We start from the raw sequence: 72089 nt of genomic DNA, 5'->3' as shown, positions 1-72089 counted from the left end.
TGACACTAGGGACAGTTCAATACTATCAGCTTGTGCTGGCTACTGTCCCACAAACATGTTCAGCTCACTGAAGAAGGAAAGTTTAAGAAAGAAAGTCTGTCCTGTATAGGAATAAGCGGGTTGGACAGGGCAATATCAAAATCAGTGTTAAAGGTGTAAATGACTTTCATGGTTTCTTTGGGTTTGTATGATGGAATACCAAGGGAGAAACTTCAGTGTTTTAAAGGCTAAATCTCCTCTAGGGACACAGCAAAGATAATCCACTCAATCCACAGTGTGACTCAATATGAGAAAAAAACGTTTACCAGTGTAAGCAGAGGTGTATACACATATATACAAATGCACAAATGCAGACACCCTACTTTTGACTATTGGTGATCTCTGGATGATTCTTTAATTTTAAGTTTAAATTTGGATTTAGATCCAAATTATTAGTGGTCATACTACTTGTAGTAGTAGTCATATTTAGTTACATAAGTAATTTCAAACTGGTAAAGTAAAGTTTCACTGGGGGCTTTGGGCACAAAGTGCCCTATTTTATGAGTAGATCACAGTTTCTACAATTTCAACAACAATTACCTGTGTTCACTGAAATCTTCTCTAAACTTGATTAACTCATTCTCAGTCTGAATTAAAGTACACTGCATTTCAATATTATTGTCACACCCTGCACTATTTTTATGCATACTTAAAAATAATAATCTCTATTTGACTCAAAGGTTTGAATATGGATGAATATGAATATTTTTGGTAGTCTTGCTCCTAGTCCTTGCTCTCAGGCTGCTTAACTAGCTTAAATAATTCTTTGGATAAGCAACTTTGAGAGTAAAACATAATCATTTTGGCTGACCAATCTTACCAGCAAGATTTTCCAGTGAACAGCAATAACTATTCATGCTGCTTTATGGCGGCTTATTCAGCATACTCATACTCTGATGTTACATGCATAGCTAATCTAATTAGTTTGCTTTCAGAGAGGATGGTAATGGACGTCCTCAAGCGCCTTGCTCTTATACAGTACATTTGCAGACACTTTTATCCAAAACAGTTTAGACTGCATTCAATATAAGGTTTTGTTGTTGTTTTTGTTGTTTTTTCCCATAAAAATTAAAATCATGTTGCCATTGCAAAGTCATGTTCAGAATCAGATGTTACACTCTAATGTTAAGGAACACAAAGCTCACTTTAAACAATTCTAGATGAAAATATATTTTAAAAAGTCATCTTTAGCCTGAAAATGAAATGGAAAGAAGCAACCACATTAGAATTCTATTAGAAGACTATGTCAAACAGTGGAAAATATTCAACATTTTCCTTTTTCAATCCACCTTTTCTTTTCTTCCCCTCCCTAGTGTCTCCAGTTTTCTGGCTCTATCACTGCGCTATTGATAAGATGTCTAAATTTATTGCAGAATAATTCTGAGGGAAAAGAGATAAAAGGTTTCTGAATAAAATATGAGGAACAGGCTGTAAATTGTAGCAATGCATATCATTTCATTCAAACGTAGGACGCAATTACCATCTGCGACGCTCATCAGCCCTTCCTTTATGGCTTAATTATATGTTTAATGCTATCAGATCAAGGAAAGGGCAAAACAGATGAATGAGGCAGAGAGAGAAAAGATTCCACAACAAGACAAAAGGCATATGAAAAAGTAACATAAAGGATAGAATTGATTTCATTTACTGCCAAATTGGGAAAGTTAATTTAGACACATTGTGTGCTCATCTCCTCTGTTGTATGATAATAAAAAGACATGTTTGGCAGTAGGTCTCATACAAATGTAACAAAGGGTGTCAAGTTCCACCATATGACTGAATTTTATTGGAGAAGTTTTCTACTTAAATCTTTATAACAAAAGAATAATTTTTATCGTTTGGTGGATAAAAAGAAATCAATGGGTTTTGTATTATCCAGATACAAACAAGGTCAACTGTTGAGGCCATCTGTACCAAGTAAGTGAAATAATACAATTTTGTTTGATGTTTATTATTTGTTTTTCCTGCAACAATCCAGCAAAATCAACATATATATATATATATATATATATATATATATATATATATATATATATATATATATATATATATATATATATATTGATTGATACTAATGTTTCTAAAAAAAAAGTGTGTATTTCTTGCACAAATTCATAGGTGTTTGAGCATGAGTAATGTTCAAACTCTGTAGCATTAGGAGTCAGCCTGTTCATGAGGCTTCAGGCTGGCCACAGGGCATGGAAGGACCAATAAAGCCTCTGTCTAAACTCTGAGATGCGGTCCAGCTTGCATTACAGACTGACATTTAACACTGCTGCCATGCAAACACCTGCCACTGTATCAGACCAACTCACTCACAGTCAGGCCAAATTGTGCTGCTTTACTTAAGTACTGTTGTTAAATTAAATTTAAAACATGGATTGCCTTTCCTGTGACACTGTAAAATGTTGCTGTTTATTAAAACCTATTTTTAACAATTAACAGTTGTTGCTGGTGTAACCGTTGCTAAATTAAATTGCATAATGACAGGAAGACTACATGTTAAAAAGACATGAAAATAGTAATCTTGTTACCTTTTTAGCAAATTTTAAGAAACTATTTTAAAACTGTAATTTTAAATAACATTTTGAAAATACATTTTGTTTAGAATTCTAAAACATTTTACCAGCTGAGATTGTATTGTATTCTCAGAGATTCTCATATGTAAGCAGGACCGTTTATGGCCTTTCATTGGTTCCCTCAACCAAAAAAACATCCCCAAATTTTTATGTTCTTTTTTGATACTGTTATGAACATATGAAGATAAACAGTTTTACATGCACAAGCTACTCACACGATAAAGAGTTGCTTCACAAATATTAAAGGACATTTATCTGTTTTGTTTCCTGCAGTATTGGATCTGTTTTGTAAAGTATATTGTTAATGTATTTTGGAATGAGAAACTGCTGCAAATGATTCAGTGTGTTATTCAAATGATTCAAATTATTAAAACGAATTGTAAACCATTTCAGACTTTGCTGAAAAAGTCTGAAATGTTTTAGTTTATCACAGTATATTTGGCAATGCTTATACTCTTAGTCTACTTTAGTCTTTAAGTACTATTTTAAAACATGAATGAACAAACTGGGTGTGTATGCTTTGGCATTCACAAATATGTTCTAAAATATAAAAGTGGTTAAGCTTAAGACAATATAAACTCTGCCCTGATTTCCGCCCGTGGCTTCTGGACTGGCACTGCTGCTGTCCTTAAACAGCTTGTACTGTGGATCTGAAAATGATACTATGATGCAATAAACATCTAAAAGAAAGCAGACTGCATGAAAGTTCTCAGGTTAGTATATGGTAATCTATGTGGTCAGACAAGTATATTAAATGTATTATAAATATTTTTATCTAATAATGCAAGTAATTATATGTCAAAGTAATCTTTTACTGGTGCTCAAAAACAAGGGTCTATCGATGCTCCAGAATGTGACAATTTCTATGTTTGGTGATAGTGGGTATATTAGCTTACCTGGGATTAAAAGAACTAAGCCGCCATCTAGAGGCAGAGTGTTCAACAGCGAAAGAAGGAACAAATATCCACACTATGCAGAGTTCCAACCATCAATTGGTTTAGTAGAAAACAAAAGCTAGTTGTCATGGAGCAAAGTCTAAGCTAAGTCTGTAAGAAAGTGGCTCTCCATAATCAGGAATAAGGAACCCTGTAGAATTTCCTTAACAGAAATTATCATTAATTAGAAGGTGTCCACATACTGGTTGTATATTAATGAGCCTTTTTAGTATGTTTTCGTATCATAATGCTGGAAATAATGAACTCATGAATGCTGAATGTCTCTATGTATTGAATTTCTTTTGTATTATATCTTTAGTTCTGATTATTTAGAAGCATCATTAGAATTATATGCAAATTTGCAACGCTTTCAATGGTAAGAAATAAAAAATGGAAATGAATTTTAGGTGGGGAAATATTATGAAAGTGAGTTCATTTATAACAAGGAAAGTAATAATGTACAATAAAACTAGACTATTTGTCATGCATTTTGTTACTTCTGTTACTCCCTGTCACTCACGCTGACTGGCAGAAAGTCATGTGCTGGAGATGCCCTGCCTCTCTGCCTGCAAAAGATTAATTTGCATATTTGAGGCGAGGTCCTGCTTAAAGGCTATAGATATAGTCATAATAGCTGCCCCATCACAACCACAAACATTACAATCCAAGACTAATTAAACAGGTGCTACAGTGTGGGCATGGGTAGGCAACTAACAGCAACCATTACAACAGCCAAATGCATTTATTTGACTGTTGCAGTAGCAGAGAGGAGATGATCACTCATTACAGCTATTTACAGTCAGCCACGACTGCAGGAAATAGCATACAGATTTCCCACATAGTGACATACTAGTTAAAGGGAGTGAAAAGGAAGCAATTGATTTCAAATTAATTGTTTGAAAGGTTTTCTCGATGTGAGCCATCTGTCCAAACAAGCTGAACATTTAGTATAAAATGTAATCATAATTAATTAAAGCCCTAACAAATTGCATACATCATGGTTAACATGGGCAGATAGTACAGCAGGAAATGTTATGAAACAAATTAGTTTCAACAATGAAAGAAAATGACCTCACATAACTAAATATTACGGTCGTTTCCATGAGCCATATTTCTTAATGAATTCTCTAATTAATTTAATTCACACATTGTGCATAATTTGCAGCAGGAAATGTCACTGGGTCAGATTTAACCATAGTCATGCTGGCTGTCGGTTTCAACAAGAGACACATTAGCTAAACATGACCTCTATGCAAATGAAAGACCAACTGTTGTAATTTTAATTCCAAATCCCTAATTAGCATGTTATAAAGACATAATGCAAGATTGTTCCGCTCAACTCAGGACATGCCAGAGTCACTTTTTCAGGGTCTGAAAAGATCTCAATTAAGGAGATGTCTGTGTTACAGGGCTCATTTCAAGATAGCATGTTCAACCGCACTAATTACATCTTCCACTGTTAGAATAATAACAGGTAACAGAGACTTACTAATTTACTATTCTTTTCAAGATTATCTATAAACCAGACAAAATGCATCTTTTGCATTTTCTACATCACACTTTTTATGAATTACTGGCCTAACTTTATGTATTATATTTATTTATTATATTTAGAATCACAAAATTGCAGTTTACCTAAACATAAAACAACTAGAATTTAAAATAAAAAGCATAACAGTTAGTCTTTTTAGTTTAGCTGTCACGGTGTGGTTAAGTGAAGGAGCACTCAATGAGAATATAACACTTAACACTCTTTAATCTTTCACAAAAGAGAAAACAATAACACTACAGGCAGGCAGAATATAACCACACATAATAAAGACACAACCAGACTATTTAACAAAGGACAAACTGGAACTTATAAAGCCTAAAGTAAATTACATAATTAACTGGATACACCTTAACACAATGATACAATCAACAGAGGAACGGAAAGTAGGGCACACAGAGCACATGGGACAAGAAAACAACAACAAAGAGTCCAAATATGTAACATATGCACTTTGCACTTAAGAAAGATGAAAGAAAACACTCTGACTCCATGGTATAATAAAAACACACACACCCTAAAGAGAGCCTGGAAAATGGAGTGCAGGTGGAGAAAAACTAAATTAGAAGTATTTCATATTGCCTGGCGGGAGAGTATCCTTAAAAGCATTTACAGAAAAGCATTAAAAATGGCTAGATCTGATTATTTTTCATCTCTTTTAGAAGAAAACAAACACAACCCCCGGTATTTATTCAATACAGTGACTAAATTAATGAAATATAAAACTTCAGCAGCACTTTCTTTACTTCTAAAATTGATACCATCAAAGATAAAATTGTAATTATGCAGCCGTCAACTATAGTTTCATATCAGTTAGTGAGCTATAGATTCCCTGAAGAAAAATTACACTCATTCTCTATTGTAGCAGATCCTTTTCCTATCTAGCATGTAAACTCTTGAACAATCTCCCTAACTCTGTTCGGGAAGCAGACACACTCTGTCAGTTTAAATCTAGATTAAAGGCACATCTTTTTAACCCAGCCTACACATAACACACCAACACACTTTTATTATTCAAATCTGTTAAAGGATTTTTAGGCTGCATTAATTAGATCCGCTGCAACCGGGAACACTACTCCTAAAACACAATGTACTTGTGACATTGTAAAAAGAATGGCATCTACACTAATATTAGTCTTGTTTCTTTCTTAATCTGTTTCACAGTTTGTATCCTGACTACATGGTGGATCAGCACCCAGAGATTATATTCATCAGAGACCAGATGTCACCTAGATGTGCAGCGTGGACAGATCACCAGATCCTGATGCACACACTCACACACACACACACACACACACACAAAGTCATTTAGACTATATGACACAGCTGTGTTTAAAATTGAACTGGAAGTTAAGTGCTAGATGTCCGGTCAGAGGAAAACTGGAGTCTGGTTTCTCCCAAGGTTTTTTTTCTCCATTCTGTATGGATGGGGTTTTGGTTCCTTGCCGCTGTCGCCTCTGGCTTGCTTTGTTGGGGACACTTAACTTCTAGCGACTATCGTTGAATTGATTACAGAGACCGTCTCTGCATTTAATAACAAATTGTCCACTCTCATCATAATATATCCTTATCATTGTATTCTTCTGCTTTATACTGTTCAGTGCTTTGATACAACCTGTGTTGTTAAAAGCACTATATAAATAAAAATGATTGATTGATTGATGTGCCAGTTCTATCGCCAGATCAATCAATCAATTGCATACATCAACCAGCAAGATGCATGTCACAACTTGCCTTCCTCTCTTCCAAAGTCAGAAGCAAATGAGGTCACTGCTGTTTACTTTCTGGGTCTGCTCAGCTATGCAGCTGATGAGTCATGAGCTGTGCTCCGAGGAGAATGGACTCCGTCCCCAGATGGTCTAGTTGATTTGGAGCTGATCTGCTTGCCTCTCCTGACACCTCTCATTTCTAGCTGTTTTGACCAAGAGAACACTAGGCACAAATGAAGGAACTAGATGCTGCGTCCCGATGCCATACTTCCCGCACCCCTGCCGGTGCTTACTTCACTACAGAGGCTGGCGCCAGCCGCGCAGAGCGTGACTTTATACTTTCTGGTCAGTGACGTCATCTAGCCCATGACATAGCTCCCCTCCATTGGACAGATTTCACACGTGCTTCAGAACGGCTCACGCCAAAGGCGTTCCCAAAGCGTTTATGACGCAGCGTCTCGTTCCTTCGAGGAACCATGGTTACATTTGTAACCTCAGACGTTTCCTCTAAGGAAAGATCTACTTTCTCACAGATGTGGCAGCTTGTGGCATACAAGTCTGAATCTCTGGAGGCTCCAAGTTTGGTCTGTGGACAGGATGCAGATGTACTAGGTGACCTATCCAATAGGTAGCACCTTCAGAGTGAGCACCATCTATTTTACCTTACCACTAAGAATTAAATAGCAGTAAATGTTTTTTAGCTAAGAGTTTTCTCTTAAAATAAATCCACAAAGCTGCTAAGACAAACATTTACTAAAATGTATGCAATGTAAACAAATTAAAGTTAAACGTAACTTTAAAACTTCAAGGAAACACAGAGTTTACTCAATTTTGGAACATAATGTTCACTGAACCCAAGTCAATGAGTGAAGTCATATGTCTCTTTTCTGTTTAGCTAGAACACTTTAATATGATGGGTGTTTTTTATGTTTCATAATCCAGCTGTCCAGCCTCTAAACATTTTCATTATAAACTGTGAATGAAAAGACTCTAAGACTTTAATCATGACATGTGAAAAGTAAGATGGACTTGAATGATAGGAACCACATACCACCTTGCATTGAACACTAATCTGCATTTACTGTAGATTAATTTAACCATTATTCTTAATTAAGTGTAAATTGTTGTATTATGCTTATGACTCGTGAATATAATGCTCAGTTAACTGAAATAAATCAGGCTTGATGACATATGGAGTCTACAAATGCATCCTCCGGAGGATTCAGCCTTCCATTTGAGAAACAGACATTATATCGACTTCTTTTAAAACAGGAAGCCGAGGGTGGACTAAAAGTAAGTGCTGATCACAGCACAAAATTAATATTAAAATAAATGTTACAATTTTAAGTCCATCACACTCCCTACCTGAGGTTTGTAAATATAACGCTTTAACCTTTATTCAACTAAAATTTCTTAGGGGAAGTAAAGCAAAACTACTTCTGATAAGGCCATCTTTGCTAGGTAAAGTTTTAGTAACTTCAGCCAAAGGCCACTGATTTCGCTTTGCTTGGCTATGTTATATCTTGCTTGCCTTCCTTCTCAAAAGGATGTCTCCTTTCACCCCTAAAGTCTATGTTGCTGCAACATCATTGAAAAAAATGACCCTGTAGATTGTAAGATAGTAGGGAAGCATGACTTTGTCATCAGGTCTTTTAAACATGCAAGTATGTTGCATGGATTCCTCTATACAATCTTGGCATCTGACTCTTGTTCATTCCATCAGGACCAATTTGAGCCCTTTGCTTTCACTTTGCTTGGCTATCTTATATCTTTCCACTTCTGCCTATATTCTGAAAAGTGGATAAATACTCTCAACGCCATCTTGTCCAAAATATTTCTGCAAGATTTTGAACTCTCTTCCACTCAGCCTTAAAAGATCTTTGTGTATAATCTCATCTTGTGGAGAAGGAAACCAGTTTTCTGGGTCAGAAGAATAGGTACAAGATACTGGAACAAGAGGATGTGCATTCCTGATAGCAGAAACTTTAGCCATTATGCTTACAAGAACTTCATGTGTAAGATACAAAGACTTTCTTTCAAGCAGCATGCAATCAAGAGTATAATGAGCTATACCCACCATTCTCTCCCATGCACCCCCCCATATGCAGTGCACGTGGAGAATTGAACACCCACACATAACTTTGCTGCAGTTAGTACTTCTCTAGATTTGCTGTTATTATATTCATCTTAAACTCCTGTGTTTTTTCCAGAATTATTTGCAGGACTTGTAAATGCATCTTTTACCACCTACTACTCAATAGCCTGCTGCTCATACTGTGCCCTCAGTAAAATGTTATATTTGATGCTTGATTGCTTTGTGATAGTAATGAATAAGCAAAGTTGCTATGTGATGTTTCCTGGGAATAATCACTGAGTCTCTAGATCCAATGCCAAATCAACAAGGTCATAACTTTCCTGAGACAAGAAATGTAAAAATGGAGAGCTCAGAAGGATGTCAGGCCCTGAAAGCCAAGTTGCACTACTAAAAAGATCTGCAGCTACAGACCTAAAAACCATGATCGGCAGGATTGACATCTGATGGAGCATAATTCCACTGACTAGGTGTAGATGACTGATGAATACATTTAATTCTGTAATTCACATATATACGTAAAAGCACCTTGTTTGATCCGATAAATACAAAAACAACCTTACTGTCAGTGAAAAACTGAATGCTGTTAAACTGCAGACCTAATTCTTCTACAACCACATCTGCAATTTTGCAAGAACTGCAGCACAAAGAACAAATCTGGGAACAGTGAGATCTGGCTGTGGGGCTGTCTTTCCAAACTCAAAGCTAAGATTTGTTTGACCACTGTTAGTGTAGATCTCAGATAATCTACAGCTGTTACAGCTTTACAGATGTATCTACAAATATTCATAGCTCTCTTGACTTGATACACTTTAAATTTGAATTAGTTCAGTTTACAAAATTCCAAGTAAAGGTATAACGAAAATCTAGTTTGGGTTAATGTAACGGAAACAGACTCACACAGGTTCTGAGTAAAACGTTCACAGGTTGTATTTTCACAGATACAGAGAACTATGCTGGTGGAGCAGGTCAGTAAGATGATAGCAGATATAAAGAGGCAAGAGTAATGCAACATAAATCACAGTCCTGGGAACAAATAACACCAGGAGACGAGTGGGATCCAGTAGACACCCACCACAACCACAGAAAACGAGGACGGGATCTCAGGAGACAATGGAGAACATGAGGTAAAACAACATGTAGGCAAAAGGTAAGTATTCCAGGAAGTCGATTCACAGGTGCTAGGGGAAGATTCCACTTCGAAAGTACGAGCTCAGACACTGGGTGCATTCTTACAGGGCAGGCATAGGTGAATGTCCCGGGGCTGAGAGCCACATCTTTTGACCTGGCTGGAACGAAGGTACACCAGCTATTTTCTGGTCTGCCTGATCCTTATGCTTGCGCACTGCCCATTGCAGATGGTGATGAGCTCTGTTCCAGATTCTCTCACTCTGCCGGACCCAGTAGTCAACCGCAGGAACGTCAGAGGTCTCTCCGGACCACGGGAATAAAGGGGGCTGGAAACCAAGAGAATGAGTCCAGTAGTTGGTTGCCGTAAGGAATTCTGTGCGTACTCGGCCCAGCCAAAGAATTGGTTCCAGGAGTTCTGGTGACCATGGCAGAAAGTAATCTCCCCACTTCCTGGATCTTTCTCTCAGTTTCCCCATTTGTGGTATCCTGAAGACCATTAGACCATGACTAATGGTCACATCTAGAGAGTAAAAAGGCCCTCCACGCAAATGAACTGGGGTCCATGGTCAGAGACTATGTCCTCTGGGCTGTAAGGAGCGAAATCAAGAACATGTAAATGCAATAAGACTAATCTGAGAAGGGATATCCAAAGGAACAAAATGACATAAAAAAGATAGTAAACAACCCTCCCTCCCTGTGGTTTTATGACACCCTCTTCACCTCTGCTCTTCCTGCTTACCCTCCTTCTGCCTAAAAGACTTAAAGTTCATTAGGAATAAGGCATTATATGTCATGTGTCTTCTGTCTTGCGATTAGTAAATTGGTCTCAATTTCACAGTAATCACTTATATTATGAGAAAGATTAAGAACTTGGTAGAACTGTGTTCTGTTTAGAAGGAGGTGTGTCCTCCTTTTGGGTCTCTGAACGTGTTCCAGCCAGGTGTGACCCTGGAGCACGGGAACCTAAACACCAAAAAGGATTTTACAACTCATTTGGGATCTCTTTGTTTGGTCTGAGTATATAAGGAAAGTAACAAAACACAACAAGGCGCGATTCTGTAGCCAAATTGGCCCATAGTGTGGTGTGTGTCCCCATACACCACACTATGTACTTTTCTAAAGATCAGGTATAATGACCTTTTAAGTTTGTTTTATTTTGTTATGTGTTTTTTTTGTACTGCTGATCAGTTGTGCAAATGTTTATGAATTATATCAATTTGGAAACTATTCTTGCCTGGCAAAATAAATGTTAATCTTGGTTAACTTATAATATTGTCTGAAATAACTTTTCTAGTAGGTTAGTGACTTCTGAGGTTTTCCGCATTGTTGGCGTGCTAGAGTGAGTCAGATCAATGATCAATGGATGGAGCCGGAGGCACGTTTTTGAGATCTTGACTTCTGGCCACCAAACTGGCTTAGCATGCATTAAGGAAAGTGATCTACGGGGTAGCCTCTGACTAAGACCTGCACTAGCCCAGATGTGTTGTGAGTCTGTTCTGGCCAAACAAGGCCGCTAAGCAACCCAGACTCCTAACGAACGATAAGTCGAAACTAGGAAGTATTATAGTTAATTAATGATCCAAATTTAATCACAAGACAGAACACGCATTAACCTTCGACCAGGGCCTCTGGATTCCGTTCTTCAGGAAAAGGGGGACCTTACAGGGAGTCCGAATAGTCTAAAAACTTGGTTAAACAATAATTCAGCAGTTTCCAGGCCAGTGAGAAAATACTTACGAGGTAATAACCGACAGAACTTAAAATCTGTCCACAATAACTAGAACACAGGTGTTACCTTCCAAGGATCAGTGATGAAGTCCACTCCTAGGTATGACCACAGCCTGGCAGATTTGCAGGAACAGAGGCAACTGGAGGAGAAACCCATTGGATTGGGTTGACGAAGAGTTCCTTGGCGAGAATTGTGAATGTCTCTTTCAGTGTGGAAAATGCATGAGTAGCTGCTGAAGTCCAGGACAGGGATTTGGGTTTGCCTTTCAAAAGGAACGTTGGGGTGCTCATGATGAGACTGTAATTATTTATGAATTGGCGATAGAAGATTGTAAATCTGAGAAAACTTTGGAGCTCTTTTACTGAGGTGGTTTTGGCCAGGAGGTAATTGCCTCTACCTTTCCCTCATCCATCTTAACCCCTTCTGAGTTAATGGTGTAACTAGGGATTGTACTGAGGGTAGATGAAAGTACACTTTTCTGCCTTGAAGAAAAGCTAATGTCCGTGGAGTCTTTATTTAAAGCAAACTGAACATGTTTTTAAGTACACTGTAAAAATCTAATTAGTTGGGCTTGCTTAATAAAAGCATAGAAACCAATTGCCTTAAAAAAAACAAGTAAAGTGAAACTTTTGAAAAATTTATTGTAGCTTACTTAAGATTTATAGTAACTAAAAAAAGAATTGTAGGGTGTACTTGATTCTTTACTTTAGGTTTACTCATGTCTAGCTACTTAGTGACTCCCAGAGTGCATTGCGGCAGAATACATTATGCAATTACTTTGTTTTAGAGTTGTTGTTGTTTTTATTTGCAATTTTAATTTGCTGTCTTCTGTCAGTAGTAGCACATCTAAAAGATCAAATATAATGGTTATACAATTAATAAAAATAAATTACATTTAAATGATGAAGTCATTATAATTGTATTACTACAATTATAATTCTAGTATAATAATAATAATAAAAATTCTAAATGCAACCTATTTATTACCTTTCTTCAATTAAAACCAAATAGCTTTAATTTCATGTTTCATTACTGCAATAATAGGAAGAAAATTATAACAGTATAGTGAAAAGTTCTAAGTGTCCAACCAAAGGGAACACTGATATATAATGATAAGCTATAAACTATAATGATAAGCATATCTTGATGATGACCAGTGTCAGAACAGACGAGCAGACCCAATTGCAGAAGGAAAAAAGAGTTTATTTGACAAACAAGGGTTTGAGTAATAGTCCAAAAAGGTGTATTCGCTGGCAGTCGACTCAGACACAATCCCAACTGCTGAAAGGTGGAGGATGGCTCATCAAACGGACACAATTGGATGAGACGAAGGGTGAACCAGACCCAACCGGTGGGGTGGGAAAAAGGTGGCCAGTCCAAGCAATGACTGGGGAGCCTCACACTGTGGCCACTTCCAACATCCACCCGCTAGAGGACCGAGACAGGTACTGGCAACCGGAGGTTGTCTTGTGAGAGGAGAGTCCTGCACCAGGTAAAAGGTGGGCTGGAGAGATGGAGCCAAAAGGGGGGGAAAAACAAGAAACTAACAAACAAAAAGCCAAAAAAACAAAAGCAGTACTAACTGAAGACAGGACTAAGACTAAGACTAAGACAAACAAGACAGATCAGACAAGCAAACTGGTGTTCAGCATCACAACGAACAACATCAAACGACGGACTGACAAAGGACAGAAAACACCAGGAGATTAAGTAGGGAGGGTAATTAACAGAAATGGTGTGCAGGAGTGTGAAACAATTAGGGTTAACAAGAGGGGAGGAGTTAACAGCAAAGCACATGGCGAGCTGTCAAAACAAAGGCCATGTGCTTCAGGACAACAAAACACAAGACAAACACAACAGGCTACTGCCAATCCCTGACAGTACCCCCTCTCAGGAACGCCCCAGGCGTATCAAGGAGGATAATCCTTGCGCCGGGCGGAAATCCTCGATGAGCGACGGATCCAGGACGTCCCAGCCGGAATCCATGACCTCTCCTCAGGACCGTAACCTCCCAGTCCACCAGGTATTGAAAACCTCTTCCCCACGATTTAACGAGCGTCTAACAATCTCGGACAGTGTAGACCGGAGATCCATCCACTAGACGAGGAGGTGGGGGGGTGGGAGAAGAGGCATTAGTGTTAAGATGGGAGCGAATGACAGGCTTAACCCTGGATACATGAAAAACAGGGTGTACCCGACCAAGGGAGGAGGGTAACTTGAGCCTAACAACCACCGGACTGAGAACCTTGGTGATCTGGTATGGACCTATGAACCTGGGCGCCAGCTTGCGAGAAGTCGCCCTGAGAGGCAGGTCCTTGGTGGAGAGCCATACCTTCTGACCACAAATGTAGCGAGGAGCTGGAGTCCGATGACGGTCGGCTGCTGCCTTGGTGCGTCTAGAGGTCTGGGCCAAGACCCTCCTGGCCTTATTCCAGGTCTTACGACACCTCCGGACAAAGGCTAGAGCAGACGGCACCGCAGCGTCGGGTTCCTGGATGGGAAACAAGGGGGGTTGATAACCAACAGAACATTCAAAGGGTGACATACCTGTGGATGCCACTGGTAGAGTATTGTGGACGTACTCTACCCAGGAAAGCTGCTGACTCCAGGAGGCAGGATTACGAAGTGCCAGGCAGCGGAGTGCTCTTTCAAGATCCTGGTTGGCTCGCTCACATTGACCATTAGACTGAGGGTGATAACCTGAAGACAGACTCGTAGAGGCCCCGATCTGTCGACAGAATTCTTGCCAAAACCGGGAGACAAACTGGGGACCCCGATCAGAAACCACGTCCGTGGGCAACCCGTGGAGCCGGAAGACGTGGTCGATAACCAGTAGCGCGGTCTCCTTGGCTGAGGGGAGTTTGGGAAGAGCAATGAAATGAACCGATTTTGAGAACCGATCCACCACCGTAAGGATGGCGGTGTTGCCCTTAGAGGAGGGAAGGCCAGTAACAAAGTCCAAGGCAATATGAGACCAAGGACGGGTGGGAATAGGGAGGGGACATAACAGACCTGACGGAGGCTGGTTAGAGGTCTTCGTCTGGGCGCAGACTGAGCAAGCCAACACAAACTGCCTGACATCCTGGCCTATAGATGGCCACCAAAATCGTTGACGGATGGCTGCCAACGATCTCCTGACTCCCGGGTGACAGGTTAGCTTGGAGTCGTGACCCCACTGGAGAACTTCAGAGCGAAGGGGCTCAGGAACAAACAACCGACCCGCTGGACACCCCACAGGAACAACCACTCCTCGACCGGCCTCGCTGACAAGTCTCTCAATCTGCCAAGTAAGAGCCCCCACAACCACCCCATGAGGGAGGATCGGGTCGGTAGACGCCGCTTCTCCCGGGGGCTCAAAAAGGCGAGACAAGGCGTCAGGCTTGATGTTCTTCGATCCGGGCCGGTACGAGAGGGTGAACCTGAAGCGATTGAAAAAAAGTGCCCAGCGAGCCTGCCGAGAACTCAGCCGCTTGGCTGAACGGATATATTCTAAATTTTTGTGATCCGTCCAGACCAAAAAAGGCTGAGTGGCCCCCTCCAACCAGTGACGCCACTCCCCCAAGGCCAGCCTGACTGCCAGCAGCTCCCTGTTGCCGATGTCGTAATTCCGTTCAGCAGGGTTCAGACGGTGCGAAAAGAAAGCACAGGGATGTACTTTCCCATCCTGGGAGGAGCGTTGGGACAAGATAGCGCCGACCCCGACATCTGATGCGTCAACCTCAACAATGAATTGTCTCTTAGGATCTGGAATAGAGAGAACAGGAGCAGAGATAAACCGGGACTTAAGATTATCAAAGGCCTCCTGAGCCGAGGATTCCATACGAAAGGTGACTTAGTAGAGGTGAGCGCAGTTAAGGGTGCAGCCACCTGGCCAAAATTCCTGACAAACCGCCTATAAAAGTTGGCGAATCCCAGGAATCGCTGCAGAGCCTTTCTAGAGTCGGGTACTGGCCATTCGGCGACTGCCTTAACCTTGACAGGGTCCGGTTTAACCTCCCCTTCCGAAACAATGAACCCAAGGAATGAGACCGACTTGGCGTGGAACTCGCACTTCTCCGCTTTGACAAAGAGCTGATTCTCTAGCAAACGTTGGAGAACAAGGCGAACGTGGTGGGTGTGTACCTGGAGAGAAGGGGAGATGAGAATATCATCAAGGTACACAAAGACAAAACGGTTAATCATGTCTCCCAACACACTGTTAACCATGTTCTGGAAGACAGCAGGAGCGTTCGTGAGACCGAACGGAAGGACCTAATATTCATAGTGTCCCGAGGGAGTGTTGAATGCTGTCTTCCACTCATCACTCCCGGATCCTGACTAGGTGGTAGGCATTGCGGAGGTCTAATTTGGTGAAGACCTTAGCTCCCTGCAAGAGCTCAAAAGCAGAAGACATCAAGGGTAAGGGGTACCTATTCTTAACAGTGATGTCATTGAGTCCCCTGTAATCAATACAGGGACGCAGAGAACCATCCTTCTTTTTAACAAAGAAGAAACCAGCACCAGCGGGAGATGAGGAGTGGCGAATGAGTCCATTACGGAGCGATTCCTGGATATAGGTGTCCATAGCCTCTGTTCAGGAGCAGACAGGAGAATAAACGTCCCTGGGCGGAGAAGTGCCTGGGAGAAGGTCGATAGCACAGTCGTAGGGTCGGTGGGGAGGAAGGGATAGAGCTCGGGACTTGCTGAACACCCGACCCAGATCGCGGTACTCCACCGGAACGCCGGAGACATCCACCTCCTGAAGCAGCACCCAAACAAGACACATAACAAGACTTGTCCCAGGACAGAATTAAATTATGGGACCAATCAATGTGAGGACCATGCTGCCTCAACCATGGGTGCCCCAAAACAAGACAAGCCTGTTGAGAGTCCAGGAGAAGCAGCACGATGTTCTCACAGTGATTTCCCGACACAACAAGACTTACACAGGGAGTGGAATGTGTGATGGTGGAAAGTCTTTGGCCAGATAGTCCCCAGACAGGAACAGGGGAGGTGAGAGGAATGGCTGGGATGCCCCAACTTTTAGCCGTCTGGACATCGAGGAAGTTGGCCTCGGCCCCGGAGTCAACCAGAGCCTCGCAGCTGTGAGAGGTTCCTAAACAGGTGATTACTGCTGGAAGGAGGGTACGAGAATAGGAGGAGGGCATAGGAGACGAACCCACTAGGTCGCCCTGGTATCTTTTTAAAGGGCACGTAGAGACCCGGTGTCCAGAGTTGCCACAGTACAAACACAGCCCACGAGCCAAACGATCTTGTTTCTCCTGAGCCGTGAGGTGGAGACGACCTAATTGCATTGGCTCAGGGTCACTGGAGGGCAGGGATGGTAGGTGCTCGATGCTCTGGGAGTCCCTTGCTGACCATGGGAAAAGACGCTTTCGGCGAAGATGGATCCGGGCCTCAATGCGCAATGCCAGGCTGATAAGATCCTCTAGATCTGCCGGGGTCTCCTGAGCCGCAATCTCATCCTGGATCTGAGGATCCAACCCCTCCCGAAACAAGGCCCGCGAGGCTCCTCATCCCACTTGTACTCGGCGGACAGGGTCTTAAACTCAATGAGGTAGTCAGTGACTGTTTGACTCTTCTGGCGGAGTCGAACAAGCTTAGCAGCCGCCTCATCTCCCCTGACGGAACGGTCAAACAACCTCTTCATCTCAGTGCTGAACTTAACAAAACTGGAGCATATCTGTGACTGAGCATCCCACACGGCCGTCCCCCACACTCGAGCCTTGCCGGTGAGAAGGGTGATGACGTAAGCCACCTTAGTTAGTTCAGAGACATAACGACCTGGCTGAAGTGCAAACACCAAAGAACATTGGGACAGAAAGGCTTGGCAACAGTTCGGGTCCCCATCATAAGGAGGTGGGTTGTTGGCATGTGGCTCAGGGTTGGAATGAATGTGGGATGAGACTCGTATCTCCTGCTGAAGATCTCGAACCAGTCCGCTTAAATTAGCCACTTGAGAGGTGAGGGAATCAATCATAACCCCCTGGTGGGCCAGAGCAGTACAGACATGGTTTTCTTCCGCTGGGTCCATGTTGGTCAGTCCGTACTGTCAGAACAGACGAGCAGACCCAATTGCAGAAGGAAAAAAAGAGTTTATTTGACAAACAAGGGTTTGAGTAATAGTCCAAAAAGGTGTATTCGCTGGCAGTCGACTCAGACACAATCCCAACTGCTGAAAGGTGGAGGATGGCTCATCAAACGGACACAATTGGATGAGACGAAGGGTGAACCAGACCCAACCGGTGGGGTGGGAAAAAGGTGGCCAGTCCAAGCAATGACTGGGGAGCCTCACACTGTGGCCACTTCCAACATCCACCCGCTAGAGGACCGAGACAGGTACTGGCAACCAGAGGTTGTCTTGTGAGAGGAGAGTCCTGCACCAGGTAAAAGGTGGGCTGGAGAGATGGAGCCAAAAAGGGGGGAAAAACAAGAAACTAACAAACAAAAAGCCAAAAAAACAAAAGCAGTACTAACTGAAGACAGGACTAAGACTAAGACTAAGACAAACAAGACAGATCAGACAAGCAAACTGGTGTTCAGCATCACAACGAACAACATCAAACGACGGACTGACAAAGGACAGAAAACACCAGGAGATTAAGTAGGGAGGGTAATTAACAGAAATGGTGTGCAGGAGTGTGAAACAATTAGGGTTAACAAGAGGGGAGGAGTTAACAGCAAAGCACATGGCGAGCTGTCAAAACAAAGGCCATGTGCTTCAGGACAACAAAACACAAGACAAACACAACAGGCTACTGCCAATCCCTGACAACCAGGATGTAGAGCTGAAACATGACAGTCACTGCCACATTCCATGCACTGAATTTCAACTTTGCAGTTTTTTGCCATATGATCTCCCTTATCAAACATTAATATATGTTTATTTTATTAAGTATACTTAAGTAAAACAAAATGTGGACTAAATTGGCCCACTTTAAAAAAGCAACCCCTCTGTAAAACCCTCATACCCTCTTACAATGGCCTTTCGATTATTAATTTTGTGTATTACGTAAAACGTATCTGTTAAAATTGTCATGTTAATTGTCATGTTGATTGGCCAATCAGAACTCAGTAGTATAACAATTGCGCACAACTCCAAGCAAATCTTCAGCATTTTTGCATGGTTCTGAAATTCTTTAAAAAGACAGAAGGTATGATTTTATCTTAAATCAATTTTAAATACATTTAGGAGAGCTGGCATTATCCAATTTTTCAAAAAAAAAATAAATAAATAATAATAATAAAAAAATTAATTCCCCTTTCATTTTATACACCTTTAAAGAGTCCAAAGCATGCAGGTATAATGCTCCATTGTTTGCTTGATGTCAGCTTCAACCTCTTTGTTACACTTGTCGAAGACACAGCTGTGGTGGGTCACCACCATCAGCAATAGAGATGAGACATACTACAGGAGTGAAGTGAGCCGCCTAGCTGGGTGGTGAGGAGACGACAATCTCTCTCTAAATGTGGAGAAGACGAAAGAGATTTTTGTTGACTTCAGGAGAATGCACACTCAGCATGTTCCTCCTTCCTCTGAATGGTGCAACTGTGTGAGTGAGCAGCACAAGGTCCCTGGGTGTGCACATCACAGAGGATCTCTCCTGGGCGAGGATCAGCTTAATCCATCAGGCTATCAGGAAGCTCAACTCACTCCCTATACTCTTGAAATTAAAAGTCTATTTTAAGTTTAAAGATATTATTATTATTATTATTATTATTATTATTATTATTATTATTATTTATTTGTTGACAAACATTAATTAATAAGTTTGTTTAATAAATAAACAACACTGTCTTTGTTTGTAAGACAACAACTTACAAGATTCAGATATACAGAAAATGGACATAAGTGGTTAAACATAGTCTAGACCGTAAAACTAGGCACACTAACCTTAAAAACTGTGGCAATCAACAAATGCTAACAATGTGAGCTCTTTACATCACAGTACAACATATAACTAATAATAAAGTTTAAATGAAATTAGCAAACAGCAAAACAATAATTCTATAACAGTAACAGCAAAATTTATTAATGCTTCAAAGCCTTAACATTTCAACAATATGAAATTCTTCATTCAGACAACAGTGTTTGACTAGCTGGGACAACATTTAAGTGTTTTCTTGGTCTGACAAGGAGTTTTAGGTATAAAATATTTTAGTATTTGAGACTCAAAAGTTTTCATAAACTGGAAAATGTGCATTTTCCACAGTGTGTTATTATAGTTTATGTTATATGTTTATGTTACATGCCAAAGTTGTCAAGATGGCGCCGCGAATGGCAGCCTCGGTGCTTCGCTCTCAAGTGCTTGTGTTGTTTTTGTTAGTTTTTCCTGTTTTTTGTTTATCAAACACCATCGTTTTTACAAGGGATGAACTGCTGAACATTCGCAGACCACTCCGCAAAATATTTCACCGGTCTTTGATTATTCCGACGTCTTGTTGAACATCATAGTTAGCGGAGCAGCGGTGCTGGTCAAAAACCTAAGGCCGCGCAGATGGGGGAAACGGGCCGGCGCGCTTGTGAAACTCAGACAACGTGGACTCCGAACGCCGTTGCCCAGCATTCACCTGGCGAACCTCCACTCTCTACCCAACAAAATGGGCGAACTTCTTATAGTATATATTTTTATTTTTTCTATATTTTTATATTTGCTGTGTTGCACATTTTATTTTTTGTATGTTGTACATAATTCTCTTTATATCTGTCTTGTCTTGTTATTGTGTTGCACTGTAGAGTTTTTGTCACTAAAACAAATTCCTCGTATGTGCAAACATACCTGGCAATAAAGTGATTCTGATTCTAAGACCTGGTGGACAAAACGTTAAAAAAATATGAATCAGGTTTTTTTTCTATATTTAGATTTTTTGTCCTGCACCTGAGCCTATTTGTGTCTACTGGATGTGCACAACTTTCTTATAATTTTGTATTGAAACTTTCACTAAGAAATAGAGAGATGTCTTTTACTAAGAGTAAGGGCAAGGTTGACCTTGTTGCTATGTCAGCATGCTTACTATGCAAACAGCGATTGGCTGATAGGAGATTTATTCATAGAAATATTGTAGACTATTGTAGAGATTATTTTGCCAAATTAAAATAAAATAGTTTTAAGTGTCACTAATTAAGAAGTATATGTTTGAAGTAATTGACAGCATCTTACATATATGCTTCTCGTAACTGGATGATATAACAGCTGATACTTCTTGCTCTGTTACTACTTGGGATAACCTCCAAAACCAAAAAATGCTTTGAAAATGTGTGCAAATAAATGAATTGTGTAAAATGTTTATGTTCCAAAGCTGGCAATTGATTGCTGGCAACAGCCATTTTAACCCTGTGGAAAAATATATATTATATAAATTTTAATGGAAACTGTAATGGTGCCTTTATATTTAATATGAAGGTTACCATTTTGGTGACTACTAGTCACTTGGTCATTGACTGTGCAATGTTGTTGTTTGATTCATTGTTTTTGGCTGTGTGAAACCTTTATTTTTGGCAATAAAGAGAGTATGACTCACATAAACATGTAAGTTTTAAAAATGGAGACAATCAACAAGTTATTTAATAAATAGATCTGTGAGTGTTACTGATTGCAGACCTAGGGGGAATTTGGGCCAGCAGCAAATGATACACAGGCATTAGGCACTGTGGATTGATGAAGAAACTGTGAAAAACACAAGAAGACAAAAGTAAGTCTTTTCACTGAAGCAGTCAGGTAAACTTGTTTAGGTAAACTTAGAAATGGCATTTTCTCAACCCATTACATAAGTACCACAAAGCAAGCTACTAAAAAGTCACAGCATAAGTAGCAAAAAGAAATAAATTATTAAAAGAATTCAGTTGCATAATTTTCTCATGTTGCAATGCATTCTGAGAGCCATGGATGATTAAAATAAAAACATCTAAACCTCTGTCAATAAAAACATTTTTAAAACATATAACAGACGTGAAGTCAAAGAGATTAGTGATGAGAGAAGCTGTTTGTTGCATCTCTGCTGAGATTTTTATCTGAGGCTGTTAATTTCAATTGATTTAATCTGAGTTATAGTAATTATAAGTCATTTGTAATATTATTTCTTAAATAAGAATTTTAAATCTTAAATCTTTTTAGATCAAAATTTAAATTAATGGACATCACCAAGACAAATATAGTTTGTGCAAGGTTTTACAAAATATTTTTATAGACATAAAAAATATTGTTTTGTTCAAGTTGTTTATTTTTCATTGGCTCAAATTATAAAATATAGATGTGAATTACTTTAATTTGGATCACTGCAAACTTTTTTTTTTCATTGTAAATATGTTTTAAATTGGATAAATGAACACGTTTTTAGTGTGTACTTCACATACTTAAAAAAGGTCTAAGTATATTTGAGCTGTACTTGTGCTAATAGAATGTATGTTTTTATTGTTATATGCTAGTACACATCTGTACTGAATTAAAACAAAAACTGACAAAAAAAATTCCCTATATTAAATTATATTATATTAATTATAATTATCCCTATATAAAATTGTTTAAAAATTTTACAAGCAATATTATTAATCAATTTAACACATTAGGATTAAATATAATTAGTCAAATGAAATACTTACAATGCATTAAAAATGAAAAAAAAATGTTGTCCTAATTCAAAATGCGCACTTTGAAGACTGCATTCCAAGCCCCTGGATTTATTTAAAGAACAAGGCGGATGAGAGTTTCTTGGGAAATTCATATTATAATATAAATGTATCTTCAAGCAAACTAATAGACACATTAGTCTATTATCAGTAGTTTTAGTCCAATAGCTATGACAATATCATCACATTAAGACAAGTAACTACATAAACTCTCATTTTTCTTATACAGTATTACCTAATAAATTCTGGAAAAGTTATGCACCTCAAGCACACAGGAAACATGGGCTCCAAAGTTCTGCACACTAAAGAACATATACTTCAGTTGAGGACACAGCTACAGGCATCAAGAGTCAGAGTATGAATATCAACAATGGTGACCAATAGCATATTCGGACCTAAAACATAAACAAATCAACATCACAAGCTACTAAGTCATCGCATAAAAACAGCATTAATAAAAGGAAATAGTACGAATAAATACAAGACAATTGAGCTCATAATTTATTAATGTTGTAATGCATCATGGGAGTCTTTTGATGGTCACCATTGTTGAGGTTCTCACGTCGATTCTTGATGAGTCCATGAAAATTTATTTAAACATGTGCTTTTGATCAAAAGAGCAGTTTAAAGTTTTGTGGTGAATGTTCCAGTTTGTATACTGTGCTATGAAAAGAAGGTTATAATTAGTAAGGTACACCCAATTCAGAGATTCAGGTCAAATGATGTTGGTGTTAAAACAAATAAACTTGAAGTTGTTTTTTGTCTTTTACGTTGCAACAGCAGGGAGGATAACTTTTGGTTTGGTATTAGGAGTCCTTCACTACTCCTAATGTTTCACAGATTACAGGTATGTGATTCCAAAGACGCATCCATGATGTTCATCCAACACAGGGTATGTTCCTGGTTAAAACTGAAGACAAGTCACTACGAAACAGACGCTAAGAAAAAGCGCACCATACTGCTTCTTTCTTCATGTGTAGCTGCCAGTCACTGACAGGATTGTAATCACAGATTCTAGCCTATGTTTAGGAATATATGACTCAAATAATTTTCCCTTTATATTGTCATCTGAACAAGCAACACTTTTTACCCACTGGGTCTGTCTAATCTGTAATTGTCACACAATTCAAATTTCATATTAAGAATTTTTCTTAACCCAAAAGGCAAATGATGCTCCCTTATGCTCCCTGTCTGTAATCAGAAGAACATTTAAAACTGGAATATGAAGCTTTCATTTATAGTCATTTTAATAATACAGATTGTATCAAAGCACTAAAAAATAGAATGTTAGGGATGTGTGTATATTTATTTACAGACGTGATGCAGTGCCATGCTCAAATATCTCACAAAAACCTTACCCGTACAACTCCAGTTAGAAAACATTATTATAAGCTAACTGTTGTGCTAAATTTACTAAATTAAGGCTGGTTATGTACTGGTTATATATATATTTTTAAGGAAAAAGTTAGGGACTGTAACTCTAATATTTAATCCTTGAAAATATTTATATTGTTTGTTTAATATATAAAAATACATATAAAAATTTTAGATCCATGATGTGTGAGATAATAAAATATGATAAACATATATAATTAATCAAATAAACACTTCCTTGTCATAATAGTGTTTTATAATTTATATAGAAAATTATTTTATATGGCAATAAAATAATAACCATTACAACAACCATAGTGCTTTCACGTATTAAATAAATAAATATTAACCATAAATAAACACCTAAACTACAACATTAATTTGTTTCCTCTTTATAGACTGTGTACACCTGTATATGTTTCAAAGTCTTTTCTAGAGAAACAAACAGACAAGGCAGTCAGGTATGCAGTCAGGACTATTGCAACAAAACAGGTTAGACGACTTGATTTAAATACCAGTCTTCACAGTTTTTCAACAGACTACACAGATATAAATATCTTAAAATGGTCCTCCTTAATATTCTTCAAAAAGTACTGCCACTGTACAGTTATCCATTTTTAGGCTATTTACTATGAATAAAAAGGACACGCAGGACAAGCATATATATATACAGTGCCATGCTCAAATACCCCACGAAAACCTACCCGTACCACTCCAGTTAGAAAACATTATTATAAGCAAACCGTTGTGCATTTGTCTTATTTATATATATATATATATATATATATATATATATATATATATATATATATATATATATATATATATATATATATATATATATATAAACCACACCTAGTACTTCAAAGTATACTTATAAGAAAACCATCCTTCCATGCACCAAGTAGGGCCAGTGTGAGTGTTTAACTCTAACTCTAACCGCACCCTTATCGGCAATTCGTTTCGCGTAGAAAATATCGCTCTAAATATTGACACGTCGTCACATTGTGAGTACGTGTAAAACAGGGCAGGTCTGATGTTCAAAACGCCAGCAGGAACTGCAGATTTAATGTAGGATGTCTAAAACCCAGTGGAAGACATGCACATAGCTGTGTGTGTGTGTGTGTGTGTTCAGAAGTATCACCAAAGAGCTTTCGAGGTGAATCTCTCGGAATATCGAAACAGAAAACATTAATTTGAAAGGACCGGAGCAGCACGTGAGTGATGACAAACTTTGCAACGCCGACCACAACAAGGAACTATAACGCAACTATTTCACAGCGCCATTTGAAACGACAGCTCTAATATGTCTTTGAGGGTAAAACCGCGGAAGTTTACTAGGACGACCGAGTTTTGTTTAATTTAGATCATAAGGCAGAAATGTTGCCACGCAATCGTTTTTGAGTTCGGAATACCCTGCCGTGGTTACATTCATACAGTCAGTGTTTGGCATTAACAGCATTCGCTAACAAGTTTCACTTCACTTCGCAAACAGTCCATTTTACAGCGAGAGTAAAGTCAGTCACTATAAGTTCAGGTAAACCACAATCAAATCCCGTCTTATTATCGCGATAGCTTAAATAACACTTGTATCCATAGCGACAGAGTGGTTTCGTTGTAGTTCTGATTCTGATTCTGAGTCATTTGTTGCAACGTGTTGGGTTCTCTGCTATGTTTAAACGGATTCCATTTTAACCCACTACGTTTGTCTCTAAGCCTTACTTAAAATAAGTCATATCTGTTTCATATTTGTTTCCGACTTTTTAATTTTCAGTTAGTCAGTATGTGGAATCACTCTCTGTCAGAACCGATCTGAGCGTAAACTGAAAAAACTTAAAACGTTTATTTCTTTATTCGTTCTAAAATAATGAAACTTAGAAAGTATTTAAGGGGCAGTGGGAGGGTCTTGGCTTTTGTCTTCATTGCGTCTGTGATCTGGCTCCTTTTTGACATCGCAGCATTGCGGATATCCATCAGTGATGTGAATCAGGATCTCAAAGAGAGAGAGATTGCACTAAAACAGGGAAGGCGGAAAGACAATGTAGAGAGTGTACTCAAACACCCCCTGCAAAAAGTAAACTTAGAAAAAAAGGAGTTTTCGAAAAATAGCAACAGGTTTGATATGAAAGTTGATAAGGTTTACAGAAAAAGACCAATGGCAAAGCCAGAAAATCAAGCTGAGTTAAAACAAGACAAACATTTGAATCCAGTGTATTTGACTGACAAGTCTTTTGTCAAACAAAATGAGGTAATTAATCAAAGTAAAGTTAATCTAATTGTGAACTCACTTGTCAAGGGAACAATTATTAGCATCCCTGAAAAAATAAACAAGACAAAAACTGTCATTAATGGCAAAATGAAAAATATAACCACAAAGATAAACAAAATAAAAGCTGCTTTTATTGGACAGATAGATGCAAATCATTACATTAATCAAGACATTAAAGAAGATTTATTTACTAAAGCACTGCCTGTTGTCGAGGAGAAATGTATCCTCTTGTGCTCAAAGAAAGCAGTGTAAAGAAATCACATATTAATGACATAGTAGTGATGCCACATAATGAAGTACATGTAGATGCGGGTTTACAGAAGAACTTGAGAAATAAATTGCTAAAACCGGCAGAGGGTGATAAACAGAAGAACAGTGTTGAAAATTCTGATAAACATGGCAATACTTTCAGCAAAACGAAACCAGATATTATTCCAAATCCAAGTGAACTTAAAGCTCAGGACCCAGCAGAGGAGGCATTACCACAGTCTACAAGTGTGCAGGTGAGGAGGTCAGGAGGGCATCATAAGGTTATGGCCCTAGATGTTACAGACAGCCCCAGAGATCCCAGGGCGGTGGGACAGTTTGGACAGCCTGCAAGAGTTCCCAGAGATAAAGAATTAGAGAGTCGAAGACGTTGGAGTGAAGGATTTTTTAATGTATTCCTGAGTGAACAGATACCGATAGACAGAGCCATCCCAGACACCAGACCTCAAATGTGAGTTTGAACCATAGATTATTTTTTTTGTAGTTTATTTTTGTTGTAGTCCTGAAGGTCATGGCAAATTTTCTGTTATGGTAAGATATGTGTAACACCTCCTATTCTATGTGGTTTAGATGTTCAGAAAACCTTGTTCATGATGACTTGCCCAATACTAGTGTGATCTTCTGTTTTGTGGACGAGGTTTGGTCCACTCTGCTGCGCTCGGTGCACAGTGTGCTCAACAGATCTCCTCCACACCTCCTCAAAGAGATCATTCTGGTGGACGACTCCAGCACCAAAGGTTTGAGGGATTTGCTCAAATTTCAATGCATTTAACCAAGTTCATTGACAGGTTTTAATAGTTTAAAGCTTGAGACCCTTACACTTAGTTTTAAAATCCAATTTGGTTGATACAAACTTTTAAGTGAGCAGCACTAAATACATAAATAATTTTTCAGAAAGGTACTCTTTGCCCACTCATTCTATCAAACTGTACATGTATCTATGAGAAAACTTTACAAGTCCTAAAATAAAAATACAAGCAGGGATGTCATCATCCTTCAAGAGCTCTTGGCAGCATATGGAATTTGCTTTGAATGTATTTTTGCACTGAAACACAGTTAAATCAAGGGAAACTTAATTTCTAGCAAATATCATTGATTTCATTACACAGACTGTCTCTTCATTTAATAAAAATTAATTGCTTAATCTTGTCATTATACATTACTATTACTATTCATCTATTTGATCCTGTGCAGAGTTTTTACATAATCTGCATTGTTAAAAGCGCTATATAAATAACAGTGATTTGATTGATTGATTGATTAAATCAACAGTACAATTGTTTTGAGAATTAACTACAATTTGACACAGTATGCTTATATAGAAAACAAAATATTCAGTTATAATTAGTTTTTACAATTTATAATTACAATTTATGCAGTTTTTGGATCAATAGTTCATTGTTGTAAATTAAATTGCATACCTAATGAATGTTAAAAGTAGGAGTTTCTTGATTTTATTATACATTTCTTTTAAAAGGGAAATTAAAAAGTCTGGAAAAAATAAAAATAATAAACCTTTTTCAGAGAAAAAATACCTGAAATTGAAGTCATTTCTGTATTTTTGTTTCTCTGAATAAATATTTTCTGTTGTAGACTACCTGAAGGAACAGTTAGACATTTATATGTCTCAGTTCCCTAAAGTACGAATCATCCGTCTGAAAGAGAGACAAGGTCTAATCAGAGCCAGAATCGCAGGGGCTTCTGTTGCAACAGGTATTGTACACTCACATTTGATTCAGTTCAGTGTAGTGACAAAGAATCAATCTATGGATCTGTGCTTGATTAAATCTTAATTTATCTTGCATCTGTGTTGTAGCTAATGCATATTGTTTCAGTGTATGGCCTTATTGGCTGCTTTAGCAGATGTTATTTTATATGCAGGTGAAGTCTTGACATTCCTGGACTCTCACATTGAGTGTAACGTGGGGTGGCTGGAGCCGCTGTTAGAAAGAGTTTACCTGGACCGCAAAAAAGTGGTCTGTCCTGTTATTGAGGTCATCAGTGATAAGGACATGAGGTAATGAAGTATATTCAGTCAGGAAAAAAAATAAATGCTGTCCTCTACATATTGTAAATGGCACATTACTATAGCACATATGCGTGTCCCTATGAGACTCAATAGCCCTTTCCAATGATTCCCCTCCACTGCTGCGCTCAACTGTTAAAATTCATGTATTAAAATGTTTTATTATTTTTTTGTTTGTTTATGCAGTTACATGCTTGTTGATAGTTTCCAAAGAGGCATTTTCAGATGGCCACTGGTGTTTGGCTGGAGTGCCCTACCAGAGGAATATATTAGAAAGAACCAGATCAAGGATTCAGACCCCATCAGGTAACGTCAATGAAATGGCATTACAATGTTCAATGTTCAATTACAATGATCAGATTTGTTAAATTATTTGTTTGTTGATTTGTTAACATTTTTTATTGATTGGTTTAATTGTACTTGATTCAGGTTAAAAAGATAACAAGTGTTTTTTACACTGTATTTTAGAGGGTTTTACTGAATCAAATGATTTACTACAAACTTTGTCATTCACAATTTATGTTCCATATTAAAATCAGCAGAATTTTTTTTTATTTACTTGGGTCCAGGTCAGCAGTTAACATCCAGTAAAAAGAGAAAACATGGGTTTGTGATAAATAAATGCATTAAAAGACATCAGTAAAGATGGTTCTTTGATTAGTGAAACCAACTGAGTCTGGATTCTCCCAAGGTTTTTTTTTCTCCATTCTGTATGGATGGGGTTTTGGTTCCTTGCCGCTGTTGCCTCTGGCCTGCTTTGTTGGGGACACTTAACTTCTAGTGATTATCGTCGAATTGATTACAGAGACCATCTCTGCATTTAATAACAAATTGTTCTAATTAATCTAGTCATTACACATCCCTGTCATTGTATTCTTCTACTTTATACTGTACAGTGCTTTGATGCAACCTGTGTTGTTAAAAGCGATATATAAATAAAAATTATTGATTGATAGTGGTAAATCTCCATAAATTTTGCATTCATGGTGATTCATTTACGATACTGAACCTGATATTGCGTAGCTTGTCAGTGATCTTTGGCTTTGTGTATTAACTGCTGCTCTATTTGAAAACAGGTGATTCTTTACTTATGAGATGCACATAAATATATATTGTGCAATATATTGCCCAGCCCTAATTAAGACGTTTCATTGCATCCAGCTAAAATACATGTCTTCTATTCATAATATTGCTTTCTTCAGTAAAAAAGACAGCTGGTCTGAATAAGGACAGAAGTATGCATGGATCATACATCATTTAAAAACAAAAACAGTCCAAACAAATACATTTTGATGAGATGACAGCGTTATTATCGATTATTGACTTGGCCAAAATGATGTTTAGCTATAAACAAATTTCGGGAGGAGCACGCACTGATAATTAACGCGGCTGGCTTCTCGTTTCCTAATCACGCAATTATCCAACCAGAGCAAGAGAAGCCTACTATAAATTCGCACAAACTTCTTACCTCGATATCGTTTTTCGAGCATGGTATCCAGCATGTCCGAACAAGACCAATCGCCAGAAACCTACGAAATCGAGGACGCCGAGCCCTCCACGACTCCGCTGAGCAAGCACGCTAACGCCCCGCCCGGAACTTCAAACGAGCGCGCGGCTTCGCCCAGAGGCAGGAAACTAACGCGAGTGACTATCCATTCGCCAACGCGATTAAGATCACGTTCGCCTCCACCTGCCAGACGTCCTCAAGCTTCCCCAGCTTCTCCCTACTGTGCAGCCTTTTCTTCCGCTCCATCCGCAACAAAATGGACAATTCCGCTTTATGTCAAGCACTCGCAAATGCGAACATTCCGTTCTCCCGCCGCGCTAACAAAGCCGAGCTTCTCGCTGTACTCGACTTATCAAACAGGCGCAGCTTCGCCAAACATTTCTCCTCCAGCCAAAAGAAAGGAAACAACTAGAAGAAGCCGTAATTCTCCCAGGGAAGACCCGAGAAGTCAGCATCTGCACCCGTGTTAAGCCTCCGCCCACCAGGAGGCGGCAGAAGGCTCCCAGCTACTGCTAGCAAAGCCCAGGACCCAAACACCAGCAGCTCTTCCTCCAGTTTCCAGCAAACAACCCACGCAGCAGGCACCACGGCTCCAGCCCCCACAAGCCATCAGCCTAGCCTGTACCCACTCTGTTCATTGGATCAGTTGAACCCACACCAACAGTACTCTGCCCAAGTCTCTCCCGACCATGCCTGGCAACCAGCCCCCAATCCACTGTCCGTTATTTACCAGCCTCAAGTTTCTCCTATTCCTCCAGGACCTAACTCTCGTCCATTTCTGTTCCCACAGCCCAGCCAGCCATAGGTGCCAGCACAGGCACACAGATGCCTCCACTGACAATCCCAGCCGTACCACCTCCTATTCCTCCTCCCCTCCCCTATTTTTCTGCTACCAGTCTGAACCCAGGTTCAAGACCCCCATCATCTTTACACACCTATTCTTCTTTACCTCCCTATCTTTTCCACTCTTTCCCCTAGATCCCCTGCCATAGCCGCTGTGAGCTCCAACCCACCCCCACAAGTAGCTCCCATGAGTTACCCCCGCCATCTCTCCCGCCCACCACCCTTTCTCAGTATCCACTGCTAACCCTCTTCCTATGCCCTCAAATGCTGCCGCACCGACCCCACCCCCGTCCCCAATTCCATCAAAGCACAGATCCTTGCAGAAATCCAGGATGCTGGCACCAGAAGCGGAACCCTATGCAACCCAGGTGCTTCTCTTTTCACAACTAATATTCCAGCGAACCATCCTTTAAGGTCCCTCCTCGAAGCCTCCCTCGACTCAATCCTACAAGCAGTTTCTCACAGAACCCTGCAATCTTACCTGACCGCTTGGAAATGCTTTAAATCTTTCCAGGCAAGGTATAACCTCCAATTCCCTGATTTTTCCCTGCTATCCATCACTTCTTTCATCTCCTTTCTTAACACCTCAAAAACCTGCAAGTCAGTTCTATTAAGGGCTACTTGAGTGGTATCCAATTTTTCCATAAACTCATCCACGGCATCGCCTCACCTCAAATAACCAATGCTCAGACTTCACTTTTAATCAAGGGCATCCAAAGAAGGCATCCCTCCCGATCCAACTCAAGGATGCCCATCACCCTCGAAATTCTCTCAAAATGCATATCCACCCTCCGCAGAGGCTACTCTTCTATCCATACTGCTCGCACTCTCGATGCAATGTTCATTCTGGCCTTTTCGGTTTCCTCAGATGTTCAGAATTTACAGTCAACTCCAGATTCGACCCAAATATTCACCCCACTATTTCCGACCTATCTATCGTAGACCACGAAACCATATCCTTTTTCATCAAACAAAGTAAAACGGACCAGACCAAAAATGGGCATTTCATATATATTTTTAACCTCCAAACTCCTACTTTTCCCCTTCAAACACTTCTAGCTTTCCTCCAATACAGGAAATCCCAAACTAAAACTCCACTCGACCCTCTGTTCACAGATGATTCCAACCACCCATATCTCGATTCTGGTTCCAAAAGCACCTCAAATCAGTCCTATCTTACTCCGAATCCCATCAAAAATTTCTCCACACATTCCTTCAGAATAGGGGCAGCCACCACTGCAGCAGAGAAAGGTCTCTCCCAACAGCAAATCCAAACCCTCGGCCGCTGGTCTTCTAACGCATACAAAAGCTACATTTGTTCAGACCAATCACTCATCAAAAAAGCCCTCCAGACCCTAACCAGTCCCAACAGAACTCCAAACCTACCACCCCCGCAGGGGATCACCCAAGGCACGGCATCACTCCTTCTACAACGGCCAGCTCTCGCTGTATACGACCAAATACAAAATCCGCCACCGCAGCGGCCACCCCAAGCAGGAACATCGCACCCACCACCCTGGACGGCTCCCGCTATAAACAGCCATATTCAAAATCTGCCACCACAGTGGACATACCAAGCAGGAACATTGCACCCACCGCCCTGGTCAGCTCCCGCTATAGACGTTCGTATACAAAATCTGCCACAGGAGTGGCAATGCCAAGCAGGAGCATCGCATCCACCGCCGTGGACCGCTCCCGCAGCAAACGACCATATACAAAATTCGCCACTGCAGTGGCCAGCTCAAGCAGGAGCATCGCACCCACCGCCATGGACCACTCCCGCCGTAGATGACCCTATACAAACCTGCCACCGCAGTGGCCAAACACAAGCAGGAGCACTGCACCCACCGCCGTGGACCGCTCCCGCTATAGACGTTCGTATACAAAATCGGCCACAGGAGTGGCAATGCCAAGCAGGAGCATCGCATCCACCGCCGTGGACCGCTCCCGCAGCAAACGACCATATACAAAATTCGCCACTGCAGTGGCCAGCTCAAGCAGGAGCATCGCACCCACCGCCATGGACCACTCCCGCCGTAGATGACCCTATACAAACCTGCCACCGCAGTGGCCAACACAAGCAGGAGCACTGCACCCACCGCCGTGGACCGCTCCTGCCGTAGATGCTAATACACTCCCACTGCCTTAACAGCGGACCACTCTAGCTAGAGTACTGCACCCACCGCCATGGACCGCTCCCGCTGTTCACGACAGTATACAAAACCTGCCACCGCAGTGGCCAACACAGGCTGGAGCATTGCACCCACCGTCGTGGACCGCTCCCGCTGTAGATCATGGTATACAAACCTGCCACCGCAGTGGCCAACACAGGCAGGAGCATTGCACCCACCGCCGTGGACCGCTCCCGCCGTACACAATAGCACACAAAACCTGCCACCACAGTGGCCAACACAGGCAGGAGCATTTCACCCACCGCCGTGGACCGCTCCCGCTGTACACGTCAATATACAAACCCGCCACTGCAGTGGCCAACACAGGCAGGAGCATTGCACCCACCGCTGTGGACCGCTCCCGCCGTAGATGATGGTATACAAACCCGCCACCGCAGTGGCCAACACAGGCAGGAGCATTGCACCCACCGCCGTGGACCGCTCCCGCCGTGATGACGGTATACAAACTTGCCACCGCAGTGGCCAACACAGGCAGGAGCATTGCACCCACCGCCGTGGACCGCTCCCCGCCGTAGATGACGGTATACAAACTTGCCACCGCAGTGGCCAACACAGGCAGGAGCATTGCACCCACCGCCGTGGTCCACTCCCGCCAGAGAGGCACACTCGCACCCACTGCTTCTAGCAGCAGACCGCAAAGCCGGAGCTCTGCACCCACCGCCGTGGGCAGCTCCCGCCAGAGACGGTCATTCACACAAGCTGCTATTACAGTGGACTGCTCTAAGCCGGAGCCCTGCACCCACCGGGCCGTGGACCGCTCCCGCTAGAGACGCACACTCGCACCCACTGCTTCTAGCAGCAGACCGCAAAGTCGGAGCTTTGCACCACCGCCGTGGACAGCTCCGCGCCAGCGACGGTCGCGTTCACACATGCTGTTATTACAGTGGACTACTCTAGCCGGAGTACTGCACCCACCGCCGTGGACCACTCCCGCTAGAGACGCTCACACGCACCCACTGCCTTCAGCAGCAGACTGCAAGCAGGAGCATTGCACCCACCGCCGTGGACCGCTCCCGCTGTACATAACAACATACAAACCCGCCACCGCTGTGGCTTAGCAACACAGGCAGGAGCATTGCACCCACCGCCGTGGACCGCTCCCGCCGTATACGACAATATACAAACCCGCCACCGCGGTGGCCAACACAGGTAGGAGCATTGCACCCACCGCCCTGGACCGCTCCCGCTGTACACGACAATATACAAACCCGCCACGCGGTGGCCAACACAGGCAGGAGCATTGCACCCACCGCTGTGGACCGCTCCCACTGTAAATGACATTATACAAAACCTGCCACCGCGAGTGGCCAACACAGGCAGGAGCATTGCACCCACCGCCGTGGACCGCTCCCGCCGTAGATGATGGTATACAAAACCCGCCACCGCAGTGGCCAACACAGGCAGGAGCATTGCACCCACCGTCGTGGACCGCTCCGCCCGTAGATGATGGTATACAAACCTGCCACCGCAGTGGCCAACACAGGCAGGAGCATTGCACCCACCGCCGTGGACCGCTCCCGCCGTAGATGATGGTATACAAAACTTGCCACCGCAGGTGGCCAACACAGGCAGGAGCATTGCACCCACCGCCGTGGACCGCTCCGCCAGAGACGCACACTCGCACACCACTGCTTCTAGCAGCAGACCGCAAAAGCCGGAGCTTTGCACCCACCGCCGTGGACAGCTCCGCCAGCGACGGTCGCTCACACATGCTGCTATTACAGTGGACTGCTCTAAGCCGAGCATTGCACCCACCGCCGTGGACCGCTCCCGCTAGAGACGCTCACTCGCACCCACTGCTTCTAGCAGCAGACCGCAAAGTCGGAGCTTTGCACCCACCGCCGTGGACAGCTCCGCCAGCGACGGTCGCTCACACATGCTGCTATTACAGTGGACCGCTCTAAGCCGGAGCATTGCACCCACCGCCGTGGACCGCTCCCCGCTAGAGACGCTCACATTCGCACCCACTGCTTTAGCAGCAGACCGCAAAAGCCGGAGCTCTGCACCCACCGCTGTGGACAGCTCCCGCCAGAGACGGTCGCTCACACACATGCTGCCATTACAGTGGACCGCTCTAAGCCGGAGCACTGCACCCACCGCCGTGGACTACTCCCGCAAGAGACGCTCACATGCACCCACTGCTTTTAGCAGCAGACCGCAAAAGCCGGAGCTCTGCACCCACCGCCGTGGACAGCTCCTGCCAGAGACGGTCGTTCACATATGCTGCTATTACAGTGGACCGCTCGAAGCCGGAGCCCTGCACCCACCGCCATGGACCGCTCCTGTAAGAGACGCCACTCACTCGCACCCACTGCCTTTAGCAGCAGACCACAAAAGCCGGAGCTTTGCACCCACCGCCGTGGACAGCTCCCGCCGGAGACGGTCGTTCACACATGCTGCTAATACAGTGGACCGCTCTAGCCGGAGTACTGCACCCACCGCCGTGGACCACTCCCGCTAGAGACGCTCACAACATTTTCATGCCCACTCTCCTACACCTACATAATATCATCCTAATACCATTCCAATTTCAACTAACATATCCATGCTCTTCCTCCTTTTTAGCTAAGCCAGTAGCTTTTTTGGGGGGCCGCCTACACGTGTTTTCGGCTGCTGTCTTAATTGGCTTTTTGGGGGGCACTCAGGGATCGGGTCGGACACCGAGTCCTGTCCGCTTTCACGGACAAGAGGAAAAACTCTGGACTCGGTAGTCCACCTAGTTCCGAGCCCTCTCCCTGACAGCTCGCCAAACACGCTTACTTTTTACCGTTACTATGATTAATTATACGTAAGTGCGAACTCGTGAAATTATGTTGTTGTTGTTGTTGTTTTTTTACACACACATAGCTAACATAACTAATATTAACTAACAGTGAGCAGATTTGTTGCAGTATTTATTAATATTTGTTAATATTAATGAAATTACAACTGTACACTTAGTTCCCTTTCAGTCGGTCACTCCGAGTCATGTCGGATGACTGACGAATTGGGATCTCACTTTGAGAGACCAATCTACTTCGAGTGTATCTAAACGGCATGCGCTAATCGCATCCAGCTGCCGCTGATCACAGCGCGTGTATAAATAAGCAGTGGGTGCAGCGCATATTCAGCTTTTCGCTTCGGAGCCGAGCGTGACTGTTCTGCTCCAAAGACGATCTACGAGTGTTGGAGTACGGCGTTTCAGCGGAGGTCGTTTTCCTGCGTCGAGTGGATTGCCACAATCAGGCTGCACTACCCCCCTGTTTGTGTGCAAAACGGCTATCCCCTGTTGCCTCAGCACTAAAAGAGCATTCAATCAATCAATCAATCATTTTTATTTATATAGCGCTTTTAACAACATAGGTTGCATCAAAGCACTGTACAGTATAATGACAGGGATGTATAATGACGAGAGTGACCAATTTCTTATTAAATGCAGAGACGGTCTCTGTAGTCAATTCAATGATAGTCACTAGAAGTTAAGTGTCCCCAACCAAGCAAGCCAGAGGCGACAGCGGCAAGGAAACAAAACCCCATCCATACAGAATGGAGAAAAAAAACCTTGGGAGAAACCAGACTCAGTTGGGGTCAGTTCTCCTCTGACCAGACGCCCAGCACTTAACTTCCATTCGCGGGTGCATCTTTTTAAAGACGACGTTACGTCTGGCAAACTCGACGCGTGGGTCTTGCTTCAGACGACGTACACCCGTGTGTTTCTGGATGCGGTTGTTACCTGGTGTTAGGTGATGGTCACAATCGTTGCCTCGTGTGCCTGGGCTTAGCACGCTGAGGTGGCGGTTGTGGATGAATCATTTCCTCGCGGGGAGATGGTCATCTCGGAGTGATGGGTGGGCTCTGTCGCCTTGAAAAAAGGAGGCGGAGCTTGTGTTTGCTCGACTTGGTTCTCATCCTGGCTGCAGACAGGTGGGCTCCATTTCGTTGTGACACAAAGCTTAAACTCTGCAACCAGTGGAGCTGCAAAAGGGGCAGTCTGGACCCTCACGTGGGGTTTCAGCTGTACCCTCTTGGGCTCCTCCTGATGATCAGAAGTCAATTGCTGCATCGGAAGGTGAGCCAGACATTTCTGGAAGTGAAGATCCGGTTGCTCTGCGTCTACCAGGCGTTGAATGTACTGGATACAGATCTAGAAATGGTGGCTATGCTTGCCCAGGCCGCCGAGGTGATCGGGATCAAGTGGAAACCTCCACTGCTTCCTGGGCCCTCGAGGCTGGACGATTGGTATTTAAGGGTGGCTCGCGCTGGTTCTCAGGGCCCCACCCTGGTACCTTTTTTCCCGGAAGTGCATGAGGAGCTTACTGGGATGTGGAAAGCACCTTTCACTGCCAGAAACTGCCCCAGTGGCTCCTCCTCCTTCACCACCCTTGACAGCGGCACAGCCAGGAGTTACGGTGATCCCCACCCCCCACCCCCAGTGGAGCGGTCAGTTGGGATGCAGCTGTGTCCCAATGCCGTTTCCGCTTAGTGCGGTGATCCTGTGCTCCCATCCCGGGCCTGCAGGTACTCGTCGGCTCTAAACGGCAGTGCCTTGTGCGGCCTGTGGACAAGCTGCATCTGCAGTACATGCTTTGGCGTTGTTGCAGGTTCATCAGGCCAAGGCACTGAAGGATCTGCACAGGGGTGGTCATGACCCGGAAGTTCTGAAAGAACTCTGTATCGTGATGGACCTCGCACCACGAGCGACGAAGGTCACAACGCGGTCTCTGGGTTGTGCGATGGCCACTACGGTGGTCCAGAAACGCCATCTGTGGCTGTGTCTGGTCGACATGCGCGAGGTAGACAAGACACGTTCCTTGAATGCCCCCATGTCCCAGACCGGCCTCTTCGCGCGACGCAGTGGAGAACTTTGCCCAGCAGTTCTCCGCTGCCCAGAAGCAGACTGAGGTAAGAAACATCCTGCCTCGGCGTGCAGCTGCTGCCTTCACCCAGCCGCCGACGGCCCGCCTCAGCCAGCTCATCGCCGAGGGTGCCCCCTGCTGCCGCCCCCGCTCCCGTGCAGCCAACGCAGCAGCCCCCATCTAGGCAGCACCGTGGAGCTGGCAGCAGGGCAGCCACCCAGCCTGTCCAGGCTCCTGCCAAACCTGGAGGAAAGCGCAGGTGCAAGAGGCCCTCAGATCCGGGGATGGAGGGAGCCGCTCTGCCGGGCAGAGAATGTTGCCGCTACCTAAAACCTCGACAAGGGCGGTTTCCTCTGTCTCTGGGTCCCCAGGGAGAACGAGGAGTTGAGCGGGCCAGTTCCGCACCACTCGCGCTCTCTTCTTGGGCTAATATGCAGCAGTGGGAAGACTGGGAGGACGAACCAATGGCCTACCCGCCTCACTTCTGTGGGGATGCAGGTAAGAGTTTCATACACATAGACCCCGCTTCAGACCGGCCACGAAACGCCCGAGCCGGGTCCCTGCACTCCCCCTCACTGCCCCATCGCCTGCACGTCGGTGGTTCCACTCGAGCCGCTAGTTCGGTCTCTGGATGCCTGGTTGAATCTTCCCAGGCTATCCCGGTGGCTCCTGCGAACCCTTCGACTCGGCTATATGATTCAGTTCGTCCGGCGTCCCCCCAAGTTCAGTGGGATCCGCTATACGTCAGTGAACAATGCGCGTGCCCCTGTCTTGTGGGCGGAGATTGCTGTCCTTCTAGTGAAGGCACGATAAAGCCGGTTCCTCCAGCCGATATGAGGTCGGGGCTTACAGCCCATACTTCATAGTGCCCAAGAAAGGCGGTGGGTTACGACCAATCTTGGATCTGCGAGTCCTGAATCGAGCACTCCCGTTCAGGATGTTGACACAGAAACGCCTATTCAGTTCGTCCGTCGCCAGGATTGGTTGCAGCAATCGACCTGAAGGACACGTACTTTCATGTGTTGATTCTTCCGCGCCACAGGCCATTCCTGAGGTTCGCGTTCGAAGGTCGAGCATGTCAGTACAAGTCCTACCCTTTGGGCTCTCCCTGTCGCCACGCGTCTTCATGCAAGTCGCGGAGGTAGCCCTTGCTCCACTGAGAGAGTAAGGCGTTTGCATTCTCAACCAACTGGATGACTGGCTCATTCTAGCTCAGTCCCGGCCTCAGTTGTGCGAACACAGGGATCTGGTGCTACAGCACCTCAGCCAGTTGGGGTTTCAGGTCAACCAGGAGAAGAGCAAACTCTGTCCAACGCAGAGGATCTCTTTTCTTGGGATGGAGCTGGATTCGATCGATCAGATGGCACACCTCACAGAGGAGCGTGCCAATTCGGTGTTGAACTGCTTGAATATGTTCAAGAGCAGGACGGCGGTCCCACTGAAATATTTTCAGAGGCTCCTGGGGCATATGGCAGCCGCGGCCACAGTGATGCCGCTGGGACTACTCCATATGAGACCGCTTCAACATTGGCTACACGATCGAGTCCCGAGGTGGGCGTGGCAAAGTGGCACTCACCGGGTTCAAATAACACCGGCCTGCCGCCAAACCTTCACCCCGTGGTCAGACCTCTCGTTCCCTCGGGCCGGAGTGCCCCTGGAGCAGGTCTCCAGGTATGCTGTGGTTTCACGGATGCCTCCACCACCGGCTGAGGGGCCACGTACAACGGGCATGCAGTGTCAGCACATCTCAACTGCAATGGCACATCAACTGCCTAAAGTTGCTGGCAGTACATCTCGCCCTAGGCAGTCTCAAGAACTGCTTTCAAGGCCAGCATGTACTAGTCCGCACAGACAACATACTGACCGTTGCATACATCAACCAACAAGGTGGTCTACGCTCCCGTCGTATGTCGCAACTAGCCCACCACCTCCTCCTATGGAGTCGGAAGTTCTGAGGTCGCTTCTCGCCATTCACATTCCAGGAGTGTGCAACCAGGCAGCCGACGAGCTGTCACGAGCTGCACTACCCGGAGAATGGAAACTCCATCCCCGGGCGGTTCAGCTGATTTGGGAACGTTTCCGAGCCACTCAGGTAGACCTGTTTGCCTCTCCAGAGACTTCCCATTGCCCACTGGCACACAGCAGCTGGCTGCGGGCCTTTGCAAGTATGTATTTCCCAGTGAGCATTCTTGCACAGACACTGTGCAAGGTCAGGGAGGACAAGGAGCAGGTCTTGCTAGTAGCAACCTACTGGTGAAGACTTGGTTCCCAGAACTTGTGCTCCTCGCGACAGCCCTCCTTGGCCGATTCCTCTGAGGAAGGATCTTCTGACTCAGAGACGGGGCACCCCTTGGCACCCGCGTCCAGACCTCTGGAAACTCCATGTCTGGTCCCTGGATGGGATGCGGAGGCTCTAGGTGACCTACCTCAAGGGGTAGTTGACACCATTTCTTCGGCTAGAGTGCCGTCCACGAGACAGGCCTATGCCTTGAAGTAGAGCCTGTTCGTCGAGTGGTGTTCTTCTCAGGGTGAAGACCCCCGGAATTGCCCTATCAGTCGTGCTTATCTTCTTGCAGCAAGGGTTGGAGCGAAGGCTGTCTCCCTCCACCCTTAAAGTCTACGTGGCTGCAATCGCTGCAAATCATGACCCCATAGATGGGAGGTCTGTGGGTAAGCATGGCCGGATTATCAGGTTCCTGAGGGAAGCCAGGAGGTTGAATCCCCCATGGCTCCCAACAGTACCCTCTTGGGACCTGTCTGTAGTGCTGACAGCACTGCAGTAGGCTCCGTTGAACCCTTGCCAGCAGTTGTGCTAAAGTTCTTTTATCTATGAAGACGTTGCTCCTGCTCGCATTGGCCTCCATCAAGAGGGTAGGGGACCTGCAGGCTTTTTCGGTCGACGATTCGTGCCTACAGTTTGGGCTCGCGGATTCCCAGGTAACACTGAGGCCACGGCCCGCCTCGTGCCCAAGGTTCCCACTACCCCCTTCAGAGACCAGGTGGTGAACCTTCAAGCGCTGCCCCCTGGAGGAGGCAGACCCAGCCCTGACGTTGCTTGTCCCGTCCGAGCACTAAGATGCTACGTTGACCGGACACAAAGCTTCAGGACCTCAGTCCAGCTCTCGTTTGTCACAGAGGCCGGCAGAAGGGGAGTGCCGCCTCCAAGCAGAGGATGGCTCATTACCCTAGCCAGTGGACGCCATTACCCTAGCCTACCAAGCACAGGGTATGCCCTGCCCCCTCAGGTTGCGGGCACACTCAGCAAGTGTTGCATCGTCCTGGGCGGTGGCTCGTGGCACCTCGCTGACAGATTTGTAGAGCTGCGGGCTGGGCGACCCCCAACACGATTGCTAGATTGTATAGCCTACGTGTGGAACCGGAATCCTCCTGTGTTCTCACCTCAAATGGGTAGAAGCACTGAGAGGCCCGGTTTCGGGTCGGCTTGTTAACTGCTCCAGAGCGTCCATACAGTAGACCCTGTCGAGCTCCTCCATTCCCCTCGGCAGCCAGATGTTGCGGAGCATCCGGCGCCAGGCCCTCTCGATGAATCCGTGAGAACCGGTGAGGCCTGGAAGCCATGTAAAGTACCCCAAGAGGACTTTATGTGTGTATTTCCACGGCATAGCCTTAGAGCCCCGTGTTTCCTCGGCAGACCTTCTGCCCGTCTAAGAGGGTTCAATCACCTCCAATTTTCCATATGCAAACTGAAATACTGTCCATATGCGTATTTGTTCCGAGACCTCCTACGGGAAGGCTGGACTTCCGCACGTCACTGTTCACTAGAACGTGGGACGTTTCCCAGTCTTCCAGTCTTACAAATGGGTAGTGTTACAGAAGTAGCTGGCTTCTTGTGGTTGAGCCCCGGCCTACGCCGATAGACTGAGGGGGCTTGTGGGCTCCCACAGGACACTGGAAGAGGCAGCGTCCATGGCGTTTTGGTAGGGATCCCAATTCGTCAGTCATCCGACGTGACTCGGAGTGACCGACTGAAAGGGAACGTCTCGGTTACGTATGTAACCCTCGTTACCTGAAGAAGGGAACGGAGACGTCACGTCCCGTCGCCACGGTGCTGCACCTCTGCTGAAGGGGCCGGGTCACTAGCTCGGCTCCTCAGCGAAAACCTGAATATGCGCTGCACCCGCTGCTTATTTATACACGCGCTGTGATCAGCGGCAGCTGGATGAGATTCGCGCATGCCAATCTTCAATTGGCTCGTTTAGATACACTCGAAGTAGATTGGTCTCTCGAAGCGAGATCCCAATTCGTCGGTCATCCGACGTGACGTCTCCGTTCCCTTCTTCAGGGAACGAGGGTTACATACGTAACCGAGACGTTACTCTTAGGTCAGGTCTAATAATTAATATTATATAAATATACAATATAAAACTCTGGATTTTAAAAATGTTCCTATGTTCCTGAAAGTTAATTTGTAAGTGTCTGCTTAAGCATGAAAACAAATGTAATTATACAATAATGATGTATGTTTGTTCCAGGGCCATAACTGTGTCTTAAACACTAGGGGGCCAATGAGCAGTAATGTAATTTTTAAAAACCTATTGACATCCTAACAACAAACAATGTGCTGCATAAGGCAGTGCAGCGTATCAGTGAAAAAAATGTCAAATATTGGGGAAACAATTTAGCCCTTTCTGTTTAATAATTAATAAAAACTGAGATTAATAAGCTTTACAAGTATAATCCATTGTTAGTTTATGTTAACTACTGTAGGTAATTAATGTTAAAAGATGGAACCATATTATAAAATGACAGCGATGACGCATCAATATAGGCCAAAATATTTGTGGGTGTTGCAACAAATTTTGAGAACTGTGATCTTGTGAAATGTTGTGAATGCAATGTCCAACCTTCACAAATATTTAAACATTATATTATTATTACACATAGACAACAGGACAATTTATTGATTACATTTTATTAATTCTCTCAGAAGGTAACAACAATTTCTAACATATTAGTCATTTTATTATCCAATATTAGTGACAGTAATGAAGACTGTAATGCTAACTTTGTCCACTAGAGAGGGCCACAGGACAGGAATTATTTTTAGGTCTTATAGATTTAAATCTGTATATATATATATATATATATATATATATATATATATATATATATATGATTTTATTGTTACAATAATAAACAACATATATTACAAAACAATATATTAAATATACTTGTCCAGTGACTCGACTGAATTTCTGTTCAATTACATTAAAAAATATATATATTTTAATTTAATGCATAATTTAATACAATAATACTTCCTTAAAGAGATCCACTCTATCGTTGTATGAGCCGTTGGTGCTTGGGTCCAATTGCTTAGGACAATTTATGCTTGCAGAAATATTTGTAATTGTGTTATCTTCAGTCATTTTTTTGTAGACAATATTGTGCACTTTTTTGTTTGATGTGAACAACTGATTTGTATGAAAAGCTGAGTCAACCAGGGCCATAACTGCCATAGACACTGACGTTGATCACACTAATTAGAAAGGGCTAAATTTTTTCCTCAAATATTCAACATTTTTGTACTGATATGCTGTACTCCATTATGCAGTGCTCTGTTGTTATTAGGATGTCAAAAGGCTTAAAAATTACATTTTAAGCCTAATCTGCTCAGTTACTCCTCTGTGTTCACAATTACAGACACAGTTATGGAAGGAATAAACATGAATCATTATTTTGTTTGTTTTCATGTTCAAGCAGACTCTTGCAAATTAACTATCAAGTTACAAGTGACAGGTTTTATTTGTTTGTTTTTTAAACAGGTGTCCTGTTATGGCAGGGGGTCTTTTCTCTATAGACAAGAGCTATTTCTATGAACTGGGGGCATATGATCCAGGCCTGGATGTCTGGGGTGGGGAAAATATGGAAATCTCTTTCAAGGTATATAAGCCAAATGTTCATTTGCAGAGTCAATCAATTTTTAATCTGAGATTTAAAGGAATCAGGATTTTTTAATAAAACCATTTGTACATTGTACTATAAATAAATATTGTAACTTTTCAAGTGCACACAGCATTGGATGGTGACAAAAGCAAACTTGTGTTAATAGTTTGTGGACCAAAATAAATTTGATTTGAGAGCTTTTAAAAGTTTGAAATAATTTTGTAAATTCCCCAATGCTAGCAGGTAATGTGTTATTTGTGCTGTAGATCTGGATGTGTGGAGGTGAGATTGAAATCATCCCCTGTTCACGTGTCGGCCACATTTTCCGTGGTGATAACCCTTACAAGTTCCCTAAAGATCGGGTGAAGACAGTCGAGAGAAACTTGGCCAGGGTTGCAGAAGTGTGGCTGGATGACTATAAAGAGCTGTTTTATGGCCATGGCTACCACCATCTGCTGGACAAAAGTATGACTGATATAGGAAATCTGACAGAACAGATTGAACTGAGAAAAAAACTAAAGTGTAAAAGCTTTAAATGGTACTTGGAGAATGTCTACCCAGACTTAGACGCCCCTCTGGTCAAAGCAGAAGGACTGGTAGGTAGTAAATACGCCACTTTACACAACTAATTATTTTATGTTCCAATCTGTAAAATAGAATATGTACTATCTCACAAACAAATTTTTTTTTTTAGATTTTCAATGTTGGAACCAGAAAATGTTTGGTATTTCAAAATGACATTTTATTTTTTGATAAATGTGATCTCACAAATAAGGTATATCAAAATCAGACACATTACTTACATGGATATTTCATTTTGTACAATCTCTCATTAAAAAACACTGCATTATTACTGAAGATGTTTCTGTATTCTCATGCCTTGTAGAGTCAACACTTCAGCTACACTTGGTTAAGGTTGCTTCGTCAGAACACTTCCTGCTTGGCTCCTCTGGAAAAACAGATTATCATGGAACCATGTGACAACACAAAGCCACATCTCCGCTGGATGCACAAGTCTCGTAAAGGTTTGGTAAGTAGACCACAAAATCTAATATCTAGGGATAGTAACACTGATAAATTAATCAAAAAATGGTGTGAATAGTGAGTCAGGAAACAGGATTGTTGCAAATGTTTTAACAGAAATTAGATCACTTTTCTTCCAAGGTTAATATTAAGCTGATTTTAAATAGAGGATACGAACTGACATAGCCCATGCATAAACTGTTATTTGCTTTTATAATTATTATTATTGTATATTTCAGTTTTGTTGAATAGTTGTTTTTTAAAGGCTGTTTTAATTTAACAATATATGTAAACATAAAAATTCTAACTCATTGTTTTCTCATTGAGTGTATGCACACCGGCAGTTTCATTTGGCATCTGTCTGTGGTGCCTAGCAACTATTCAAAACAATGTAAAGACTTCTTGCCTGGCGTGTGACCATCTTAACCCTCTACTTTGAGAGTTAGTAGAAATGTAGTAAGGCATGAGTGGTTGTGCATACGGTGGCAAAATATATGGAAGTTCATAATATATGGATTTCTTTATTGTTTACTCATCAGATGCAATTTGATCTTTGTTTAACTCACAATTATGAATAAATAATCTGACTACATTAATAACACAAATAATTATATTTACATTGAATTCAATCAATCAATCAATCATTTTTATTTATATAGCGCTTTTAACAACACAGGTTGCATCAAAGCACTGTACAGTAGAATGTAGAATTCACAGAGCAATGATTCATGCAAGGTGGAGAAAGTAAGTGAAACCTATATTATCACATGTAGGCTATAGTTAATAAGATACACCCAATGCAGTGATTCAGGTAAAATAATGTTGATGTAAAAATATAACCAACAACTGATCACCATTTCTTTTGGCTTGTCTAGTTACCATAATTCAGTTCCAGTAATCAAACAAGAGTCAAGGGTCAAGAGCCCATATTCAAACAAACACTGAACACCATAAAATTCAATCATTGATTGTACTTAGTGTTTACTACTGTTATTCTTAAAGAATACTTAAAAGTTTTTATATACTAAAGAATTCAAGTAATTTAGTCCACTTTTAGTTTTACTTAAGTAGACTTAAAAGTATACTACTTTTAAGGGTGAAAAATTAAAAGTTGTGGTTTTCTGGGCTGATAGGACTACGAACTACGAGTGTAAGAGTTTGTTCTGGTGTAATAATCAAGGAACTTTGCTGACATACCATGGTCGCAGCAGGCACAGCACCTGAATACAGCCATACCCTCTTGATTGCACAGGAAGCTTGTCTTGCAATTTCATTGCTTTAACAAAGTTTCTTGATTATTACAACAGAAAATTTTAATTTACCGTCAGGCTTAGTACACTATGAAACTACAGAAGGGTCAAGTTTTAAATAATCTATGCTATGCTGTGCTAAAAGTGCTATTGCCATACCTGGAGATCAGAAGAATTAAAAAACTGTAAATGTTTAATCCATGAATCGCATTTAGGCATATCTGAGAAATGAACATAAGATCAAATTTAAGATTGTTTCTATGCAACATTTTATCAATGAGGCTCAGAGTATTATTTACTTTTTCCAGCCTACTCTGTTATTGATCACTAAATATGAGTAAATTAAATAAAAGGTGTTATTGGTCAAGATTGGTCAGATTGTTTGTCTTTAACTGTGACTTAGATGAAGGTCAGACCATATATATATATATATATATATATATATATATATATATATATATATATATATGTATGTATTATAATCTAAATATATGCTAAAAATACATATATTAGATGATTATGATACTACTGTGCACATTAAAAAATAAATCTTTAAAATCATGTACTGTATGTTCATGATAAATGCTAAATGATTCAGTGGTTAAGTACATATTGTAGTAGTTAAGGCCACCTTATTTTTGGGACCAACATTTTGTTACCAAACATACCATACCAACAATTAACAGTGCCTTGTTATCCTTCATGAAACTGTTACTACATAACAAAAATATTAAGGCCATTTTATAAAGTAAATTTATTTTCCATTAAGATGCTTAATTCCTGATATCCTGACTTTAAAGTAGTTTTACTGTTGTAATCTGTTGGGACTGTGCAGTACAGTATCCGAGCTTTACTGTGATTTTGTGGTGTATTTTAACATGGACCAAGAACTGTTTTATGAGGTGAAAGCAGATTTATGAGGTTCTCTTATTAATCATCTTACATTCCGCTGTATGCAGTTTTGATTTATTGTATCAAGATAGGAACTTTGGTCAAATAATGTTTACACATTTAAAGTGAGCAAAGTCTACCATTTTTTCTTTGTCTAGGCGGAGAATGTGATGATCGAGGGTCATTCCCAACCCATTTGCCTGGAAGCTGGAGTGAAAGCTGACAGCATCTTCCTCAAAGACTGTGATCCTATCAGTACTTTTCAGAAATGGCAGTTTACACACTACAACGCTGAATGAAATGTTCCAGAATATCGCTCACATATTGTCCATAATAGCATTGACATCTGTGCATGCGTTTTTTAATAGCTTATAGGTGGTTTGATGAGAGTCCACTTAATGCACTGTGTATGCTACATATGGTTTTTGACACTCTGAATCATTAGGGTTTGAGGTTCAGATCAGGAATCAGGTCTTCTCTTTTAGTTATTCTAGATAATTTGTATTTGTGTGATTTGCTTGGGAAACACTGGTGTGGATAGCAAATGAAACATGGGGTTTTCTACAACAAAAACATTTAGAAGTACCCATGTGATATTTCACAATAAAGTTATTGTTGCTTGTAACACAAGGATTTAATGTTTAGATCTGGTTTAAGTCATTATGAAATGACTGACTTTACAATCATGTTGTGACATTTTTGCAAGTAAAAAAATTATATATTATTGTTGAAAGTGATGCCTATAAGTGCCTGTTGTAGATGCCAGATGACCCTATCCAATGGCGTGGCAGAATGTTTTCTGCATTTTCTGTTCTTCATGTGCACTCCACTTAATTATAGGATATATGGTCATTTATCTTGACATTTTGATTATGCAATTTAACCCTTCACTTTAGATCCTTTTGTCCTTATTCATTCTGATTCCAAAAACCCATCTGTGTATGTGGATCTTACAGTCACAAACTTGTCTTAGTCAGTAAACATAGGTTGACATACTACTGTTTGCAATGACCACTACTGATCACGACTACTACTGTTTGCAAACTAGACTAATATTATTATTTATTTATTATTTTAATAGCAGCTTTACATAATGGTGCTATTGATTCCTATATATACAATTTCTACATGTGTATGTCAGCGAAAAGTCATATCACAGATAGAACCTGAACTGAATATTAAATTAATAATATATAAATGAACATGCTGAGGTTAAAAATGATGACTTAAGACTAGCACCCTGTTTAACATGCACAAAACCTAATGAAATATCTGAACTAAACTTAGTCAGCATGATTCCATGATGGTGTAATGGAGTTTGGGTTCCAAGCATTGGTTGCAATGGTTTATCAAGCTGAGGTCTGAAAAAGAAAAAAATTCCAACATTATGTCATTGTTACTACAACAGTTAGGCCCCTATACTAGAAGTTTGTCTGATTCAAGCAGGTTGGAGTGTGCCTAAAAAAGGGCAACCCTCCTAATACCTCAAGTAAGTTATTGTAATTCCTTTATCCTGAGGTGCTGAGTAGTCCAGTCACATTTATTTCTAGAGAGCTTTATACAATAAGGATTGTGTCAAAGCACCTTAACAGTGTCAAATAGGACAAACAATGCAAGTGGACCATAAAAAAAAAAAAAAGTAATTTTTTAATAAGAGTCAAATTAATTGAATTCTTTAATGATTTGTTAATGATTCTAGTTCGGCTCTTATCCGATCTTTTCCAACTAAGCAGGCCAAAGGTGACAGTGGTAAGAAAACCAAAACTCCATCAGTTACAGAAATAAAAAAAAAAAACGAAGCAAAACAAACAAATAGCCTTAGGAGAAGGTTTAGTCAGTTCTCATGACAGAAAGGATCAAACATACATTACGAATAGGTTGCTTTAGCCATTTCTTCTAGAAAAAGTGCTAATTTTCCTATCCAGAAAAGAACACTGCAAAGACCCCATCCTGCTGTGAGGGATGTTAACTTGTAAAGAATACATAACATGGACTTACTTAGTAGGAAAGTTGCACAAATGGAAATATTACTACACAGTTATTTCATAACTATTTGCTAATTACTAATTTGCCAAAATATGTTTTTGTGTAAATATTGTGATTTCATTAAATGTCATGGTGTTACATTTTGTTACTGGTAAAGTAGGTCTGTGATTACAAAAAGGTAGACTGCAGTGTATCATACACTACTGATGTAATGTTATCTTACCTGCTGTTTGGTTATTTATTGTTTATTTATAAGCATAGCTATTCAGTGTTAGGACCCCTGTTAGGATTTTGGTGTTTAAACAAACTACTTTGGTGTTTATCATGACAGCATGTACCTCACTGTAACACACAGTTAACACTGTAGGACTTCAATTCCACATGGGTCTATCTCAGTACATAACACTGTCCAAAAAGAGAGCCAGTAAAGCTACCAAAATTTCTAATGGCAATACAAAAAAAGGCTTGATGAGGAAAGCAGATTTTTTTTTTTCTTCAACAGGACAGAACAAATGGAGATCAAAGATAACTCAAACACTGATTGATCAAATATGCACATATAAATGGCAAATGTAAAGATTATGCTGATAATATGCTCATGATACTTAGCTGTATATTTCATCGCAGACCAGTGATACACACCAAATTGAGAATTTAACAGAATGCATAGTAGATATAAAAAACTGTATGATGAGTAACTTAATGCTAAATGCTAATGCTTAATGCTAAATTCTGAAAAAACGGAGGTGCAATTAATGGACCTAAAAACCCCACATGTAATAATCTAGAACACAGTCTAACACTTGATTGCTGCTCTGTTAATTCTTCATCAACAGTTAGATTTTAAAATCTTATTAATTACCTATAAAGACCTGAATGGTTTAGCTCCTCAATACTTGAGCGAGCTCTTATCACATTATAGTCCTGCACGTCCGCTGCATTCTCAAAACTCTGGCCATTTGATAATACCTAGAATATCAAAATTGACTGTGGGTGGCAAATCCTTTTCCTATCTAGCAAACTCGGAAACAATCTTCCTGACTCTGTTCGAGAAGCATACACACTCTGTCAGTTTAAATCTAGATTAAAGGCACATCTTTTTAACCTAGCCTACACATAACACACTACTACACTTTTATTATTCAAATTCGTTTAAAGGGATTGCTAGGCTGCATTAATTAGATCAGCTGGAACCGGGAACACTCCTCATAAAACACAATATATTTGTGACATCATAAAAAGAATGACATCTATGCTAATATTAGTCTTGTTTCTTGTATCCAGATTAGATGGTGGATCAGCACCCAGAGATTATGTTCATCAGAGACCAGAACACCTAGATGCGCCCCATGGACAGATCTGGATCTGATCTGATCTGGATACAAACTGAGAATCAGAATAAGAATGAAACACTTATTAGCATAGATACCATTCTCTTTATACAAATACATTGTGTTTTATAAGGAGTGTTCCTGATTGCGGCTGATCTAATTAATGCAGTCTAGCAATCTTTTAACGGATTTGAATAATAGAAGCGTAATAAAGAATAATAGAAGAATAATAAAAGAACTTTGTTTTAAATCTAGATTTAAACTGATAGAGTGTGAGTAAGAGCTCAGTTAAGTACTGAAAAGCTAAGCCTTTAAGGCTTTATTAAGCAACAAGATTTAAAATACATATGATATTTTGCAGGAGCAAGTGCAGTGGGCATATGGTCATACTTCCTGGTTCTAGTAAAGACTCTAGCTACAGAATTTTGGACCAGCTGTATAAAGACCAATAAAGCATTACAATAGTCTAACCTTGAGGTCATAAACGCATGGAATAGCATTTCAGCATTTCACGTTGAGAGCATAGTTTGCAATTTAAATATGTTTTTAAGACGGAAAAACACACTTCTGCAAATGCTAGAAATGTGGCTTTCAAAGGAAATATTGCTATCAATTAGCACACCTTTGTTGTGCAAACTGATGAAGAAGAATTGACAAAGCAATCATTAAGTGTTAGACGGTGTGTGGGTTTTTAGCTCCAATGATTTTTCAGAATTTAGCAGTAAGAAATTACTTTAGAGCAGTAAGAATTGCTTTACTTAGTTTTTGTATCAACTATGCATTCTGTTCTCAATCTGACAGTACACAAAATCTCCAGTCTTTCACATGCATCTTAAAGACCGTATTTAATCAGAATGTAAAGTGGGGGAGACACAGCAGTGTTTTGCCTAGACTGGACAAAGAGAATTGTGAAAATGCAAATGTGTCAAGTGATTATTAAATAATAGCACTTCCCAGCTGATGAAGACAGCATTATGTTGAAATTCAATCAAAATGTAAAATGAAACAAAAGAGAGAATGAAGAACCATGGTCCGTGGTTAGAGGGTGTCTTTCTGTTTCAAACATACATTTCCTGTGTTGTTTGCAGGTGACAAGCAGCAACAGCAAAAGATGATTTTTTATGAGAATACCCCCCCTTTCAATGTTATCATTAAGGTAAGTAACTGAATAAAAATACAATAAATAAAATAAGTAAAGGAAGAAAGAAAATAAACACATGCCAAGCATTGATCTTCACATTTATTATGTATTAAATATTCTTAATAAATTATTAATATATTAAAATGTAGTTGAAATATATTAAAATGTATTAATATGTGTTGTTATTGTTAAATTATAGTTTAATTTAAATAAAACTTTCTTTAACAAGGATCACTTAAAAAAAGAAAGAAAAAAAGGTGGTATGGTAGCACCTCTCTCAGACCACATCCTGTTATGAATTTCTCTATACCTGCTGTGGTCACAGTCACTCTCATGTCATCACAGTCTTTTCAAGTCAGCACTTCATGTTACACACTCACTGCAGAGCAGCCTTTTTTCATGCAGTCAATGAATTAAAGTTTTGATCTAAACAAAATTACTTCTGACCAAGTATAAATAAAAAATATACTTTAATAGAGTATTGGCAAATACATTGTCTTAAACATTCTATACAATGAATTGTTCTAATTAATGTGAAGCAAAATAATTTTATGCATCACTAGATTGTTGTGGCAGACTGTCAAACCTTTACACTGTTGAACCTTAATATTTAAGTACCTAAAAAAATGAGAGAGATCAATACTCTTTAACCTCACCCTAAAACTACAGTAGCTGCACAATCTGGTTACTATGCAGAGTAAGCTTGCAGGCATAATGAATCATAATGATTACTTGTCATTTAGCAGACACTTGAGTCACAAAAGTATTTTGCACAAACATATTTTCATGGACCCCTACATATACATTAATTTATATGTTACTCTTGTGGTATACAGATCTCACCTCACATATGATACCTTCATATGTAATACCCTTGTAAATAAATGGGTTCAGACAGCCTACATTCTTTTTAGATTCTTGCTTCTGTAGTTAATCTAAATGAGAATATTGGCTGCACATGCTTAAATTGCATACTTAACATTAAGAAGCAACAAGCCTGCGCAGAGACATTAGTGCTTCCTTTCACCTCTGTGTCTATGCTATAACAGGTATGAAATCTATAGATTTGAGACACAGATATCAGAATGAGATTGTAATTAGGGACAAGATCATGTAGGAACTAGGACATATCAGCTTGCGGCAACTGAAATCTAAACCAGTCAAATAGAGCAGTGGAGGCAATGTAAACAATTCTCTCAATGCATCTGCTTTCCAGCATATACTTTCCAAGGCTTGGTTAATGCCAGTTCTTTATTTCTTGGGTAAAGTTATAATGCTTTGGTCCTTTGGCAAAAAAAAGGCAGAAAATAATACAAAGATTGCTGCAATGCAGTCCGTAATGCTGATGTGAGATTCCACTCTTCTTTTTATCAACATTTTAAGCAAGAAAGTCATAAAAACCTATTAGTTCTTGTATAAAATTCTAGAACGTTTTGAGAACAGAAGTGTTTAATCTATGAATCTCCCACCACTCAAGCTCCTTACAAAGTATTCATCAGATTAGCAGTCATTGGTGTTTCTTTTAGCTGCCCTCTTCTTCCTCTACAGAGTGATTCAATCCAGGTATGAACTTTAGAAGGTGCTTGCGGACACTACCTTTTCTGCCTCTCCTTGCAGTGTCCCAAACATGGATGAAGGTGAATTTTCCCAGGTCGGGAGAGTGAACTGTTACTGCTGGTCAGGCTAATGCTGCGTGTTCTTGTCAGGGGTCGCAAAGCTCCTCCTTCCAGCTGAAAGAAACTTCCGTTTGGCTCAGTTGGGCTGAATGGACTTGAGTCATCAAATACTGATGACATAAAGGCTCCATCCTCACTATCATCTGTCATAATGCTGCGGCAGCTGCTGTCACTGGAAAAACGCTGCCCAGAATGTCCAGTTGGAGATGAGAGAGACAGCAAAGAGTCAACAGACGGATGCTGAGCACTCTCATTCAAATTACCTAGAACACAGATAGTGACATATGTAATCCTTGTCCTTTGAGTTATTTAACATCAGCTAAAACATGAGTCTGTTACGCATATGAGTATCAGATAAAAGACACAGATGGCCACAGTGACGGTTTAACTTGCATATTGCTCTTTTTTATTTTGATTGTTTCCATTTTAAATTCAAGTAAGTTGCTTTGGTTAAAACATTTGCTAGTTGACTAAATGTAAATGTAATGTACATTTTTTTGATTTTTCTCTGTACATTTAACTCAAAATTTTCTAGCGATTTGTTGCATTTAAATTTTTGTCCCAACTGAATGTATCGTTTTTTAAGCGGCAACACTGTCCCAATAGAAAAATGTGCAGGGCAATACAGAAATTTAATTGGGTCACTGGAAAACTTTAAATGCAACGAGTCAATAGAAAATTTTGAATGGGGAGGTGAAATGTTTTTTGTTTGTTTTTTACAGTGTAGCTTAAAAAAAAAAAATGTATATGTAGCATTTGCACATGCACAACTATCACACACCATACAAAATTTGGATGATCACTGAGCAAGCTACATCATAAAAAAAACCAAGGGAATGTAAACCTTTAAACATTTATTATTTGTGCATGCATTATTCATGTAAATTAATTTGTTTCAAATTCATATCATGAATCCGACTGTAACTTTCTCAGAGAGATGTATACTCTTCTCTCAGACAGTGGCCACTAACTGTCTGAACAGCTGGTTTTTTTTTTTTTTTTCTCACCTCTAGTAAGACGCTTTTCCTGAACTGTGAGAGATTGCAGTTCCACCCATTTCTCACGAAGAGTTTGCTGTGCCAAGGGAAAACACAGAAACTAGATCAGCATATATGAGTCAACTTTGTAAACGTGTATGTACAGTATACTTTATGTTGATCAGCAGCATTCATTTAAATGTTTCAGCATGTATGGAATACATTATCTTACAGGCTGCCTGAGACTTCTGAGTAAAGTTTCAGTTTTATGTACATGTGGTAAAGACACACAATCACACAAAATACCCACCTTAAGATAGCGCATCTTTTTCTCTAATTCAATTCTCTTCACAACACTCCCACTGACCGTCTCCAACCTTCACACAAAAACACAAGAGAAAAGAAAAGGTCTAGTTAACATAGATATTTATTTGTTTCTTTATTTTAAGTTCTGTTGCATTAGTTACTTCCCATCAACACAAAGTATAAACAAATTGTTAAATTAATTAATTGTTGGTTGCATCCAGAGAGTTCTGGATGATTGCTAAGTGACTGCACAAACTGAAAAAAAGTATTTGGCAAAAGTCACATTGGCAAGTCAAAAGAGTTCTTGTTTTAGTGATATTTTTGTCCCTAGATATGCATCAGGGTTGCATTTGTACATTCTTATTAAAAGTAAATATAAACTCCATAATAGAGAGTTAGTAAATGTGTGCTAGTTTGCAAATATTTTTCACAGCTATATACTCACTTCAGCATGTTAGCGGACTCTCGAATCAACTCAATTATGTGCTGGTGGGTAGATCCCTCAATACTGACTCCATTTACTGACAATATAATGTCATCTATCAAAGAGAGGGATAAAAAATAAATAAAGAGTAGTGAACATAATGCTGTAAGCAACACTTTTTCTAACAGTTTCACATCTAATATGGAATCACAACAGTGAAGTCTTAAAAGAGAGTCATTTTAATTGCTTTAAAACAGAGAGTTCAAAACAAAGTATATTTTTAAAAGGTTGACATTTAAAGAGAAATATTAACATTATAAGTAGACCTCAGGAAATATTAATGCATTGAATCAAGCAGTGATCAGACAGATCAGTCCTATCTATTAAAAAAATTACATATATGAGAAAGCATAAAATAACAGTCCATAAAGACCAAATAGAGCAAATGGCATGTGAACAGGCTCAGGTTAGATGGGTGGAGTGAGTAATGCTCTAAGAAAAGAATGCCGGAAAACCTGCTCACCAGCAGTCAAACCTGCAGTTTCAGCTGCACTGCCATCCTGCACACTGCAAACAAATGTACACATCTCCACCATACTGCTGTTCTTCACCTTAAGACCATACGTCTGCACAGAGAAACATAAATCCCAATGGAGCATTTAAAATGAACCTGTTATATGGATTGTGGTCATGTATGTACAATCGACAAAAATGGATACAGACAATTAAGCCATATTAAAAATTGTCTGAATTTAGACAGAAAGCACAATATAGCATTTCAAATGCAGAGAGGGGGTCTTAACATTAAGTTAGGGGATTAGGTCCACAGTTAATGATGACTAATGAAATAATGAGACACCTATGATTTTTCTTTTCTGTGAAAATGTAAGCTTTATACATCCACTAAAAGTCATTGCCACACTAGATTAAAAAGCCATTGCAAAAAAAAGTTTGTTCTTTGAAAGTAATTTGTTTGCAAGTAATTTCTATGATATGTTGCTATTGGTAATGAAATTCAGAAATCAGCCTACATATACTTCATGAAACATTTTAGTAAGTTCAATTATTCATGTGAAAATGCACTTAAAAAAAAAAAAAGAATGCATTTGATGCAGTATGAAGTATTGGTTAGGAGTGAAAAACATACCTGAACTTCGAATCCAAAGGCTTCATTGTCTTGTTTCTCCAATATAACCATTGTTCTGTGCAAAACACGAGAAACAGGCACTGTGAAAGGTTTAATGAGGGACATCATATATTCAGAATGAAGTGAATCAGTAAATTAGCCTTACCTTTGAGGATCAGTATAATCCACTAGAGTTGTAGAGAATGTTCTGTGCAGCTGCAAAAGAGTAATTCTCGGATAAAATAATGATGGGAAACTACAAGGAACTGCAAAGATCCTGCAGAAATGCATGTTTAAACAAGTTTTGAAAAAAAAATGTTTATCCATTAACATTACTTAAAGTAATGTTACACCTATAGTTGTAAAGTTATAGAATTCTAATCTCTTAGCATTTATGTTGCCATAAAAACAGATATAATAAAAATCCTATCACTGATCGTCACACCTTACTACGTGACAATGTTCCATTTTTGATCTCTTCAGTATTTGAGTTTTTAGCACTGTTGAATGAACGTCGTCGCCACAGTATGTTTTTCTTCTTTTGAGAGTTGTCGATTATGTAGCTGTCCAGGCTGCTAAGCTGTTTTAAAGGTGCTTTGAAGTTTTTATTGGATGTCATCATGCCTCCTTATTCATTGAACCACACTGTATGCAGCTGCAGGCTTCAGTGTGACTTGTCTGTATAAACAGCGGATATACCCGTGTCACGTGAGTATCAGGAACTAAAGACTTTGAGAATCAGTGTGTGGGTGTATGTTAACCATTTTATATGGTTCCTTTTTCCTCTTCTCTATTCTTTGCCCAGTGTGCTGTGGACAGAAATGGTGCATCTGCTTGTGATTGTTTCCTTGCTTGAACTCCTTTGAGAATTTTGTAGCAGTCTGAGAACAAACACGCATGAAGAACCACAGAAGTATCAAATCTCTTTCCTCTTTCATCTGTTTCCACAGTGCTGAACAGCTTTTACCTCTTTTTCTCTCTGTGAACAATCACACTTCTACCTCTTTCTCTCTCTGTGGTGACCTCTCTCTAAACTTTTACTTTTTACTTTTGTGGTCTACATAGAGGACCTGGCCTTACATGATTCAGTGAGGTTTAATACTTCCAAATAGTATCAGAAACTGAGTTGTCAGCCATTACAAAGGAGTAGTAGTGGTGGGAAGGTCAGGATGTGATGTCCCTAGTGGTGACATTTTTATTGATATATTATTCTCATCATGCCTTATATTTTTTATTTTGACATTATTTATTTATTTTTACACTGCATAAATATCTCAACATTGTAACACATGCTCTCAGACTCTAAATGCAGGAAAGATATTTCATTCATTCATGACCTCAAGATGTGACTATCAAAGTAAATATAACCTTGATCTGAACTACCAACACTAAGCAGATGTATGCTAAATAATGAGGAATGTCCTGAGCAGAACCTGATTTTGCTGAGTTCAACGTGTGTTCCTAGTTCAACATCTTTGTTGACCCTGGAACAACATTGTGATTAACCAATCAGATCTGAAGAAGAATCAGAGGCTTACTATCAGTGTTTGTTTCTTGCACATCAGTGTCATTCATCTATCATTTCTCTGATTTTAGGCATTACTCATGGGTGGAAGATCCAAGATGGCAGCACGGTAGGACGCAGCGGATACTTCGGGTCCCAAAAATTGTACTTTTATGTCTTTTAATGTCACCTGTTTGTCTCCAAACAAACTCTCGGTCAGTCTACTGCCAACTTACAAGGATATCACTCAAAAACACATCTATGCTCATCAAAGTTTCCGGATATTGGCAACACATGCTTGTCTTGTGGGTGACTACTGAAAAGCTACGAGGCCTTTGCTTACTGCTGAAGCCGGACCCTGAGATCATGGCCTTGTCTACTGGTGCAACCTGCACAAGGCAGCGTCAGAAGCAATGTGAGAGAGAACAGACACGCTGTAAGCGTTGAGGTATATGAGCTGGGTTAAAGGCTAACCCCACAAAACTAGCTCTTCCAATGCCCATGTTATCAAATGTTCGCTCTCTGGAAAACAAACTGGACTCATGCTACACAACATGAGGCAAGGGACTGTTGCTATACAGCGCCATCAGTGAACAACAAACAAATAACCCTGGTGGCTTTTTCACAATAACCAGTGACTTCAACCACACAAACCTAAAGGCAGTTTTGTCAAAGTTCTTCCAGCATGTGAACTTTGCAACGAGGGGAAACAACACACTGGACTTTACACAAAAGAGAAAACCGCATACATAGCTGAACCCCGCCCCACCTTGGGTACTCGTACAACATCACTGTTATGCTTCTCCTAGCATACAGACCACTACTCACACTTGCCGAACCAGTTCAAAAGCAGATCACAGTAAGGCCAGACAATGCCACTTCACAGATCACTGAAACCGTGACTGCTTACATCAAAAAGTGCATAGACGATGTGACAGTCACCAAGACCACCATACATGCCAACCAGAAGCCATGGATGACAGCAGAGGTCAGTGGGCTGCTTAAGACCAGAGAGAAAAGCATTTAGATCAGGGAACAAGACAGCCCTCAAAACAGCAAGAGCATGGTGTCAAGAAGGCAAAACATCAGTATGCCAAAAATGACAACTTGACAACTATGACAACTTCAGCGACAGTAAAGACACTCGGACCCTGTGGCAAGCCATTCAGACCATCACTTACTACAAGCTTTCACCACAGGTCAGTGACAACAATACATCCTCACAATTTGAGATCCAGAACGACAAACCTGTACAGAAAGTACACACATCTTCAAACGACCAGGTACTCTCAGGTCTCTCTCCAGCCAGAACACCCTATCCAGGATTAACCCCCGCAAGGCTGCAGGCTCTGACAGCATACCTGGTTGTGTGCTGAGAGACTATGATGCAGAACTGACAGAAGTTCGAACAGACATCTTCAACACTCGCTGAGACAGGCAGTCGCCCACGTGTTTCAAATCTACCTCCATAATTCCAGTCCCAAAGAAGTCACCTGTGTCTCATCCCATAGCACTGACCACAATCATGATGAAGCTTTGAGAGGTTAGTCATGCATCACATCAAGTCCAGTCTTCCACACACGCTAGACCCATTCCAGTTTGCATACCGCCCAAACAGCTCCACGGACGATGCAATAGCCACCACTCTCCACCTAGCTCTTAATCACATGGAACAGAAAGACTCTTATGTAAGAATGCTGTTCATCGACTTCAGCTCAGTATTCAACACAATCTCACAACAGCTCATCCACAAACTAAGACCTCAGTCAGTCCATGTTGGCCGCAACACCTCCAGCACTACCACCCTAAGCACCTCATCTGCAACAACGATGAAACCCATAACAGAGAGGAAGTGGCACAACTGACTGAATGGTGTGGTGCCAACAACCTGTCCCTCAATGTGAGTAAAACAAAATCGGTTGTAATGGACTTCAGGAAAAACTCTGTTGACCATCCCCATGACCATCGATGGCTCAACCGTGGAAAGAGTCGGCAGAACTAAATTCCTGAGGGTGCAAATCACAGAGAATCTCACCTGGTCCACCAAAGTCACGTCACTCAACAAGAAGGGACAACAGCTCCTACACTTTCTCTGCCAGCTAAAAGGGCACGTCTCTCTCCACCGATAGTCACCACCTTCTACAGGGGCACTATTCAGAGTGTGCTGACCACCTGCATCACTGTCTGGTATGGGAACTGCAGTGCTGCTAACTGCAAGACACTACAACGGACAGTGAACACTGCCACAAAGATCATCGGTGCCCTCTCCCCTTGCATCTTGGACATTTTCCTTGCACAATGTTCCAACAAGGCCTCCAGTATTTTTTATGGAGCGAAATCAAAATCTGTAATGCAATAAGACAAATTTGAGAGTGAATATCCAAAGGAACAAAATGACTTCAAAAAGAGAGCAAACGACATCCCTCTTTTTTGTCATCTCTCCGACATCTTACGACAGGCTTTTCACCTCTGCTCTTCCTGCTTCCCCTTCTTCTACCCAAAAGACTTGGCTTAAAGTTCATTAAGAATAAGGCATTATATGTCATGTGTCTTGTGAACCTATAGTTCTTTACTTTCATGTTTGGTCTCATTCACTGTAATCGCTTGCATTATGGAAAAGATTAAAAACTTGGTAGAAATGTTCTGTTGAGAAGGAGGTGTGTCTCCTTTAGGGTCTCTGAAAGTGTTCCAGCCAGGTGTGACCCTGGAGCACAAGAACCTAAACACCAAAAGGTTTTTACAACTGAATTTGGGATTTCTTTGTCTGGTATAGTATTTATATAGTATATAAGGAAAGTAACAAAACATAACAAGGCGTGATTCTGTAGCCAGATCGGCCCGTAGTATGGTGTGTGTCTCCATACACCACACTATGTACTTTCTCAAGACCAGGTATAATGATCTTTTATGTTTGTTTTATTTTGTTTTGTTTATGTACTGCTGATCAGTTGTGCAAATGTTTATGAATTAAACCAATTTGGAACATATTCTTGCCTGGCAAAACAAACATTAATCTTGGCTAACTTATAATGTTGTCTGAAATCATTATTCTAGTAGGTTAGTGACTTCTGTGGTTTTCCGCATTGTTGGCATGCTTGGGTGGAAAGAGCCGGGACACATTTTTGAGATCTTGATTTCTGGCCGATAACTGGCCACTAAGCTTGCTATTACTTAGGGATCGCATAAAAAATTACTCTTTTTGAGTCTATTAAGGAAAGGGCTTCATTAAGGTAAGCGATCTACGGGTAGCCGCTGACTAAGACCTGGACTAGCCCAGATGTGTTGTGAGTCTGTTCTTGCCAAACAGGTCTCTAAGCAACCCAGACTCCTAACGAATAATAAATGGAAACTAGGAAGTATTATAGTTAATTAATGATCCAAATTTAATCACAACTAGAGTGATCAGCAGTTACAATTAAATATAATATAACTAAAATCACAAAAGACTGGAGTCAGATAAAATCACAAGAAGGGTCAGAATTAAAATTGGAAAAGCAAAAGATTAATAAATATAAGTGATTTTTAAAAAACACCAGGAAAAGACCAAACACGCATTAACCTTCGACCAGGGCCTCTCGATTCCGTTCTTCAGGAAAGGGGGGACCCATACAATTTCACATCTCATTTCACTGTATGTCCTCACATGTAGCAGAAATGACAATAAAACTGACTTGAGAGAATCACAGAGGTAAGTATATCAGGTAAGTAATTGATAACAAACCCTTCAGAGTCCATAATAGCGAACAAAAACAGTTCACACATGCAAAGTACCCTATATTCAGTGTATGTCTGTTGAGATGTAAAAAGTAAAAAAAATGTTCAAAGCAAATGTGCCATGTTTAGACTAGAAAACTATGTTGGCATTAGAGGAAGCGCCTTAGCATGGTTTAAATCATATCTATCTGACCGCTATCAGTTTGTAGCATTAAATGAGGAGGTATCATATCAATCACAAGTGAAATATGGAGTTCCTCAAGGCTCAGTGCTAGGGCCGTTACTTTTCAACCTGTACATGTTACCTCTGGGAGATATTATCAGGAGTCATGGTGTTAGCTTTCACTGCTATGCTGATGATACTCAGCTCTATATTTCAGCGCAGCCTGGTGATACACACCAAATTGAGAATCTAACAAAATGCATAGTCGATATAAAAAGCTGGATGATGAGTAACTTCCTAATGCTAAATTCTGAAAAAACAGAGGTGCTAATAATTGGACCTAAAAACCCCACATACAATAATCTAGAACACAGCCTATCACTTGATGGCTGCTCTGTTAATTCTTCATCATCAGTTAGGAACCTAGGTGTGCTGTTTGACAGCAATCTTTCCTTCCGAAAATTATGTTTCTAGCATCTGTAAAACTGTGTTTTTCCATCTTAAAAATATATCTAAATTACGACCTATGCTTTCAACCTCTAATGCAGAAATATTAATTCATGCGTTTATGACCTCGAGGTTAGATTATTGTAATGCTTTATTGGGTGGTTGTTCAGCACGCAATAAACAAACTAGTCCAAAAACGCAGCAGCCAGAGTCCTTACTAGAACTAGAAAGTATGATCACATTAGCCCGGTTCTGTCAACACTGCACTGGCTCCCTATCAAAACATCGGATAGATTTTAAAATCTTATTAATTACCTATAAAGCCCTGAATGGTTTAGCTCCTCAATACTTGAGCGAGCTCTTATCACATTATAGTCCTGCACGTCCACTGCGTTCTCAAAACTCTGGTCATTTGATAATACCTAGAATATCAAAATCAACTGCGAGGCGGCAGATCCTTTTCCTATCTAGCACCTTAACTCTGGAACAATCTCCCTAACTCCATAAGCAGACACACTCTGCCAGTTTAAATCTAGATTAAAGATCTTTTTAACTTAGCCTACACATAACACACCAACACACTTTTTATTATTCAAATCCGTTAAAGGATTTTTAGGCTGCATTACTAAGATTTGCTGGAACCGGGAACACTACTCCTAAAATACGATGTACTTGTGACATCGTAAAAAGAATGGCATCTACGCTAATATTAGTTCTGTCTCTTTCTCAATCTGTTTTCACAGTTTGTATCCAGACTAGATGGTGGATCAGCACACAGAGATTATGTTCATCAGAGACCAGAAAACCTAGATACGCCCGTCGACAGATCACCAGATCCTGATGCACACACACACACACACACACACACACACACACACACACTAAGTCATTTACACTATCTGACACAGTTGCGTTTAAAATTGAACTGGAAGTTAAGTGCTGGGGGGCGTCCGGTCAAAGGAGAACTGACCCCAACTGAGTCTGGTTTCTCCCAAGGTTTTTTTTTCTCCATTCTATATGCATGGGGTTTTGTTTCCTTGCCACTGTCGCCTCTGGCTTACTTGGATGGGGACACTTAACTTCTAGTGATTTAACGTCGAATTGATTACAGAGACCGTCTCTGCATTTAATAAGAAATTGGTCACTCTCGTCATTTGTAATTGTAATTCTACATTATACTGTACAGTGCTTTGATGCAACCTGTGTTGTTAAAAGTGCTATATAAATAAAAATCATTGATTGATTGATTGATTAAGGCTGTTTGAGAAAAAAATAGCATTGTCATTATTTTAACTTTTAAGCGGTATTTGTCTGCTTTAAGTGGTTGCACAAGTAAAATTGCAAGATATGAGACTTATATTATAAGTTTATATTATATGCATTATAACTATGAGAAATATAATCATGTGAATGAATGACAAGAATCATGTTCACTATGTGTTATAAATTGTCAAAGTTGTAATAATTTAGATTTCTGAGGGACTTCAACTGATTTGACTGTTAAAGAGCTGCACTAATACCCACACTATTTTGAATTCTCATCTCAAGAACCCTCATCAGATGTGACACCGTTGATGCATCTTCTGAAGAGACCTGTTGATTCAAGGAAATGTTAGACCAAACCACAGATATGTAACGTATTTTCCAGTGCACACTAAAATCAGCCGAGGTCACACAGACAAACAACACATGCACTAAAAATGCTCATGCAACTGTTTAACAGTTAGACCCGAAACTGTCATATCTGCAGAGTATTGAGGCAGAACTACCTAGTTTAGTCATCAATGTGGATGTTTTAGGGTTAATAGCTAAAGGTAACTTTGTGTCAGAGCACACAAAAGAAATGAGAGAGAAGTTACTTCCTCTAATTCCAACTTAATCTAAAAGGTCAAAGCAATTTAATTTGATTTAGATTTTTAATATTTATTGCAGAACATAAGAATATATTTAAAAGACATAACAGTTATATAAAAGTAATATCCAGTTGTTTTAAGTAAAATGATTACTGATAAAAAGATAAAATTTTAAAGGCAAAATTAAATAAAATTAAAACAAACTATTTCATTTATTAATAATAAAGATTTATAAATAAATAATGTTAACTAATTGGACCTCTGTTTAACAGTCTAGATTTGATGAAAAGATTAGTCATGATTAATCGCATCTAAAGTAAAAGTTGTTTTACATTATGTGTCTTTCATCTGCTGCACTTTCCTTCACCGATCACTGTGTCTACAATGCTTAACATTGCCTGTTTCTTTGTGCTTCTTCAAAAGAGCTTGAACTGCACATCTTGAAACCCCAGTCTGCTTTGAAATCTTTGTCTTTGTCCACTGTGTTCAATCTTGGGATGACATGAAACTGTCTTTCACAACCTCACCTTGGTAGCAGAGTTTGGCTGTTCCTCACCCAGATTTAAGACTCCTACACAGCTGTTTCTGTTTTAGTTTATGACTGCGTTTCTATGATCATTAGCACTTGTTTAGCATAATTATACACCTGACTATAATCCTACAAAATCCTGACTTTGTGCAAGTGTACCTATTATATATGTACTGTTTATATATAAGCTTTTATTTTGTAAGTTATTATTAAAGAATTAATCACGATTAATTATTGGACAGTACTAAAATATATGCAAAAAATAATAATAATAATAAATAGACTACACAGTCTAAGCTTATTTTTGTTAATTGCTTTCCCTAATTAGCTTGACATCACTCAAAGTAAATGGAAATAAAAAAATAACTGTAGTAAGCTTTTTCCTAAAACAAAAAAGAAAAAACAAAATGACAGATGAATAATGAAATGTAGTTTATTGCTCTATGGTTTACAAAATTAAATACTCTTACACAGGAAAAACACAATGCTACTCACAAAGAAAAAGAAATCATGCCAGTGGACATATATTTAAAAAATCTATTCCACCCTCCTAATATAAATGTCTACACTGCATGTTTATAGACATCACTGTAAAATCTCAAACAGTGATATTTTTAGGATCTTAGATTCAATAACTAAATTGAAAATAGTGAGCTACAACATTTCTTAACAGCATTAAGCTGTAATTTTCCTATGTTTTTAAGGATTTGGTTTCACAGACATTTCCTTTATTCAGTTTTTAAGCATTTAATGCATCTGCAAATGACTGAAACAGGGTAAAACAAGACAGGCATAGTTAATAATAATTTTTGGTACAGATTGAATAAATAATTGAATATGGATGTTTACGCAAAGCATTTAGCAAATTATGTCCATGACTGATGAAAGACTTAAGACTAAAATATAACATGCATTATAGGCATATACTTCATAGAATTTGTAAAAGTCCATAAATACAAGTTTTGTTAGTGTCACAACAACAGAGGCAATTTTAACACAAATCAGACATTCAAAGTGATATAATTTACAGACAAGAATGTTCCAGATTACAGCTGTATAACACAAAGAACCTCACAAGGCATATAAATCAAACACACATTCAGTTACACAAACACACATTCCTAGTGAACAGCCATAAATCTTATTAAAACAACACAAAAATCACAAAGAGTTAAAGGACAATAATTAGCAGACAAGTAGTTATGCTGTTATGAACTTTAAGAAAGGACAATGCTCCAAAAAACTCCCATGACCAAACCTTTTTATGTTTGGTTTCAGATATGCTGGGCTATTCCATCATTTGAAATCTAAGTTGAATGTTGATTCCTAAACATTTTGAATGTCAATTACTATTCTTCAGCAGCTTGGAGCCCTTGTATAGTGCAATAAACCACTACTTGACTATTAACAGTATAAAATGTATACTTTCTTCACAGTAATATATTTCACATTGGCATTCCGATGTTCTCTAGATCAGAGGTCTCCAACCTAGAGGATACAACCCATTAACGCACCATGTAGTTGCTACTGGTCACAAGAACAATCTGGGAAAAATGTTTGTGTATTAAATAATTGCCACTAACTAAATTAACAGAGGCCATCATTTCAGAAAACATCAGTTTCTCTCTTGCAGCAGATTCTAAAAACAGACTATAAAACAAACATCCCTTAAAAGTTTCTTTAGTAAAGAGGTAGAAAAAGTGCACGGAATGGTGAAAATGCACCTACTGATGAGAAAAGAGGAAAGCTACCAGAAAATGACTTGTATCTATAGTATGGTTTTGTGGCTATAGACCGTTCACATGCTTTGGAGCATGCGTATTAGCAAATGGGTCAATGAAAGCCACCTACAAATGTCTTCAAACATAGCTGCACTGTGTTATACTTGATGGCTGACCATCTCACTAAAGAAGCTCTTTCAGTAACCACATTGAGACTGAGAATAGATATTAAAGTACAATTTTAGACAGTCTAAACAAGTCACTTTGGAATGTACTGCAGCTCAACAAATTGACCAATGCTGACAACAAGGAAATACTGCTGGTTTATGGTTTATGCAATATATTTCAAGCCAAAGTGCATGAGCATGTGGGTGCGTTCAATGTCAACTAGGACAACTGGGGCAGAGATGTGAAAGTCTACATATCAGGCAAATATTGACACCCCAGTGACACCCAGCTGGTCCACATAAATATTTTCATCTGTCTGTGTTGTATAAAAAAGGTTGGAGACACCGCTGCTCTGAGAAGAATCTGGTTAAAAGGCTTTTGGATGACCCCCTCCCCTCCCACCCTAAAAAAACAAAAAACATAAGGGTTTGGCCCAGACATCTGCTCAGACACAAAGCACTTTTACATTCAGAAATCAAAGGGCTTTCAGAAAAACATCATGTTTCTACAGGTACACAGTACAGTCAAACATAATGAGAGCTGTGTAAAACGGTAGAAAAATAGTGCCGAAACCACAATCTGAGCAAAGCTTGGCTAAAAAAACAAGCTTTGCAGACCACATTACACTTTGACGTCAACACGTGGTCTTACAAAAAAATTTTTAATTGGTCCTGTTTGTTAGTGTGTGTGTATAGACATTTTGACTTTTTTAACACTGTATAGTTTTAATTTACACCAAACAAAACATTAATGGCACAAAATGTAACAAGTGCAACTCAAGCATTTGGCACTAATAGGATCAGTTGAGGTAGCAGTATATCAGGTACTCTATCACCATCTATTGACTAAAAAACAAAATACACTCTCTTTCATTAATTCTCCTAATGCTCAGACAGCATAAGATAACATTTCCTGTTAAACTCCTGGAATCTTTGGCATCTCACCCGAGCATCTGAAATGTGCCATTAACACACAGAAACACAGAAGATGGCGGCTGGGTTATACTTTCTTAACGCCGAGCAGCTTGGTTGCTCTTTAACGTCCCGTGATCACAGTTACCTGAGATATAGTCTTCTTGACACGTAGTGCTGCCAGACGAGCAGCTGGATTAGGCGTACCAGCACTCCCGCGCGAGTCTTACCCATAACCCCTCAGTGCCTGGAATAAAACACAGGGTTTTTCTATACTTTTTGACTACTTAAATCTTATGTAAACAATGTTTAATATACTGTATGATCCAGTAGGTTTACAATAATGAGAAGCATTTCCTTTTACTTTGTTCTTTGAAATGTTTTTTAAAAGGAAATGGATGTAGTTGTATAATATCAACCTCCAAAGCATTACATCTGGTAAACTGCTCGGATAGGCGTGCTCATATAAGTAAATGCTACATATTGTCAAATGTCACCTGATGGATAGGTTTAATCACACAAACCTCACAACTCTGCCACTGGTTGAGAATGTTGGGTCGTAGTTTCTGTTCACACCACACCTTCTCATATCATCCATTGATGGGTCTGATTGCACCTGGTCATAATAAGGCAACTGGAAATCTTCATAAATCCCTGCAGAGCATGAAGCATAGATAAGATTTTCTTTTAGAATAACTATTGTTTAATAATTAGCAGAGTAATAGCATATATATATATATATATATATATATATATATATATATATATATATATATATATATATATATATATATATATAGGTGCATCCTAAATTAGAAAGTTGTGGAAAAGTTATTTCTAGTAACTGAACTGAACTGAATTGAAGTAGTTCAAGTCTTGGTTCTTTTAACAAAAAACACCCAATTCAACAAATCTCACAAGTTAGAATACTTCATAAGACCAATAAAAACATGGGTTTATTCTTGTATGTCTATAAAATACTGTAGTTTAAAAATATGAAAACCACCTCGCATTTCAATAAGAATCTCTTACAACTTCTCACAACGTTTGTTGACCTTTACCACACATAAGGCTAAGTACTTACTATTACATCTTATTGGCTGCCTAGGGGCAATGTTTCTGAACACATCCTTATCATCAGACATAAAACAAAAATAAACTGTGGATGACTGGTTTATGTATAAAAAGAGTAAAATATTTTTTTATTCAGAGAGAGACAGAGAGATTTTAAGGAAAAAGCCAATCTTTTCCAGTATGACATGAGAGTAAGTAAATAATGACAGAATTTTAATTTTGAAGGGAAATATCCCTTTGAGGAATGTCAGTATGAACTTGTTATATATTTCATGGATTTTGGAATGCCATTATAGCAAATTATATTAAATTATATGAGGGAAGAAGTCATGGTCAAACAGTCAGATATTACTGAATAATGATAATTAAATCAGTGGACTGCTGCATATATTATTTGGATCTATACAAGCTTTAACACCAGAAAGGCACCTTGGACAGAACATCTGTGTGCAAGTTCCCCCAGAACACCAGGTCAAGTGAATAGATATCAGCATGCGCTTAAATGACTCACAAAGCTGCTCCATGTTTATGGAATCATCCAGGATCTGCAAGGAGCCATGTACCTGCAGAAACAAACACACTCACATTAGAGTAATGTACCCAACACCACATGAACGCGTTAACCTCCATCAAGATGTCCTCATACACCTGAAAGCAAACAATGACGTGTCTTATACAGAGACAGGAAACTACATACAGAGTTCACAGAGAAGACCAGAGAATGAGAACACAGCCACTCACACTAAAGCTATAGCCAAGCACACACAGACACACATACATGCTCTTATCACTCAAGAGTCTTGAATACACAAAGCACTGAGACATTGATGAGTAAATAAAAAAGTCTTTAATGGTCAGATTATAGCCCCTGTCTGCACATGTAACCAACATTTGCATCCTTTATACGACTTACTGAGAAAAAGCTGACTCAAATACAATCCACTGGCTCTCTTTTTAAAATTTTTATGATTACAATGCTTAAAGTAATAACTGAAGCCTTATACAAGAAAAAAATATTTTCTAACCTCTTGGTACCCTTTCTCTTTGTGGTTAATGAGGATATCCAATAATGTTGGTGTTAGAGTCGTGTTTGACAGCCAGACCAAGATCACTTAATCCCACAGCAGTTCCATTCTTTGCAACAGAATGTTCTTGAACTTTATATGCTCTGTGAGCTATAGCTGTAGCTTCCCTGTCCCAAGAACAATATGCATGTAATAATGTAATAACACTACACATGACACCTGACAGACATTTTAATGCTGAAGAATGATGTTTAATGTAGGCAAAGAGTATGTGGGAGACAAAATGTTAAAAAGTAGCGATTTTATATCATACTATTTGTTTATTTATTCAATTCATAATCAAATCTGGTAATACCAGCCGGACAGTGAGGATGCTTTGCAGACCACTCACTACATTTCAAACAATTATTCTAGAGTGGACTTAACAAAGACTACCAATGTATGTTGACCTACAATCCAGGCGATTAAATGAGTTCTGCTTTATGACTTTTCTTGCATATTAATTACATTTATTCCATAGTCAGTATTAAACTTGCGAGATACAACTACATTTATTACATTAGTTGTATATGTCTGTATTTTTTCTCCGCAGAGAAACAAGGCCAAAACAAAAAAAATCCAACTGCTGTCTCATTGCCTATTCCCATATCCCTGCTACGTGCAGTCAATACCTTGAGTGCAATAATCTCCATGTGCAGGTGGGCAATGCCGCTGGCAATGGACAGTGCCGGGACTATCATCCCCTCCACTGATGCATGTATCTGTTCGGGTAATCAAAGAGAGAGCCGTTACTCGTGATACTCGGACACCAACCTGGCTGTGTCCGCGAGCCGATATCTAAAAAGAGAGAGAGAGAGAGAGATAGAGAAATTGCAATGCAAGACATTCAAACAAGATGATTTTAAAAATAATAATTTAATAATAATTATTCTTGCTGTTTTCATAAGTAAAAAAACAAACAAAAAAAACAAGCAACTTCATTTTGATTTCCCTCAAAAATAAAATCTGGTAGTCCTTGGCAGTGATGCCCCGATCTAGCACAGGTATTAGGGCTAGAGAATGCTATGATATTGCAGCCCAAACCATCACTGATCCACCCCATGTTTCAATCTGGGCATGCAACAGTCTGGGTGCTACGCTTCTTTGGGGCTTCTCTACACTGTAACTCTCCCAAATGTGGTAAAGACAATGAAGATGGACTCATCAGAGAACAAAACATGTTTTAAATTGTTCACAGCACAAGATTGTCACTGCTGGCACCATTGAAACCGATGTTTGGCATTGGCACAAGTGATCAAAGGTTTGGCTATAGCAGCCCAGCCATGTATATTGACCCTGTGGAGCTCCTGACGGGAGTTTTGGTGGAAAGGTGCACATTTGTGAGGTGCACATTTATTTCTGCAGTGAGTTGGGCAGCTGTGGTTTTATGATTATTGGATACAATCTAGGTTAGCACCCAGACATCCCTTTCAGACAGCTTCCTCTTGTGTCCACAGTTACTGCTGTTGGATGTGGTTCGTCCTTCTTGGTAGTATGCTGACATTACCCTTGCTGTCTGGGTCACAGATGTGCCAGCAAGAAGTGCACCAGAATTTGTCCTCGTTTAAACTCTGATATGTCATCTATAATGTTGTGTGCATTGCAATATTTTAAGCAAAACTGTGCTATTACTCTGCTAATTAAACCTTCACACTCTGCTCTTACTGACTCTATATAAGTGCTTTCCCCAACATGCACTCTCAGACCAGGACACCCAGAACTATAATTTTTTCAGACCTGATTTTTGGAATGTTACCTAACCTGAATTCAATTGCTGATAGATTGCAACTAGAACTATTTTCAGCTATAAAATATTGCACTATGACTGAATGCATTATTATATAAAATGTTACACATACTAGGTTATGATTTAATGAATTAAGTCAGGTTTATTTATTAATTGTATTTATAAATTGAAATTGTTAAGTTACTTAAATATTTTCAAGGGTTTAAGGATTTATTACATTCTTTAGTATTGAGCTAGGAAATGCTATTACATTAATACTATATTTACATACAATAAATTATAGCACTTTGAGTCATTTTCTCACATATATATATATTATTCTGTCAAATTCCTCAACTTCACTAACAGAAAAGTTGCAATGCTATTGCAATGCTGTTGTAATGCTATTGCTGTTGTTGGAAAACTGAATAAACAGACAGTGGACACAACAAAATAAAATAGACAGTGGAAATGATGTATTAGTTCTGGCAGAGACCCCCTTCTTTGAAATGCAATATACATCTGGTAAAAAAATATACACAATTATTTAGACAACCCAACAGAGCTCATATTTTAAATTCTGTGCAGATTACTTGATATTTAGATGAAAATAAACTCAAGGCCACATTTTATTCCAAACATTATTATTTTATATTAATTGTTACACTGTTATTGTGTTACTGTTATTGTCTGTGGTAGCACTTTGACGTTTGTAAAGTAATAAAAAGAATGTGCAATGCTTTTTTGCTTACACGTACTACTACTAATAGTAAATGTAGTAGCAATATTAATATTAAATAATAGTAGTTAATACAGTAATATGTGCAGTAGACCTACTATTTACTAGTAGTAAAATATGTTGCAAATAATAATTGTATTATATACTATATACATTTTATTTTAACATTTTTATTTTAACGTTTTATTATTTTGTTAGAAAACACATTAAGAATGAAACACATAAGAGCAAGCTAAAATAATGCTATGTTTCGACACTAATTTTAAACAAATCAAACACTAAGCTAGACATAATAGGTTATGCACTACAAAAAAACTAAATTCACTGCTTATTTTATTAAACTATCTATCTAAACTATAATTAAACACTAAAATAATATATAAGTTTGTTGGTGTAATAAGATGTCACATTGATTTAAACCTGGTAATTTTCAGGAATCGCTTTAATAAAATGAATAACCTATATGTCTGATTTTGCTACTTGCTAGAAGTTTTATAATGTTGGAAATGATTACGGTACACACGCTACAAAATAAATGTTCATCCAAACAGCAGGTGGCATTTACTGAAAAAACAATAGGTCTGGAAGTGCTGGTTTGAGCAGAGGTGGAAGCCAGAAAAATGTGCTATATAAAGTGTATCCACTGGCATAAACTTAACAACCATTCATCACTCTCAGCAAACATATCTGTGAGCTCTATAAAGATGCCCACAAACCCACATAATGTCTTCAAGC

General features: G+C 40.2%; 1 protein-coding gene and 1 pseudogene across 1 annotated transcript; one reads left to right on the top strand and one right to left on the bottom strand.

Annotated features, from left to right (window-relative positions):
• Nucleotides 1–26255: 26255 nt before the first annotated feature.
• LOC122352136 (polypeptide N-acetylgalactosaminyltransferase 5-like) lies at nt 26256–47233 on the top strand. Its single transcript, XM_043249682.1, has 10 exons — nt 26256–26751; nt 26871–27037; nt 27894–28013; nt 28182–28317; nt 28513–28632; nt 43490–43607; nt 43877–44206; nt 44305–44385; nt 44497–44640; nt 46933–47233. The coding sequence occupies exons 1-10, from the start codon at nt 26315–26317 to the stop codon at nt 47071–47073; spliced, it is 1794 nt and encodes a 597-aa protein (XP_043105617.1). The 5' UTR covers nt 26256–26314; the 3' UTR covers nt 47074–47233.
• Nucleotides 47234–52028: 4795 nt separating this feature from the next.
• LOC122352173 lies at nt 52029–56441 on the bottom strand (annotated as a pseudogene).
• Nucleotides 56442–72089: the final 15648 nt, after the last annotated feature.

This window comes from Puntigrus tetrazona, chromosome 9, assembly GCF_018831695.1.
Source record: "Puntigrus tetrazona isolate hp1 chromosome 9, ASM1883169v1, whole genome shotgun sequence".
Taxonomy (NCBI): Eukaryota; Metazoa; Chordata; class Actinopteri; order Cypriniformes; family Cyprinidae; genus Puntigrus; species Puntigrus tetrazona.
This window is presented reverse-complemented; position numbering and strand designations above follow the sequence as displayed.

What these genes read in the sequence shown, in the direction of transcription:
- LOC122352136 (XM_043249682.1), top strand. Translation starts at nt 26,315, where the DNA reads ATGCCACATAATGAAGTACATGTAGATGCGGGTTTACAGAAGAACTTG. An exon ending in AAGGATTCAGACCCCATCAG is followed by an intron (nt 28,633 to 43,489) that starts GTAACGTCAATG and finishes TTTTTTAAACAG; the next exon opens with GTGTCCTGTTATGGCAGGGG. An exon ending in AATGTGATCTCACAAATAAG is followed by an intron (nt 44,386 to 44,496) that starts GTATATCAAAAT and finishes CATGCCTTGTAG; the next exon opens with AGTCAACACTTCAGCTACAC.